This window comes from Haliotis rubra, unplaced genomic scaffold (assembly GCF_003918875.1).
Source record: "Haliotis rubra isolate DU_JTF1 unplaced genomic scaffold, ASM391887v1 Scf617, whole genome shotgun sequence".
Lineage (NCBI taxonomy): Eukaryota > Metazoa > Mollusca > Gastropoda > Lepetellida > Haliotidae > Haliotis > Haliotis rubra.
In genome coordinates this window covers 404,143-465,090 of record NW_025767321.1, presented here as the reverse complement: position 1 = coordinate 465,090, position 60,948 = coordinate 404,143, and the positions used below count along the sequence as shown (strand labels likewise).

Genomic DNA, 60,948 nt, shown 5'->3' with positions numbered 1-60,948 from the left:
CACAGCTTTTGGCTTCCCATGGCTTGACCATGACGTCAGACTCACCATTGTCTCACGGGCACGTATAAAACGCTGACAGTCCATGATCAATATTGAAACAGATGTAAAGCATGATTCACGACTCAAATTTGAGAACTGTGACGCATTATCTCGGGCAACCATGCTCTTTTCAAAACAGACAATATACGGATTATGAAGTTTTCAAATACATTTCCAGCCAAACCCTGAACTGTATACTTACTAATTAGTTAAACGGCATGATGCCAGTTCTGCAACCTAAGAAGATCTGGGTTAGAATTGGCCCCTCTTCAAAGCCACGCTTCCGGTGTAATTAGAGGCGACACACGAGACGTTGCTCGCTGTTTTGATGCATGTCATCGAGTCCTATTTCAGTAGATCGATGCTCATGATGTCAATCACTTGAAAAACAGACTCATGTGTATCAAATATCTTGAATATTGCTCCTGTGGCGTTAAAGAACAAACAAACATATCTCACTTTCAAGTCGTTAGATAAATAGATAAATTTCAGTAGGTCGATGCTCATGATATGAGTCACTTGAAAATCCGACTCATGTGTATTCAAATGCTGGAATATTGCTCAGTGCGGCGTAAGTCAACAAACAAACATTTGCCTTTTTGTATAGAATAGATGACCAAGAAGTAGATCCCTGAACAGACGTCGTGCATCACCCGCACCGAGGGAAATCCAATGCCGCGGGACTGTCACATGACCAGATTGATACAAGCCCGCAGAATAGCCTTGGCACTGCTTGCAGGAGGCGTCTCATGGGAATAATCGCAGACAACAGAGCCAAGGGCATTAAAAATACTGGAGATCGGCGCTAGCTCAGACTGCAAAACAATTTATCGTTATCTAGATTGTAAACATGTCTTTTGTATCGAGACACTGAAGTGTGGGGAATCGAACCCGGGTCTTCGGTGTTATGACTGAAGTGTACCTGTGGTGCTGCAACAGATCAGCTATCGTTATATGAGTGTGAGTGAGTTTAGTTTTACGCCGCACTCAGCAATATTCCAACTATATGGCGGCTGTCTGTGAATAATCGAGTCTGGACCAGAAAATCCAGTGATCCATAGCATGATCATCGATCAACGCAATTGGGAGCCTGACCACCCGATCCCGTTAGTCGGCGGTGTGACGAGCGAACGCTTTTACCACTAGGCTACCCCTGCACTCACTAAGTAACTAACTCACTCACTCACTCGATCCTAATCCTGGAAATGGTCTTGAACTGGTGCTTGTTTCTGGTCTTATTCCTCATCTTTACCTTGGCTTTGGTTCAGGTCTTGATCGAAATCTTCATTTTGCTTGTGGTCCTGATCTTTGTCCCGATCGTGATCTTCATTTTGGTTGAGAGCCTTGTTCTGATCTTTGTCCCGATCGTGATCTTCATTGTGGTTGAGAACCTTGTTCTGATCTTTGTCACGATCGTGATCTTCATTTTGGTTGAGATCCTTGTTCTGATCTTTGTCACGATCGTGATCTTCATTTTGGTTGAGATCCTTGTTCTGATCTTTGTCCCGATCGAAATCTTCATTTTGGTTGAGATCCTTGTTCTGATCTTTGTCCCGATCGAAATCTTCATTTTGGTTGAGATCCTTGTTCTGATCTTTGTCCCGATCGTGATCTTCATTTTGGATGAGGTCTTGGTTTTTGTATTTATCCAGATCGAGATCTTCATTGTGGTCCTTGTTCTGATCTTTGCCCAATCTTGTTCAATTTATAAACACACTGGACCTTGTGTTTTCACACATACATTTTTATATTTTTAGTAATTCATTCATTTCTATAGATATATATGCCATGAAATTCTAATCACTTGCCTATCGAATGAATAGGCGGTTACAACTTCATTCCTCGCCAGCGTTATGCCGGTGGATATTAACTATGTAACGAAAGTATCACGAAGAACAGACTCGAGTGATATCTCTGACTTATAGTTATAGTTGATGTGGTATTATCTGTGATTTTGCAAAGTGACCTATAAACTGCGTAAAGTTAATAGACAATAAATTCCCTGGTCGGAGTCAGCTGTAATAACAATAGCATCAGCATAATGCTTTATCTATATACCGTTTTCAAAGTTGAACACTAGTAGCTGCGCCTAGGCTAAACAGTCTTATGATACACAGTGAAAAGATATTAAATATTTTCATTGTTATTATCCGTAAATGTATATACAGTGCAAAAATACAGAAAACAGCTAAACAATAAATCAATTGTTATAAACAACTTGTGAAAAATGATTCGTTAAAACATTTTGTAAACAAATATCTTTCATCACATAACAATATGGCAGTCATCTGAATTCTAACAACAGCTCTGGATTCGGCATTGTGTTCACCATGGAATAGCTTATTTGAGAGAATGACGAAAATGAAGTTAAAAAGGGTCATTACTAATTTGTTGTTCTAGGGATAAATAAAAACATTGATGCTTTACAAATATACTTGGCGATGGCGATGTATCAGTGTTAGTGAAATGGCTTTACAGTCAGTAAATTGTATTGAAATGGGTTTACAGTCAGTAAATTGTATTGACATGGCTTTACAGTCAGTAAATTGTATTGAAATGGGTTTACAGTCAGTAAATTGTATTGAAATTGGTTTACAGTCAGTAAATTGTATTGAAATGGGTTTACAGTCAGTAAATTGTATTGAAATGAGTTTACAGTCAGTAAATCGTATTAAAATGGGTTTACAGTCAGAAAATTATATTGACATGGGTTTACAGTCAGTAAATTGTATTGAAATTGGTTTAAAGTCAGTAAATTGTATTGAAATGGGTTTACAGTCAGTAAATTGTATTGAAATGGGTTTGCAGTCAGAAAAGTATTGCATCGAAATATGCATAGCCCTTAAATTCGCGTATTGAAATAGGTTTACAGTCAGAAAATCGTCGTAATGAAATGGTTTGCACTCAGGAAGTTGTCGTAATGAAATGGTTAACAGGTAGAAAACCGTCTCACTGAAATGGTTTACAGCCAGAAAATCGTCTTTTTGAAATGGTTTTCAGTAAAAGATCGTCGTATTGAAATGGTTTACAGTAAGAAAACCGTCGTATTGAAATGGTTTACACTCGGGAAGTCGTCGTATTGAAATGGTTTATACTCAGGAAGTCGTCGTAATGAAATGGTTTGCAGTTAGAAAATCGTCTTATTGAAATGGTTTACAGTAAGTAAATCGTCGTTTTGAAACGGTTTACAGTCAGGAAATCGTCTTATTGAAATTGGTTTACAGCCAGAAAATCGTCGTATTGAAATGGTTTACATTTACAAAGTCGTTGTATTGAAATAATTTACAGTCAGAACATTGGAAAGGGTTTACAAAAGCCGCCATACCGAAACAGTACAAATGCCTTGTGAGATCCTAATGTCTTGCTCTTCTTGTCTATAACTGGAATGTCTGGGTTAGACTCGTATGTCTCCATCCATATATTAACCCCCTTTCTGGGAAGTCTTATAATCCAAGTGCACCAGATGCACAGAGCCACGTCCTTCATGAAAGCCATTCCGGTAGGATGTGGCCCTGAAACGCCAACGTTGCCTGAGCGCGACATGTTTACCATCAAGCAGACATGACAAATACACATTCTTGTCCTCAGTTGCAGCTGCAAGTTTCAGATTGTTTTTTAAATTAGAAAGCAGCTTATACCAGGATCGAGGACGCGTAAGTACGAAGTGACATAAACTATTGAACCAGTGCCATTTCTTCAGTAAAGAGCCATGAATTATAGTTTGTTAAGCGTGTAGTTAATGTGTAAATGTCCCGTTCAGAACATATCCTCTTTAAAAATGGTAGGGGAACCTGAACTTTCAATTTGGATAGGAAGTGTAACAAACTTGTCAAAGGCAGAAATCTTATGAACGCACCGCCATTTCTCTTTATCACCACCCCTGAACACAACGGATGGGATGCACGTGCATAGCGCAGTAGCTCCATACACGTGCATGGGGTGTCATTCTTGATTTGACGATTTTCAGGAAGGTTGCTAAATCACTGTAGACCATTAATTTCGACAATCATCTTGCATCACATAGTAGTTAGTGTTTCTTTCTAGCCGTTTTTTGTTTGAAAAATGAAATCGTACACATGCATATTTCACGTCATACACCAATCATCTTTCAAAAACGATTACTGTACAAAGCACTTTGGTCATAAGGAAGTGCAACTGGTGATGCACTCTCGAAACATTCATTGTTATCATATCGACATTGATTGACTCCGATATGTATTTCAATTTTTTCAATCTTACGTTTTTAAGAGTATATGTAAGTGAGTGGTAGGGTTTAACGTCAACTTGAGCAGTATTTCAGCAACAGCAGAAGACACATTTTGTAAGGTTTTCTGGTATTGTACTCAAATGGGAAATGAATATGTTTCATCGTTGTGAACGAGCACTGATCACACGCTCGTTCGAATGTTGTTCGAAACAGATGAATATGTATATTAGTAACTGGTTGCACTTTAAAAGCTGAAATATTACCGTTAGGACCTCTTTTAACAATTTAAGGGGCAACTGGAAGTTCTGGCCCCGATTTCTCAAACTAAACTTAGGCCTGAGTTTTGACTTAAGTTACAGTTTTTACTCAAATTTGAAAAAAAGGCATTTCTCAGAAATAACTGAAAGCGATATTAAACTCAAACATAGTAGACAATCTGAGTTTGTTGAATAGAATACTTAAGTTGTTTGGGCCTTTTTATTTTAAAAATGCAGCCGAGTTAAAAATTCAGCTGTTTCAAATTGTCAAACTCAGTTTGATGCAACAGTACAGCGTTAGTCAGTGATACGCCAATGTGTGATTTTGCATCAAAATGTAAAAATGAAATGCAGACAATGCAATGAATTTAATGAGACTGTCCAACACGTTGTCATGGATGCCCAGCGTTGGCACAAACACAGAATCTTCAGTGACATCATGGCGTAGCTCGATGCTTTTGTTACGGAATGCTTTCGGGTTTGACACAGACGTTCATACAGATCATCTAGAGAACATCATGAAATTTGGAATAGACCTGTATAGCCTCCGCCATATCCGGGCCAACAAACCTGAACTTGACATTTTGATATTATCCAAATATTAGCAATTTATATCACTGAACCCTTGTCCCCCGACACTAATGCGATTCACGCCCTTTTCTTGGAGCTTAAGGTTTGGTACTTCACAATCTTTTGACTGACATGTTTAGAATACACAGATTTGCTTCCATGAACACAGCCACTCGGTCACTCTGGGCACTGCAGCAGGCTGCAGTGTTGAAGCATCTTCACAACTTCCGAAACGTCCCTTGTGGGTTCGACTCAGCAGCGCTTTTGGAAAAAATCCCATTTCTGTCTGGGTTGGAGGTCCCTGAGCTGATCATAAGCCTTAAACAGCCTGATTGTCCCAGGATCGCCCGAACCCTCTTTGCACCAATTGGTTATGTAATTTATTTATTTTTAAATGTCACAGCGGTTGGGAAAATGGATGTAAAGAGAGACGTGTTAACTATCAGTATCACAGAAATCCGTTATATGTTATACGCGCTATGCCATACTATAACCATTAGGCTCCATGCCGTTGAAAAACGCATCACTACGTGGGCTGCCCGCTCTGAAGTCTCATGTGTTCGGATTTAGCTGTAGTACGCCCCCCTTCTGCTGGCGACAGTTGGCCTTTGAAACCGTAGCAAGGTCCTGACATTTGTGACTTCTGTTGCAAAAACCTCTAACGTGATTGATATTCACGTGCACTTGATCATGGCCATGAAAAGTGATTGTAATATTAAGCTTCACTGGAAATTAAGCTACTTTATATCGAACGAGACTGATTATATATGTGTTAAAAGACAAGCACTTTCACGCATATGCACATGCATCCACACACACACACACACACACACACACACACACACACACACACACACACACACACACACACACACACACACGCACACGCACACGCACACGCACACGCACGCAAACATGATATTGATGTTATTAATGCGAATTTACATCGTTTTCAAGGTCACATGAAACTGGCGACAAAGCTTTTGGACAACAATGGGCATTGATGCTGTATCCAGTGATAGAGCTGGATTTGGTGAATATGCGATGCCTACATATATCCGTTCGATCAATGAAGTAAAAATCTTCACGGAGTGACACCGCGTACGATAATATCATCTACACATTTTGTGGACTGCGGGAATATCGTTGCCACCATGAATAGGCTTTGTGCTCAAACATCGATTATAACACGTACATCGCAATATGACGTTGCTGCTATACGTACACGCGAAATACCAATGCAATTGCCATTTATATCGCATTTATGACAACATGTGTTTGAACATGTGAGAGTATTCTACTTCACAGGTGGTATCACAAACACATGCACCGGCAAATCAGTTGTTCAACTGACAAAGCCAAATAGCCAAAAAGCCAAAAGAAACAAATGGTAACATTTAAATTAGAAAATAACAGCGGACGCATTTGTTGTCACTGGTAATTTCGTTTAAATGTTGACTGCAAAAATATGTATCTTTACCAGGGCATTGAATATTGAAAGCAAACAATTTAAATTACATCAGACTCCCGTGGCTGTGTATGCAGCGCAACCCGCAATAATTTGCCACATGTCAAACATCCACGCTGATCGCTATTAAAGAACTTGTTGGCGAATTTGCGTCAAGGCTGTAGTATTTTCAAAAAGCATTTGGAGGATATCATATTTTTATCGGGTCTATTTGTGTCAGCACCGCCATATTATGTTGTATCGAAGAACAGTTCTCTTCTCTCAAAGGGGTACATCCTTGGCTTCCACCCTGCCTCGGCGGACGATTAGTCTCTGATTATAAAATATAAATTTAATGGAAACAAACATCTTAATTTAAATTGAAAAGGAGCCCCTTGAAGTGGGATTTGATTGGTTGGTTTGTTGTTTAACGCCGCACTTGGCAATAATCGAGCTATATAGTGGACCACACAGTCCAGTGATCAACATCATGAGCATCGATCTACGCAATTGGGAACTGATGACATGTATCAACCACGTCAACGAGCCGATCCCTTAAGTCGCCTCTTACAACAAGCATGGGTTGCTGAAGATCAATTCTAACCCGGATCTTCACGGGTGCTTGAGATGGGAGATTCAGACACTAACCAGGGCCACGTGTGCAGGGATCATTATCAATTAATAAATGGTATTCTGTAACCTTCAGATACAGGTTTAACTAACAGCCATATGTTTGTCCCTCTTGCCAAGTTCTGTCCCCTCCCCATGGAGCCCAAACTGTGTGCTATTTTCATTCAGTAATGGGCCATGTCCAGCCATTGTCTTATAGTAGATCCGTGAAGGTCCGGGTTAGAATTGATCTTCAGTAACCCATGCTTGTCATAGGCGGCGACTAACGGGATCGGGTGGTCAGGCTCGCTGACTTGGTTAACACTTGTGATCGGTACCCAGTTGTGCATATCGATGCTCATGCTGTTGGATATCATTGGATTGTCTGGTCGAGATTATTTACAGACCGCCACCATATAACTGGAATATTGCTGAGTGCGGCGTAAAACTAAACTCACTCTCTCACTCGCTCTTACAGTATTTTCGTGGATTCATTTTATGAACGATAGAAGGCAAAATTGCAAAAATTATCTGTAACGCCCAAACTAACGTATTTAGTAAGCGGACGAAAAACAATACTTGCCTCAACTAGTTCTTCAGCACAGAAAGGACTTACCAAAGTAAAATAGGTTTTACAGACACGGGCTCAGCTGCCGTTAGTCGACTAGAGACATAATACGCCGTTCTGATCACTGGTTGTTTGAAGGTCCTTTCTGATACAAAGGAATGACATTCGCGTTATGAATTATGCTTTAAAAACACCCCTGCCCTATCAAAGTGTTTTAACAATTGAAACGCACAATTTTGTTTTGCAGAAAAAGCTGCCACTTCATGCAAATTACTTGTTTTGAACAGCGACCATATGCAAATGGAGCTCATAATAAATATTGTGCTGTTGCATACCAACTTACTTCGGGGTAGATGTTATGCTGAAGCTCTATATGTTCACTTCCGCTTTGCTCAGTGTATTTGCAATCCTCGCTTTCTGTTTGCAGTACAATGTTGATATGTAAATCAGAAAAAAAAACAATTATCTATTTCTTAGGCGTCACATAATCTGTAAACTTCAATTCTCTGCACAAATGCTTATATTTCCAAACGTTCTTGCCACTTAGTTGAAACTATAGGACAACCGGAATTCAGTCCGTAAAAGAGTGAGTGAGTGAGTGAGTTTAGTTTTACGCCGCACTCAGCAATATTCCAGCTATATAGCGGCGGTCTGTAAATAATCGAGTCTGGACCAGACAATCCTTTGATCAACAGCATGAGCATCGATCTGCGCAATTGGGAACCGATGACATGTGTCAACTAAGTCAGCGAAACTGACCACCCGATCCCGTTAGTCGCCTCTTACGACAAGCATAGTCGCCTTTTATGGCAAGCACATGGGTTGCTGAAGACCTATTCTACCCCGGATCTTCACGGGTCAGTCCGTAAAAAGAGAACAGGGTGTGAAACCACCAAACAAAAAATACATGTAGATGTGGTCAAGCTTCCAAAACAGGCATCCATTGAGGGTTTTTAACCTTTTTTGAACTACTGTTAACTGGGGTATATAATGTTGCATCAATCTCTGAAATTGACTCTTGTCGGCACAGATGAGTGAGTGAGTTTAGTTTTAAGCCGCTTTTAGCAATATTACAGCAATATCCATCTACACCAGGAATGGGTTTCACACATTGTGCCCATGTGGGGAATCGAACCCGGGTCTTCAGCATGACGAGCGAACGCTTTAACCACTAGGCTACCCTAACTAAACTAAAACTCAGAACCGACTGGGTGCTCACACCAAAAACGACTATATCGCATTGTAAGTGCGTTTGTTTTGTATGATCTTTCTTATTTCGCTTGTGGATGACGTCAAGTCCAAGGTCATATTCGTGATAATATATGATTCAAAATAGACGTGGCTATTTATTTCAAAACATAACGCTTCATTGACGTCTACACCGGTTCGATAATGGGGTTGAACGTGACGGATGACAATGAAAAAGTCGCGTGTAAAAAAAACTATTTATCCTTGATCTTCAACTTTCAGCAAATGACGACAAGAAAATCACGAAGCTATTACTACCGGAAATTTGATTAGCGGAGCGAGTTTAACATTTATGCATTTGTAAAAGAAAAAGTGTGACCCTTCATTTGTCGTGAAAAATACATTTTTAGCAGACATATGTTGCTAGAATTATCTGCCTATTCAGATACACTACGAGAAGTAATATAATATAAGAAGAATTTATTGCAATTTATTTTCGCTTGAAGAAAACCCACCCATGCAGTTATTACCGATTTACCGGTAAATAATGCTTGACCAAAGAGATACAATGCCATAGCTGAACGTGGATACAACACAGTATTAGTTACACTCAGTCGACCAATATTGTTTTATACAAACCACACGTTTTGACGTATTTTGTTTGACCCGTGAAGATCCGGGTTACAATTATTGTGGCCCTGGTTAGTGTCTGAATCTCCCATCTCAAGGACCCGTGAAGATCCGGGTTAGAATCGATCTTCAGCAACCCATGCTTGTCGTAAGAGGCGACTAAAGTAGTGGTGGTCCGATTAATTGAAATAATCGAAGATTGGTCGCAGTGACTAAACGACCAAGCAATCGAACATGTTTTCTCATAATCGAACACGACCAATCTTTGAACACTTGTTTGCATTAACAATATATTTCACAAGGCTGGTTTTGTCTGTGTCTTTAAATTTACATTTCATAAGCACTACATGTACAAGCTCTTTCCAAGTCATGATTGAATTTATCTTAAAGAATCCAGGAAATATGTGTTCCTAACATACTAATCATCATTTAAATATGCAAAATTTGCAAATGGACTTTACGCAATTTGCTAAAAAACACAAATTACTACATGTTTTTTCTTTATTTTTGTGGGCATTAACACAAATAACAGGAACATTAGATAAATGACGCTAACCCATTATTTTCGATGATTGATCGGTTGTAATGGACCGATCATCAATTATTCGATTTTAACCAATTCCCAACACTAGACTAAAGGCCTTGATCGGGTGGTCAGACTCGCTGACTTGGTTGATACATGTCATCGTATTCCAATAGTGTAGATCGATGCTCATGATGTTGATCACTAGGTTGCCTCGTGTCCGTATAGCTGGATTATTGCTGTGTGCGGCTTTAAACAACAGAGAAACAAAACAAACAATTTTAATTATTTTCTTTATTTTTTATTTTCGGTGTGTGTGTGTGTGTGTGTGTGTGTGTGTTTGATGCCGACTGCTATTCTACATGTCGATGCTCTGTTTAATACACCCTTGTGGAGGTACCCGTGAAGATCCGGGTTAGAATTGGCCTTCAGTAACCCCTGCTTGTCGTAAGAGGCGACTGACGGCATCGGGTGGTCAGGCTTGGTTGACACATGTCATCGATGATCGATGCTCATGCTGTGGATCACTGGATTGGACTCGATCATTTACAGACCGCCGTCATATAGCTGGAATATTGCTAAATGCGGCACAAAACTAAACTCACTCACTTGCGGAGGTTAGGAAACATGTTAACGTCGCCGACACACATACAGACATGTATCGGAAAGGAGAAATGAACGTATTTGTTTTACACACCTAGATAAATGTATTACATGCATATTTGTTTATTTCTATTTAAATATATATTTTCACAGGTTAATACATATAATGCCACGAAACAATGAATTCCAATGGTCATCTGTTTCAAGGAAACTGACCGGAAGGGTGTGGTCAAATTACTGTCACTGACCTCCAGTACTGACTCGTCACATGATCTGATTTGTCACCTAATTAATAGTGACGTATGCAAGATAACAACATACGGTTCGAGAATATTCCTGCAGCTGATCTCCTTGACATGCATGGTACCGTGGACTAAAAAGAGGAGAAATAAAGTACTTAATAGATGAAAATCTGTACGGCACGAAATTGATTATTAATGGAGAAAACACCTATTGAGGAGAAATTCCGAAGCGGCAAGATGATTTTACCTTATGAATCAATGATTTCATCGGATGGTCAGGATCGCTGACTTGGTTGACACATGTCATCGGCTCCCAATTGCGCAGATCGATGCTCATGTTGTTGATCACTGGATTGTCTGGTCCAGACTCGATTATTTACAGACCTACGCCATACAGCTGGAATATTGCTGAGTGCAATATTCTAATCTAAACTCACTCACTCACCCAATGATTTCATGGAGTTTCCCTGACTTAAATTGTGTTATGTTTGAAAACAAATTTTGCATAATGATGGATAGCTACGTCAGTTGTATGTGTCCAGAATTCATCTCAAGAAAGGCTAGTTCCTGGCTGAATTCCTGGCTCAGAATCGAACTAAAGGAACAACAGCTTGGTGTCGTCAAATGTGTAATCTTGGCGATGTCAGTGGACAAGTCAGGTTTTTGCGTCCGGATGATGAGCTCGAGATGAGATCATGAATGCACAAATCTTATACTGTTTTATAATACATCCTCATCCTGAACGACTGATGACCATGAAAAGTAAACAGAATCAAGATAACAATAATGCAGCCTGCATGACTCTTAACTCATTATAATACTGTATACTCAGAGCGCTTAGAATATATGAGTGAGTGAGTGATTGAGTGAGCGTTAAGTGAGTGAGTGAGTGGGACCGGGAACCCTGCTCTCAGCTGACGGGCGAACGTTTGAACCACTAGGCTACCTCTATTAGAATATGAATAAAGAAGATATAGCAATGTACTTTATGTATAGGATAAAGCATGACCCGCGGGCATTACGAAAAAGTAAGGATGTTTTCCCTCGAGGAATGCCCTCGAAGAAGTAAGGATGTTTTCTCTCGAAGAATGCCCTCGAAGAAGTAAGGATGTTTTCCCTCGAAGAATGCCCTCGGCCCTCGGGCATTCCCTCGGGAAAACATCCTTACTTCTTCGTAATGCCCGAGGGTCATGCTTTATCCAACTTATAAACCGACCGAAGATATACTTTAGATATAATTTCAATATTTGGTATTTACTGTTGAAAGCAACTGGGATGAGACTGGCAGCATACGCCTCACCTTGCACGCGCTCTCCGTGCCCTGCACGTGCGCTGCCCGCACTATCCGTCTTGGGAGGAACACACGGTTCATGCCGACAAACAATCTCCTTCCTCACAGCGATCCTTCGTAGCCTAGTGGATGAAACTGCCAAGCTAATAAGCGAAGGGTTAAGAGTTCGGAACCGGGTGTCGGCACAACATGTTGGAAGTTTTCAATAATGTCATATTTTACGATCGCATTCAGTGATGGCAAGACAAAGTCGTATCAATCTTCAAAACAAGTAATCATTCAAAGTCAATCCCCGGGCAGAGGGACGATATTGCAGTAACGCCCCCTACAGTTTGGCATGAAATGCATGTGGAACGTTTTTTTGTAATATCTCTTCATCCAATGACCCAATCGATCTCAAACTGTGCAAGTGGATGTTTTGTGATAGGGACATATGTTTGTGATATAACACTTTTGTCTTCATTTTATCTTTTCTTCAACGAGTGTGCATGATTGTGTGTGCTTGTGTCCGAGGAAACGGGGCTTTAACAGTTGTTGAGTTCTAACCATAGATGGTCCGATTAATGATTTAGTGTAAATATACTTTCTGTGTTCTTTAAATGCATTTCCACTTAGGTACTGCTTAAACAAAATATGACATTAACATTACAAATTTAAAGATTTTAACCTACAGAATAATTCTCACTAATGGGTTTTGTGGTTAATGTTGAACAACTCAGTGAAACAAACTCCGTATGATGGTTAACAGTTGGCACCCATCTTACCCTATTCACGACCTGTGACACCTCTTCATACCTGTCACGTGCATAGCTGACCTACATTGACGAACGTTGACCTTTATGACCCAACACTGCCGCTGTTACAGGTCATTGGCTCCCTCCCTCTGCCAGCAGTCTGCGTTCTGCTGTTTATTTTGTTGACAGTTACATAGATAGATTCTTTAATACAAATGCATAAAATCGGTGATTTACAATGTGATTAGGTTGTCTCACAAAACATCCACTTGCACAGTTTGGGATTGATTGGGGCATTGGATGAAGAGATATTTACAAAAAACCGGGTCCACATGCATTTCATGCCAAACTTTAATCGGGGCATCGGGATATGACAAGAAATACTGCCTCGCTAGAACAATAGAGTGACGTCACTGGTCTTCTAGTTGTCTGTACTTCACTGTCCCCAGGAACTTCATCATCAACCTTATCATCTGTCAGCATCACCAGCAGAATTATTGTTGTCTTCATTGTGACTTATATGTACCTCATGTTGAGACAGAATACATTCAAAGTTAACATATGTTATATTTGGGATTACACTTTCTTTGTAAAGTACAGATTCTAGTACTTTTGTTGGATTGAGTCCCATCCGGCGATTAGGTGCCTGTCTCTGAGGGTGTGGGTTCGAATCCCTGATGGGACTCAATCCAACAAAAGTACTAGAATCTGTACTTTATAAAGAAAGTGTAATCCCAAATATAACATATGTTACATTTGACCACTTTCTAAATGGCATTGTGTATTTCACATTCAAAGTTAGCCTGTACACTGCATGTACTCTTGCATCTGTTACAGTTGGTCTTGAGCAACCAGCAGCAAGACGAAGTGAGTAACGGGATTGCTGTCTTGGTTGACACATGTCATCGTATCAACTATCATCAGCTGTATAGACCGATGCTCATGTTGTTGATGTTGATCACTGTATTGTCTGGTCTAGACTCGATTATTTACAGACCGCTGACATATAACTGGAATATTGCTGAGTGCGGCGCTAAACGAAAAACAAACAAACAAAGCATCTCATAGATTAATTGAGCTGACATCTCATCACGGAAAGCATTTAGGGTCTTCCACGAAATGGAACCGAGGAAGAATATAATGTGACGTCGTTACTCTGTTGTAGAAATACATAAAGGTTGTACCGTGCCACCCAGGTGTACTGAAACCCCATGCAAGCTATGACTCAGGAACCTGCGATGTGTCTTTGATATCGCTGGAATGGAATTAATGGCATCGATCAATAACGACTGGGGTCTAGTCGAGGTTACAAGTACTGCATTCTTTCCCAATGATGAAGTGACACACGATGATGGTTGGTTGTGTTACGCCGCACTCAGCAATATTCCGGCTATGTGGAGGTGGTCTGTAAATAATCGACTCTGGACCATGCGATCCCGTGATTAACAGCACGAACATCGATCTACGCAATTGGGATTCGAAATGACATGTGTCAATTAAGACAGAGATCCTGACCACCCAATTCCGGAAGTCAACTCTTACGACAAGCATGGGTTACTGAAGACCAATTCTAACCCGGATCTTCATGGGTGTTTAGCTGGTTCTGTAAGAAGAAGATACATCTCTTTATGTTTACATTCTAGCTAAATGAGCTATCGAAGACTCGAAATCAAATTTGTCATCGAGCCTGACCCCTCGATTTCATCAGTCACTTCCTACGTTTGATTGTTTGTTTGCTGTTTAACGCCGCACTCCAGCTATATCAGTGTTGTAAACTCCCCCAAAGTTCAGCCAGACAACTGGTCTGGTAACTCTCAAAAGTTACCAGACCGGTTGGAAAGTTGCCAGTCCAGACTTTTCTGGATTACGAAAAATAAAAAGAATGTAAATAAGAGGATGGAACTGTTTAATGTCAGGTTATTGTCACAATAACACATGTTTTCAAATCTGTTTCAGTCAAGGCTTTAGCAGTTTAGTCATCATATTCAAAGTCAGATTCGTCCAAATCTGAAAAAACAGAATCATAGTCTGAATCTGAAGGGGGTGCAGATTCAGAACTTCCCCCTGCAATAGGCACTTCTTCAGCTTGAGGCACTTCAACTTCACTCAAATGATGCTCTAGAGTATTCAGTGAAACTGAATTCCGGACCCGCTTTGACTTAGGCAAAAACTCTGGCCTTCTATGATGATATTTGTTCCACTTATGTATAGAGTGTGTTGGGTCAAAGTCAACAATTGCCTTTGAGTGAAGTTGGATTGTCATCAAGAGTGTCATTGATGAGCTGCTTAGCTTGTTTCTGTATTGAGACTTGGTGAGTTTCATTTGTGAAAATCCTCTTTCGCATTCAGCACTGGAAGATGGTAGAGACAGAATCAAATCTATTACCTCCAGGATGTTAGGACACCTCTCTCTGTGACGTTTGTTGATTGTGGCCCAATTCAAGTTAGCCTCATGGACCTGATCACTGAAAAATAATAATGCCCAAATAATGACTTTGTAATGTTAAATTCTAGACATTATACGAATATGAGCTCTTCCTAACCTTTTAGACAAAGCCTGTTTCAGGGCTGTCCATTCTTCTTCAGCTGCAGCTAGGTCCACCCCTTTCTTCTCTAAGATGTCATGGAAGTGATCCAACAATTTCATGAGGCAATCATCACCAAAATCTGCAAACATGAATCACTTTAAAGTTTTTATTAATCCTGAACTGAAGTCATTTGTGTCATCCATATAATACTGATATCACTATTCTGCCTAATTACATCATGCAAAATCAGGTAATACTTCACAGTTTTCAATTATAGTAAAAACAAGTATATTTTGAAGTTATCCTATTCAACACATAACAAAGATACAAAAGTCAAAAGCAGATAATTATAATATCAAATGGGAAAAAAGCTGAACATTTTAAGATGTTTCCACCATACATGTTACAGAACATTTTTGCATATCATCTTTAATATTTACTAGTAATAAATTTAGTCAGACAACATGCCAAATTGGAATTAAGTGAAGGGATAAAGTACATTAAGTAAAGACAAGACATAGTCGAGACACCTTATTGGTACTAAGTTTGGAATAAGTTCAATAACTATTAGAATTCACATCACTACTGAACAACACACACACACCTTTAGCATCTTCAGAGCTGGTAGGCCAAGAGTTAAGATCAGCCAACTTGGTTGCACTGAAAATACCCTTGTCAAGATCATCAAATCTTCTCTGAAGGCAGCTGACTAGACCTTTAATTACTCTGGCTGACTGTGCAGCATGTTCAGATGTATTTCCTGTCAAACTTTCACCTTCAAACGTGTCTGAGGAAGCAACTTTTCTCAGTTCAAATCCATCTCTGAAATGCCACCACCATATTCTAAGAGCTACTTGACAGAAGAACACAACAGGAAACAGACAGAGAATACAAGCAGGGTGTAGGATTAGAATAGATTTAAGATGCTGGTGTTTGAATGCACTAGATATTACTAATTATATGCATTCATATGGTCAGTACACAAAGGCAGAGACTAACTGTGTTTACAGAAAAGATAAGCATTAGCAGGGAAAGGATTGCAAAGCCAGGTCACTACAAACATACAAGTTAAAAGATTATATTTGGTCACTTGACATGCATACCTTTCCCCCAGCTTGTTCAGGTTGATAAGTGTAGTTTCAAGCTGTCTATGGACCTGGAAGACACATCCTTCTCGTTCCTGGAGTTGCTTGGAAAGGCGATCCAAAACACTGAGCACATCTACAAGGAAGTGGGCAAAGAAGATAATACTCTTTGACTTCAACTTTTTGATGAAGTTGATCGCCTTAGACTGAGGTGCTGACTAGGAACGTATCTGAGAAACCTGAAACAGACATAACTATTTAAGTAAACTATCAGAGTACTACTGTCGTACTGAACTATAAATAAGTCTGATATTAGTATCATGATGATGTTTACAAACAGGAACATAACTGTGAATGTCATAAACGCAAGTAAAGAAAGGACATTGTACTAACTTTCTTTGCTCAAACATTTTTCAACAGATATCAAGCAAGAATGTTCAGTTTAGTGTACACATATATCTCAATGTATTCACAAAAAAACACATTCTGACAATTGTAATTATATATCGTGTACTATCTGATTATTAGTATATTACTATCTATTACTTATGTGTACTATCAAGGTTGCTATAAGTGTAAGTTACTATAAAAAGAGCCTCAATTGTTAAACTTTTATATGTATAAATTTACCTTGCTCAAATGAAAAACCAGGGCTCTGTATCCTTTCAGCATGTTCTTGACCGCTAGTAGCATATGGCCCACCCACCTCGTACCCCCAACTCGAGTAGGCATGGAGAACTGCAGTTTCAAAGTCTCAAAGACTGATTTTAGTTCCGACTTCTGTTTAGCACTTTTGTAGAATTTGAAGATATCATCCAGAAGTTCAACAACCTTAGAAAACAGGGGAACATTTTTCATAGCATCTTTCAAGCCCAGTTCAACACGGTGTGCCATGCACTGAATCATCAAAAAAGACGGATTGATCCTGCCTTGAAATAATGCAATGACACCATTCAGTTTACCAGTATTTACTGATGCTCCATCTCCAGCAAAGCCGACAATTTTTTCCTGTATCTCCTCAGTTGAGTGTTTGTTGAAATGCAAAGATTCCATTATTGCTGAGTAAATTCCACTAGCACTGGCACATTCAGTCTCCATCATCCCTAGGAAATAACAGTGACATGCTCCTTGTCTGGCAAAGTGGACATAAACCCCCTCGTTCTCAACACCCGAGACATCTGTTGATCCATCAGACATGATGGTACAGTAATTCGTCTGAGCCAACTCATCTTCAATTTTCTGGCGCTCAACTTCAGCTATTGAAACCATGAACTCCTTGCATGACGTACGGTTGCTGTATGTAGGTCCTAGATCCACATCCAGCTTCCCTTCCAAACAACACATCCACTCATAATCCGAAATGGGCCATGAATTTTTAGCAATGCTATGTGCAACTCTGAAAAGTTTCTCTAGTCTTTCGAAAACGGCACTATTTAAAGTTTGAAGACTTTTTTTCCGCTGGGCTGAATTCTGCATTGTGTGACTTTTCATATTGACATGCAAAATTGTGTCCGTCCGATTTTTCATGCGTGACAAGAGAATCACGTCTTAAATTACTGGAACCTACAACAAAAGGTCCTGATGCATACTTATGAAACTTATCTGTTAGTTTCCTGGTACTGAGTGGGCCATACACCGATCTACATGTTTTACAATATATTCTTTCGTGAATCTCGTCGGTTATAATCCATGGAAAATCTGTCTTCCACGAAGGAACAATTGAACGTTTCCTCTTTTTTTCATACTCTTTATCTTTCTCAGCTTGAGTCTTGCGTTTGTGGGCAGCTGGAAGTCCTAAAAATTGTCGCAGCATGATATAAAAGGCCAAGCTGATAATCAAACAATACGGAAAGCATGCCATTGCCTGGACGTCGCCATGCTGTAAACTTCAACCAGAGCTCCTTACACCGATATAGGCATCGCATGTCTAGAGCGTACTCAGTAATGCACTGTTATGAGTGCAGGTCTAGATCTAAAACGGGCTCTGGCCGGATAGATTTAATTTCGATCACTTGGCCAATGACGAATGAAGACAGAAACACGATTTTTATGTCAGGGAAGAAACTTTGATCTTAATTGGTTAGGTTACATTACAAAATTACACTGATTTAACAGCCAGACCATCGGGCGTGCAACTTCTTAAACCTGACCGTCCGGTCGCAAAACAGACCGTCCCGGACGGTCGGGAAGGCGGGAGTTTGCAACGCTGGCTATATGGCGGCGGTCTTAGATAATCGGGTGTGGACCAGACAATCAAGTGATCATCATCATGATCGTCGAACTAAAACTGGGATACGACGAATTGTGTCAACCAAGTCAGCGAGGCTGACCACCCGATCCCGTTAGTCGCCTCTTAGGTTGTTGAAGACCAGCTGTAACCCGGATCTTCACGGCACAGGCCCCCACTGCGGGTAAAAAAATCGATAAACTAGGCCCCGGTTTAGTATCAACACCCCCTACTATATAATACATAAAGGTTCATCACAGAAATACGGTGACATGATCGAAAACCGGACAATTACGCACATGTCAATGAATATATCGTATTTTAAAGGTCTCACAAGTATCAAAAGCTTTTGTCCATATCTCCGATGTATGTGGGAGGCATATACATGCGCTTTCCGTGGGAATGCATTTGATGGGTTTTATTAAATCGCCAAAGACCGAGTTGCTGTGCCGGAAGTATACAAAACTAGCTCGTCAGCGCTTGACTTCACTACCTCCGGCGATCTGATTGGCTAACACATTACACTGAATGAATGTGTTTCTATAAAAAATATTTGTACTCGTTTTTAAAATTATTCTTACCAAGAAAAAACATCAGATAGTGACATACATCTTGGATGACAGACGTTTGAGTTTCCCTCTCATTTTCGCACGTGCATTTGATGTCATTTTATTAACCAATTTGATTGCGCTGACGATCTAGTTTTGTACACTTCCGGCACAGCAACTCGGTCTTTGGCGATTTAATAAAACCCGTCAAATGCATCCCCACGGAAAGCGCATGTATATGCCTCCCACATACATCGGAGATATGGACAAAAGCTTTTGATACTTGTGAGACCTTTAAAATACGATATATTTATTGACATGTGCGTTATTGTCCGGTTTTCGATCATGTCACCGTATTTCTGTGATGAACCTTTATGTATTATATAGTAGGGGGTGTTGATACTAAACCGGGGCCTAGTTTATCGATTTTCTGACCCGCAGTGGGGGCCTGTGCTTCACGGGTTACGTATGACAAGCATGGGTTGCAGGGGGTTTGTTCTAACCCCATTGGTGAAACGATACGACATGATCCATAAAGAAATGATTCTTGTCTTAGGATCCAGGCTAATGACAATAATGCTCATGCCAATGACAATATCGATTTTTATTATTACAATACTGTCCCTGATGATAGTAATACTGCTCGTCAAAAGTATCAGTATTACACGTGTAACTGTAACGGGATTCATGTGGAATCAACGGGAATAAAATATCCTTTTAGGTCCAATCAGTTACGAATGGAATATCCGACCCTTCAGAATTATCATATGATACGGTAGACAACAATAATATACATGAGAATTTACCTGATACTTGTAATAACAATACTATACACTTAAAATACATGACACGATAGATAACTATATTATGCATGGACATTCACATGACACGTTAAATAACAATATTATGCATGGAAATTTACATGACACGATAGATAACTATATCATGCATGGAAATTTACATGACACGTTAGATACCAATATCATACATGGAAATTTACATGGCACGATGGATAGCAATACAATACGCTTGAATTTACATGACACGTGTCGGGGGGTAACAATATTATACACTTGAATTTACATGACATTGTAAATAACAATACTATACATGAGAGTTATCACATGGCACGTATATATAACAATACTATACGCTTGAATTTTCATAACACGTGTTATTAGCAATACTATGCATCAGAATTAACGCATGACACGTGTAGATAACAATACTATCCATGAGAATTTACATGACACGAGCAGAGAACAATACTATGCATGATCTTTTTCATGGCACGTGTAGATTAAAATACTATCCACTTGAATCTACATGACACGTGGCGATAACAAAACTAAATACTTGAAAGTACAATTACACTTGTGAATCCAAATGAAAACACTTTTTAAAATATTTACTTTGCACGTGTAGATAGCAATACTATCCACTTGAATTTACATGACACGTGGCGATAACAATATTTAACATTATCACATGGTATATGTAGATAACAGTATTATGCATGACAATCAACATATGGCACGACATAGAACAATACTACACATGTGGATTTACATGACACGAGTAATAACAATACTATAAATTTGAAGTTACATTACACATGTCTATAGTAATATTATGCCTGGGAATTAACTCATGACACATGTACATAACAATAATATTCACTTGAATTTACACGACACGTGTAAATAACAATCCTATTCATGAGATTAATCACATGGCACGTATAGATGGCAATACAATACACTTGATTCTACATGACACGAGTCGGTAACAATACTAAGCCCTTGAAATTACATTTACACTTGTGAGCCCCAATCAAGGCACTTTTCAAAATATTTACATTGCTTTTTGAAAAATAACCCCAAAACACCAGGCGTGTAATTTCCATTGCACGTCAGTATAGGATGTCCGGTATATGTGAGAGTGATTGACTTTAGTACAAATTGTACCCACATGGGGAATCGAACCTGGGTCTTCGGCGTGACGAGCACCACCAGGATACCCCATCGTTCCTCGACACGTTAGATACGATTGCACATGCTTATAGGTTTTACTATAGGCTGAGACTCTGACGTATATCATAATACATTCACGAGTACTAGGGGCACAAGTTGGGTATGGCAGGGCACATCCAGGTTAAATTAGTTACTGGTATTATCTCGCCATCTAAACAACGTCCATCATATCAACTCGTATTAAGCCTGTGGTATGTTGTGGATTCCTTGAGTGATATAGCACTTATGAAACCTGTAATGCAGATGAATGAACGGATGGATGAGTGATTGAGGTGGTGAGTGTATGAGTGAGTGAGTGAGTGAGTTAGCGTGTGAGTGAGGTGGTGAGTGTGTGAGTGAGTGAGGTGGTGAGTGAGCGTGTGAATGAGGTGGTGAGTGAGTGAGGTGGTGAGTGTGTGAGTGAGTGAGGTGGTGAGTGTGTGAGGTGGTGAGTGAGTGAGGTGGTGAGTGAGTGAGGATGGATGCAGAAATAGATGAATGAATCTTTCGAATATTGATAATACCACGAGTATTGCGACTTTCCTACTCTACCCACTCTACCCAAGTCAATTGTTTATGTGAAAAACATACGGACGCGGGATAATTAAATAGACGGTCTACAACTAAAACCCTTTAAGGTTTTTTTAAAAGCCCTAAATTTTGTATTGGTTATCAAACAACTTCAGACTAAAAGAGTTATGACGCTCCTAAATATCGTCGCAGAAAATAGCATGCTCGATTTTATACCATAAGCTGTGAAATGTCGACACCAAAGGCTCTAGCTGCGTAACTATCGCTCTACATAAGGGAAATATTTTATAATGGGAAGTTAACGTCAGCATTCCTGTCAAACTGTCTAGAGGAGAGATCTAAATAGGAAACACTGTGAGCGGATTCGTTTGTTCCTTGTACATTGCATTTCTTGTTTACCTGGGAAATGGGTGAAACTGAATTGGCTAATCGACTTCTATTGAATCATTATTGAATCGCGGTTACATTCATTGTGTTGTACATCCTCATGAACTCTGGAATTTACTCCACGACAGTCAATCATTTTACAACCATGTCCGCCCACTATTGCTTACTGTGCTGTTTACGTAAGGTTTGATGACTTTACAATTTACGGAGGCGTTTCAAAGTGTTACGATTACATAGTTATACATCATAGACACATGGCATGTCATCTGAAAGCGTAATATTACACGTATTTCTGAGCTTGGGTGTGGGGGTGTCACATTGATGTGTCTTAGGGCTGGTCGAAGATGTAGTACAAAAGTTACTGTTCACATACAAAAAAATATTCAGCACACACAAGACAAAGGTCGACAACAGAGATTCTCTTCGGTTATTCCATAACACTGTATATCGATGAATACACAATGCCTTTTAGAAAGTGGTCAAATGTAACACGATATATTTGGGAATACACTTTCTCTGTAAAGTACAGATTCTATTACTTTTGTTGGGTTGAGTCCCATCCGGAACGTATATCCAGCTCTTTTTTTTCTTTTTTTTCATATTTTTCATGTTTAAAAATGTACAGTTCGGTTAACATACAACAGTATACACACACACACAATTTGACATATATGAGGTGCATAGAATAAAGTGACTTTTACAATGTACAGTCCAAGAGGTAAATTTACATAAATCAAGTTTTCAATATAGTATGTAAGGATGACCAGAGTTTAACAAAAATATTGTTTTCACAGAAACTAAATAATTATATTTTGTAATGTCGTAGTACTGCTTAATTTGACTTACTATATACCCGAAATTGGGAATGTTTGTTTTGACTGTTTTTGAATATAATGTCTGTAACAAGTAAGATAACGGCGTTAATAGGATTGTTATTTCTTCCTTTGATTCCGAGCATTATCTTTGAAATTGTGCAGGTTAATGTAAATTTGAGCTGTTTTTAACCGTTTTTCTAAACTTTTCCAAATTGTTAATACCGGATCACAATACCAAAACAGGTGTTCTAAAGTTTCTTATTTTTTATTACAAAAACGGCAAAGGGGTGTTTCCGATATCTTTATCCTGAATAAGAAGCAGTTCGTAGGAAGAATATTATGAATGATCCTATATTGCAGCCATTTTAAGTCAGCACTACGAGTGCATTTATGAGCTATCATATTAAATACTCTCCATTCCTTTTCTGAAAATTCGCAATCTAAGATTCTTGCCCATTTATTATAACATGGTAATTGTACATATTTAGAATCCAATAATGTCGTATATATATATTTACTTCCTGATAGTGTAGTAATGTATAATAAGTTAAAAGGGTAGATTGGATTTGGACCGACAGTTTGTATTCTCTTTATATCCAACTTAGAAATATACAACAAAACAGCCCGTTTTATACCTTCATAAGTCAAAAAATTCATTTGGATATTATTTTTTCTTTTGAATTCATCGATATTTAACAGTCTGCCTTCATGGTGCATTAAATCACTGATAAATGTAACACCTTTCTTGTACCATGATCTGTACATAATAGGTTTTTTATCTATTCTTATTTCATCATTATTCCACAAACATTGACTAAGTAGGTCACCTTCTGAAATCTCGAGCGTTTTACACTTATTAAGAAAGACTGAGTATGACAGAAGCACATCCTTCAAAAAAGAATTAGTCATATCTGGAATTACTTGATTTCTAATATAGTTACTATCTGAAAGCCATAGTATATTTATATCATTCAATCTGTTTGTAATAATAGTACTCCATTTCTTTTCTCCATTTTGTAGTCTAGCTATCCACCGTAGTTTTGGGGATGCTATAATTTCTTATATATTTGGTGCTTTTATATCTCCATGCTCAAGTTTTAAAACTAAGACATCTCGTTTAACTTTATCGCGCTTACCCCTCCAAATGAAGTTAAAATATTTCTTCTGGAATTTTCAATTTTGTGTTTTGGTGGATCTGGTACCGAAGAAAATATATCATTTAATTTAGGGAGTAAGAGGGATTTTAAGATAGTGTTTCTACCTAAAGGGGTAAGGCTTCGGGCTGACCAAATATTCATTTGGTTTTCAATATAGGAAAAGTTGTCATCGTAGTTTTTTTCAACCATACCTGTACTGTCAAGATCAATGTCAAAGTTAATTCCCAAGAGAGAGAAACTCGTTTGGGTCCAATCAAATTTCCATTCTTTGCAAAGTTTGTATCTAGATCGTTTCTTAGATCCGATCCAAATCAATTTGGTCTTTTCTACATTTACCTTTAAACCAGAAAAACGCTGGAAAATGTGGAGAGTATTTAGCGTTGCATAAAGGCATTTTTCAGATCCATCTAAAGACAGAGTAGTATCATCAACAAAATGTGCAAGTAGGTACTCAATGTTTCCCAAATTTATTCCTTTAATGTCTGTATTGATTTTCATCATTATGCCTAAAATCTCTACACAAAGTATGAATAGGTATGGAGCTATTTGGTCACCTTGGCGACAGCCGCGTCCAATTTTGATCTGAGGCGAAACCGTTCACAAGTACACGTGATTCTATACCATTATACAGAGTTTTAATCCAAAAACCTTTTCCATTATTCCATTTATTCAATAAGCGAGTGGTCAGAGTTGATGCTTGGATGAATTTCGCAAGTATCAACTGGGCATAAGATTATGGGTTATGAGAAAAAATCTAGTCGTGCTTGTTTTAAAGGTGTCGGCTGGCGCCATGTATATCTTTTTGTTTCATATTCATCTCGCTCCATGGGTCTTTGAGATCAAACATTTCAATAATTTCCGAGAGTTTTCCTTTGGATTTAAGATGGTTTATGTTTTTATAGTTATATATGTCTAGTCTTTGATTGAGAACGAAGTTCCAATCGCCACATATACAAATCTCATCGCTATCGAATTGTTTGATTATATCTATGATAAGTTCAAATATACCCGGCTCATCCTTATTCGGACCATTAATACTGATAATTGTACAGGATATTTCATTTGACATTATTTTTAAAGCAACTAAGTTTCCTTCTGTATCAACAGTTGCATCTAGAACTTTGAATTCAAAATTATTATGAAACAAAATCGTTGTCCCTCGGGCGTTACTTCTGAGACAATAGCATAAAATAGCATTCTTTGTATCCCCATTGTTGTCTGTTAGCTGTTCCTGGTCTGACGTAAAGTGAACATCCTGCAGCCAGTAAATGATACCATTCTTTTTTACGGAGATATTGAAATACTTTTTTTCTTTTAACAATGTTAGTTAGGCCCCGGCAGTTTTGAGATATTATCTTTAGCTTCGGAGCCATAGCATAACTATTTCAAGTGCAGCATGAAGTTGTATACATATATGGCAGTAAAAGCTGACTGAATTATCTAAATGCGTCAAGTTGACATTCAAGATTTGTGCAGTCGTATGAAATATGCAAAAGATTTGTTTAGAAATACATGTTCGGGTCACTGTTTTTGAGAATAAAATAAATACAAAACATGAAGAATCGCGAATTATGTGTGATTTCGATGACGAAAATGCATACTCAACGTGTGTGATTAGAATGTGTCTTTCACAGAAATGCAGACACCCCAAAACAAAACAGAGTAGAGATATAATACATTCTCTTCCCATGATAAGGGGAAAACAATCTTCCCCACGAATATCTCTCTGTAAAAAGAGAGTCATATTGACTAGTAATCTGCTAATTCTATGACTTTATATTGGATAAAATAGGCACATTTATATAATTCGTATCGATTCTATATCAGTGAAAAACGATGAGCAGTTCGTGCATGTATCTTTCAGCACGTGCTGTTCATGCGCTCGGGAGACCGCCATGTAACGTGGACGAAAATGTGATCAGAGCAAACATGAATGTTGTAGCATGTATTTAAATCGTTTGGGTTATGAAACACTCAAATCGTTTCGATTATAAAGCACAATTTCTGCCACATCAGGACTATATTTTCTTCCTAGGAGGTAAGACAATATGTCAGCATTCTTATTTTGATTATTTTCATGAATTCGATTTTATACCAGATGCTCCAATGTGGAAACATGCATTTCCATAGATTGTCAATATACTAAATTTTATATAATATACCGAATATACTTCATAGACATAGTTAATCGTGCATTATCATGAGCATAATGATATATGAAATATACTTCATACACGAAGTGAATCGTGCATTGTCATACTAATGTATCAATTATATTGCATAGACGTTGTGAGACTTGAATTGTCATAGTATACTAATGTACCAACTATACTTCATAGACGTGATGAATCCTGCATTGTATACTAATATATCAAAACTATATCACTGACGTGGCGAGAAGTGTATTGTCGTAGTAGATATATATATTCTTGTGCGTCAAATATTAAGAGTACATACACCCCAAATCAAAACCGAATAGAAATACAATACATTCTCTCCCCATGATAAGGGTAAAACAGTATAGCCAGCTCTTCGTTGTACTTGTGCAAGTGACCGTCTCCTTGGTCCAGTGGACAGAACGTCTGTCCGGAGACCGGAAGGTCTGAGGTTCAATCCACGGCAGAATCGAGATGGTACTTCTTTTTGGTTTGCCTTCAGCTCTGTATTGAGAGGACAAAAAGGAACGTTCACTATGCTGTGTTTGACTTAAGTACCTGAGTTAAACAGTAGTATGGTGTATCAGTCGGCTAGCACTATTGGCAGCACCAGTACACACACACACACACGCGCACGCACGCACGCACACACACACTCACACACACGCACCTACACACGTACATCACCGTTGGCACACTGTTAATTATCATCAGCAACAACTTACCATCGTCATCGTCATCGTCATCACCAGCGTCATCACCTCCGTCATCACCATCGTCATCATCATCGTCGTCGTCGTCGTCGTCGTCGTATCCTTAATAACGAGGAGGTGAAATGAAATGACGTGTAATGTGTGGCCCATAATGTTCATGGGGAAGTAGGTCATGGTCATCACGATGTATTTACTTCATCTGATTCTAATTATTTTAATGTAGTAAACAGACAAGCTTATGTATATACCCCATCTGAAAGTTTCGGGAGCACAAGTGTCACAGAAAGAAGCCATATTCGACATAGAAACATACAGAAAATGCAATGGATGTATCGCCTCCCTTGGTGAAAGACGGCAGATCTACAGTTGTGTAGAACGAAGCTCTAGCTGTGGATAATTGGATTGTCAGACCCCCGTTCCTCAAAGTGATCGTAGCGCTACGACAGTCGTAAGTCTATGTTAAAGTATGGGAGTTACGATCATCTTAGCGCTACGATCGTGTTGAGGAACGAGGCCCTGGTCCAGTTTCAATTACTTACACGCGATTACTTACAGGCTCCCGCCATGTTAAACAACTGTAATCGTTATTCTGGGTGCTATATGCCAGATCGTGTTTTCGGATTCTGGGTTCACATGAACAGGTGGCCTTTGTGGACCTCGGCAATGACGTAGACTGTTGGTGCAACGTGCCCAGTGATTTCCTATTGTCTGGTCAACAATTACAATGGTCTGTGTCACTACACTTACCATTACTGTGTTCGGGCGTTTAACTAAACTCTGGATCAATCAGCTGCCGACAGCCTGATTAAAATACATCTAACATCATAGAAGAGTGAGTGAGTTTAGTTTTACGCCGCCTTTAGCAATATTTCAGCGGGGGACATTAGAAATGGGTTTCACTCATTATGCCCATATGGGGAAGCGAACCCGGATCTTCGGCGAGACGAGCTAACGCTTTAACTACTAGGCTACCCCACCGCCCTCATTATTGAAGAACTTAGAAACATTAAAACAGACATCACAGGGAACATCACTCAATTTAAAGAAGACTTTAAACACAGCAAGGAGATTTAAAGAAGACCTTAAGCACAGCAAGGAGATTTAAAGAAGACCTTAAACACAGCAAGGAGATTTAAAGAAGACCTTAAGCACAGCAAGGAGATTTAAAGAAGACCTTAAGCACAGCAAGGAGATTTAAAGAAGACCTTAAGCACAGCAAGGAGATTTAAAGAAGACCTTAAACACAGCAAGGAGAGTTAAAGAAGACCTTAAACACAGCAAGGAGATTTAAAGACGAGGGTAAACACTGCAGATAGATTCAAATAATGACTTAAACGCTGCGATGAGGTATAAAGGAAATAACAGACGATATTGTTGATACAGACATTTGCAGCGGTGACATTCTAGAAGTGCGACTAAACCAAACGATTTTTGGCAAGCACGTGGACTTGGATGAGCTACGGGGAACGAAATCAATAACTAAAATATACGCGTACTGTGAGACTGAGGTTAAGATTTGATCCTTGAATGAAAGAGAACAATTAGAAGATAATTAAATGAAAATATCAAACAACGTTATTGCCTCGCAGCGTAATACACATATGTACGTAAATCTCTAGCTGAAGGTGGAAAGAGGTGTTAATAGAAAAATTGGAAACGCATAGTTTGGGTGTAATAATAAGTCCATTTGTATATCGCCCTATTCCAATCACCAAGCGGTTGCTCATGGCGCTGTTCTCTTCAAACTAGAATTTATTCAAAATAAATCTATTATATCTGATTTAATACCTTACATAAATCACGAATTGATATGACGTTAGAAGAAACAATCATTATTTGTAAATATGTTGAACTCTGGGCCAATGGTGGAATTGAGAAGCAAAAAAGCTGATTTCAACCCAAAAAGCAATGAATATAACATCGCAAAAACTTTGGAAATGTGGCCATAAAAATCCCACTGTGACAAATGTAACAAGAATTGATATAGTTGAATGTGTACCAGTATGCATGTAACATTCACTATTCCATGAGCATTTGTATATGTGTGAGTATATTACACATAACAGCGTAATATATAGAGAATACTACACGAGGTCTCATTACATACGAATTATACGAAAGGAGTGTCCTTCCCATGGTATCTGACCGAGCGAAAGCGAGGTCAGAAACCAGGGGAAGGTCACGAGTTTCGTATAATTCGTATGTTATGCGACCGAGTGTGGTATTTTATTTATTACCCACGTCTTACATGCATTAAATTGACAAAATAGCGTAGTTTTGGTATTGTTGTGGTTTCAAACCTAAACCGGTTTCATAAAGAGGTTGCGGAAGAATTTTGTTCTGACGTACACTTTTGCATGACGTGACACTGTATTGACGTCACTCGTCCGTCCCCTTGGTAACCGACGTCACGATGCATGTCAGTTGTCATCGCCTCTCGTACAGCCTCCTTCAGTAAACTACTCCGTAGCACCCCGTTTCTTGGTTTGCAACTGCTTCACTCGGCTAACATCACTGGTGGAAACATTGCGTTTATGTTTTTCGACGGATATAACGTCTCAGTTCGTCTCACAATTAAACAGCGACACGACAACGTTCGCAATGTTTACATTCCCAAAATGCATCTAAGTTGTAGAATGAATGAATTCACGTGTTTGTTATGAATGAACAAGTAGTTCCGTCACAACGTGACCTAACTGAGAGGTCATCAGTTATCCAATCAAATCGTTAAAATCTCAGGTCAAGTCATTACGACACAGGTCAACGCGATACGACACTCGTGTGACGTACGAGCTTAGTATGCAAGTACCCATATTAACATATTTATTACCCACGTGGTCAACGTATGGGTAGCTGCATACTAATCTCGTACGTCACACGGTTGTCGTATCGCGTTGACCTGTGTCGTAACGACTTGACCTGAGATTTAAACGATTTGATTGGATAACCGATGACCTCTCAATTAGGTCACATTCTGATGTAACTATTTTTTCATTCATAATTCCAGATACCATAGGAAGGACACTCGTTTCGTATAATTCGTATGTAATGAGACCTCGTGTAGTATTCTCTATGTACGTAAATCTCTAGCTGAAGTGCAAAGAGGTGTCACCAGAAAAATGGGAAACGTATAGTTTGGGTGTTTGTTTTCTCACTGAGATGATGATATAATTAACCCTCGCACTGATATCGATACCTCCTGTACCCGGTTAAAGTTATCACAGTTTTGAACGTGTCTAGTGGGGAATAACTTAATATCAAAATCAGTTTTGGGAACACATGGAACGATCATATTGTGAAACGTTTGTTTTCATTACTCCAAAGAACTGAAGACTTTTTTAGAAAATTTGAATTTAAAAACTTACAAATATCAAATTTAATTTTGGTATAATTTAAAAGACAATTTTCTCTTCAAACTATAATTTATTCTCGAAGAATATCTGATTAAAATCTGCCACACTAAAAATGATTCGAGCCTTCCTAGCTCAATTCCGATCGGATCATCCATGTCTTAAAGATATATAAAACATATTTGAAAGTTATATAATATCAGTACATCTTGTAACATTAATGCTGAAAAAATGAGTATCATTATTGCTCGTATGTAAACTTTTTCTTCAATTTAGAAACAAATACGTTTGAAGTTTACGTCATATCCACATATCAATTTGTTTTAAAAATTCATGTCAAACTTGAATGTTGCTTTCTTACAAAATGTTGCATGACATAAATCACGAATTGATATGACGTTAGAAATAATAATCATTCCTTGTAAATATGTTAAACTATGGGCCAATGAGTGAGTTAAGATTTTAAGTCACATCGGCTATATTTCAGCCACTGCTCGTGACGTTAAATCTTAACTCACTCACTGTAATGTCACTGTGTGACAAACTAGTATTTATATATTTGAATGTGTACATTATGTATGTAACAATAACTATTCCATGAGCATTTCCATATTTATGAATATGTTTATTTCTTTGTTGTTTAACAATATTCCAGTCATATTGATGCGGCCTGTACAACCAAATAAAAGTAAAATACAAACCAGTGATTGATAGTATGATCACCATCCCGCCGTCGTTGACCACCCGAGCCGAATTCCTCTGTCAGGAACAGGAAGCTTGTTTGGGATTTAGTCTAACAAGGACACTTGGGTCATGTGAAGATAAATATGGACGTGGGTACCACCTACGAAAAACTTACAAATTGACATTTTGATCACATAATTTACGTAACTTGTAATTTAAAGATATTGTGATATACCAAGCTTATGTAATGGGGATATGCGTTATGCAAGTTCGTGATTAGTAATAGTTCATACCCCACACAAGTTGTTTCAGCAAAAACTGATCTGGTAGACATGAATGACTCCCACAATGTTTCCACAACCATAACAACGGCCTACACACCACGCGATGAAAATTCACTATAGAAAATAGTATTTGCACATACATCCATGCTTATGTAAATCGCGAGGGATAGCAATTCCTTTAATGTGCATAGAAAACCTAATGATATTTTACGTGATGTCAATAGCGCTTCGACATTTCATTTGAATATTTCACGCGCGTCTACACGTGCTATGCTCCTGATTGAACCGGCTGGCGTAACGCCAAGCCGCTTGCGATGTACCCTCGCCACTTCATAGTCAATGGGAAGTCGTTGCGTGACTGTCTAATTGCAAAATGCATATTAGCTCCAATTTGCATATTTACAGACTTATTAAGGAAACAAATCAAGTGAAATACAATCAAACCGCGCTCACAGAAAATCGATACCGCTCTCCCCGGGCGCTTACAACTGGTGAATTAACGTGACTTTGACATTCACGTGAAACTGCAAGTGACTTTACAACAGGTGGGTGGGGAAGTTGTATATAAAACAAGTGAGTTCGTCCCATAGCATCACAGTCGGAAGCAACGGGCCAAAGACGCCACATCTTCGTCTTAAAGATCTGCCATTGGGCAAGATATGCAAGCGGTGCTTACAATAATCCTACGTCAAGTTGCATTCGCTCTGACATTGCTCACCTGTAAACGAAGGTAGACCTCAATGTCTTTCGGGCGCCAAGTTGTAGGTGAAATTTTCGTGGTTTTGATTTGCTAGGGTTTCCTATATTCATTATAATAACTTTTTTTTTTTCAGACTTCAGAACAGATGTGAACCCAGATTCCCAGAGGTCACGGGTGGCACAATCGTTTAAGGCGCCGCAATTTGCTGAGTTTAGACTGCCAGTATTCCATGATTGTAGGTTCGAATCCTGGTACGCTGCGATTATGTTTCTAGGTTTGTCAACACTTTATCCATTCTTGTAGGTTTCACCAAAGTGGTAGATGCCTGAGAACCGCATCACTTTACTAATTAAACTTACATTAAGCTGATGTAACTGGAACATTTTTTAAAGATGCGTAAAATTCTCTCACCCACCAGACTTCCAAGGATTGTGACTCGCAAAGATCCGGATTAGAGTTGATCTTCAGTCACCCATGCTTGTAATAAGTGGCGACTAACGGGATCGGGTGGTCAGGCTCGCTGACTTGGTTGACACATGTCATCGTTTCCCAATTGTGCAGATCGATGCTAATGATGCTGATCACTGGATTGTCTGGTCCAAACTCGATTATGTGGAGACCGCCGCCATATAGCTGGCATATTGCTGAGTGCGGCGTAAATCTAAATTCACTCTCTCACTCCAGGGGTTGTTTGTCAAAAATGGTCAAATGTAAAATACAGATGCTCTCAGGGTCAACTTCCAAGATCATACTAAACCCACCATTTCAAAGTTAGAAAGAAATGTTTGTAGGCAATCCGTATAATCCAAAACAGTATTCCAATTTACTGGTCCCTCCATTCATGTAAGAAAACCTTAATGTTTTCTCCTTATCAAAGCTTAAACATATATCTTGTAACATTACCTACTGGTTAGAATATTATAATATCTTAGTGTCTATCGATACGCGATCACTGATGATTATATTATATGGTCGTCGCGCAAAGTTGAGACAAGACTGTCCCATCCATACACACACTGGAAATTTGTCCTACCCATTCGGTGTACAAGCTGCTGATTATCCAAGAAGGAAATCCTTCATCAGACCTGCTGATCCATTAACCGCCGCCGACTGATCTCGCGACTCTTTTGACGAAGCTTTTCCCGGGCTAGTTCGGCGTGGCGTTTTCTGTCCCCCAAAGAGGCTGATACAATGTGTATATGGGTTTAACGATCAACCAGTGTCAGCGGTGAATTTTGCAGCGATTCATAAGAACTCGTTCTTCAATGTGTCAGGTTTATAACGTCTGGTGTTTGTTTTGCCAGCTATTCAAACTGGAACACATTTCTGATATTGATCGGTAGCTCATTTCACTTAAGCACATATCTCAATGCGAGACTTACTCCAGTTTGTTTGTGATATTAGTGCTTGTTTATATTGATCGATTATTGCCATTCCGTTTTAATAATACCATAAAATTTTATATCACTTGACATTTAAAAATCTGCGTGCAGTCTACAAACCGTTGTTTTGTCTAACATATAAACCTTATTTTAATGATGATTCTAAACAATCGTTTTACCGTCTATAATATGGAATCTCCTTCTCAGTGGATAAGTGAGTACTTAATACATTTGTTTGACATATGGGAGTGTGTGAATATTTGAGACAAGTTTAGTAATATTTCAGCAATAATACCCGAGCGGATTCGAACCTGGACCATCGGCGTGACGAGAAAACACTTCAACCACTAGGATGGGAATCACAGCCACTTAACACAAAGAAGATGGGTTTAAGGCTGAATTATGTCAATCGTATTGTTCGAGTCCTATATTATTTTTGCCGATTCCTATTCCAAAACGGCGTAAAACAGCACTCACTAATCTATGTTACGAAACGGGTTTTGGAGTTTGGTTAAATGTAGGCGATATTGCAAACAGTTTTTACCAACAAAGTTAAGTTTGTTTTAATAACTTAATTTTTCGATTAAGTTCTCGTTTAACATGAAATCCTATTGTGTGGGTTTTTTTTCAGAAGTGTTGGCCCATTACAACGAAAACACATCTGTGTGACTATTGATGTCGGTAGAAAACGAAGGATGGCCATTTGAAATGAACATTAATTTGTCTCGACCAAATGTTTTTTCCTTAGCTTTTTGATAGACACGTCGATCGCCATATAAGATATACAGTGATTAAGGTGAGTGCATTCATATTTCATAAACAATGAATTTTCGACAAATTTGTAAAATCAACTTTGATACTAATTTGCCTGAATATACCAGCTATTGCTGATGCGGCACAAAACATGACTCACTCAGTTTCCTTGTCTTTACATGTAGGTGAGTGGGTGAACAGGGGTTGTGGAAATGAAACATATGGAAAAGTGATCTAACATCACATGTCATCTGATATAATATTAGATGATGTTGATTTACGTGGTTTCTGACTATGCCTGAAATTAGTGCTGAACGAGACAATGACAAGTTTCTATTGCCCTCATTCTGAATGTTGATCGAGGGAATGAGCGCTTAATGGTTTTATGTCGAATGCATCATTTGATAGCGATTCCTAATCACAACGGATTCTGCTTATAACATATTTCTTATGAAATAGAGATTCTTATTAAATGGAATTGTCATTTTTAATTCACAATTCTACAAATGTACGCCACTCACCATGACAGGACCTGCGATGGCCTTGTTGAATCCCAGACTTTTCCAAGCTCTGATCTAAGACCCAAAACCCTTTTCTGGGTTTCTCCAAAGTACTTACGTCTAAAACCTGCGTAATTTAAATGAGTGAGTTTAGTTTTACGCCGCTTTTAGCAATATTCCAGCAATATCACGGTGGGGGAACACCAGAAATGCTCTTCACACATTGAACCCATGGGAATCAACCTGGGTCTTCGGCGTGACGAGCGAACGCTTTAACCACTAGGCTACACCCCCCACCCTCCCCCGACCTTTTGAGACTTACGTTCAGATACGAAAATTTTGCATTATTGCAATTATCCTTACTATTATCTCTCTAATCGTATTTTGGCATATTTATAATAATCATAAACCGTATCACATCTGATAGAATTTGACTAATGCAGTATGTACAGTAGAGCGTACTGGGCCCGTTCCATCAATATGCTTGTATATCCTCTGGTTGCAATGCAACGCCGAAGATGAGACCCAGAAAACACAATGCCAATGCTAATATGAAGACAGGACAAATAGCACTAATCTTTAAGCTAAACAGAAATGAATTTTGTTTTGTATTTTAGCATGAGTTGTAAGATGAATGTCCCCGACAGTCAATGTTATGGCATATGATTCTAGTTTACATAGATCGAACATTGGTGCGATCAATAATGCTTGTGTATGTCTTATTTTGTTTGTTGGTTGCATCGCTCTCAACAATATTGCAGATATAGGAATATGGCCTGAACATAACCAAACAATCATGTGATTGATGTAATGAGCATCGACTTTGATTAGATATATCCTCTGCAATGGTCATGCAACATAGATACTGTTTTATGAGTGAGTTTCGATTTTTAGCAATATTTCAGCAATATCATGGCATGGGACCCCAGAAATGTTCTTCACACATTTTACCCATGTGGTTGTTTCATGACAAATGTGCGAGAGGAGATACTACCAGTAGAGCATGACATGTTTACCCTTTCCGCGAACACCTGGTGTCATTACCATTAATATAATATTCACCGCTATTCAACCTTTTCGCCGCCATATAGTTGGAATATTGATGAGTGCGGCGTAAAACTAAATTCACTCCCTCCCACAAAAAACACAACCTTTTCGACCAGTAGGATCGATTCAGCAGATGATCGAGTCTGGTATTATCTGGCGTTAGAGTTGTATAATAAACAGATTATTTCATATAGGTAAAGAAAATTTGATGTTTTTTATCATGCATATTCTGAAAATGATAACAGGCAGTTATGAAGGTTTTTTTCTCTTCACTGATATAGGCGGTGTTACTGTTCGCATGGAACAATTCGTGGTTGTATCTCTCACGAAGGTCATTGACGGTTACCGGTCGGTTTGAGGTGACATTGATATTTTCAATAACAAAGCTCAACGTGCATCAGTACAACGTGAGGACAGGAGGCGATCAATACGGTAATCTGTATTTATCTGGTGTATGTTATTGTGTGGGTACAATGTGAAGCACGTCCCTGGTTCTGTAATACCACACTCCATTGCTTCAAATAGAAAACTGATTTGTTTCTGATAGGTCTCAATATCAAAGACCACGTGAAGACATGGCACAATCAATGTGACTATGTTATAAATATATACATGACTCACTAGTGCACTGTATCCGTATGTATGTACTGTATAGAATCAATTAGGATTTATTGCTGTCTAGTGCGGCCTGGATGTTCCTAGACTAAGGTAACCAGAATCTCGATTATAAACATGTCAGAAAGATGTGTCATACGTTCAAGGGGATATGAAACAGCAACAATAAAAGAATAAGCTATGGCAGCTGAATATGGGGGAAAACATACTTTATAGATGAATGGGTTTTTTTGCAAAATAATGTTCTTTTGATCACACGTGCTAAATTGCGGTACTGCTCCAGACGGATTGCTTGCAAAAGTTCGCGATTTTGCAAAGATGGAGTGGAAACCAGTGGAAACAGATTGCACGTATTATGTGTGTAACGTGTCAGTTATAAGCTGCAAAATAGATATGATTATATAAATGAACTTCTTTTACGGTAATAGCCTTACCGGACTTGGCTGGTGAAATTATCATATAGTATATGAGGTGAATATAAAAATATTATCATTTAACTAAAATCATCACGATAACTATGCATGATATTTCGTCTCGTAGGAATGGAAACAGATTTGTTTATGAAATAGTTATTTTGGGACTGGGGAAGTGGGGTAGCCTTGTGGTTAAAGCGTTCGCTCGTCCCGCCGAAAACCCAGGTTCGATTCCCCTTATAGGTACAATGTGAGAAGCCCATTTCTGGTGTCTCCTACCTTGATATTGCGGGAATATTGCTACAGGTGGCGTAAAACCCAACTCACTCACACACTTTATTGACGATTGCTTTGGGTCAGAATCCGAATAAGACAGTTAGAAACATGTATGTATCATCTCAGCATAATTTGACAAATTCCATTGAGTGTATTTATTTACACAGTAAATATCTAACATCGTCGTATAATAACCATGGTCAAATTGTCCGCCAAACAAATTCCATTCGACGTAAAAGGAAAAATAACTTTGAAGAGAATCACATGTAAAAGTATCACTAAAGATATGTGATGACAGTTTGTGTTAGTGACAAAAATGGGAAACACTTGTTTAGAATTTAGGATGTATTTTATATAAACCTAATTTCTATCCTGTCTATCCCATATGGAGCAAAAGAATTATGGCTCATGAATATTTTTTGGGACATCTTTATGAAATTGCGTGCTTAATCTTCCCCAAAATGTCCACGATCCCAAACTTTGTTGTTCAGTATATATCCTTGAGATAAGTGATCAACTTAATATTAATACTAGTTCACCTACCAGGAATAACAGTTTTATGAACTCCATATATTCATGCGACTGTTATTGGAGAAATTGTTTTACATACGTTTGAAATAAAATGCGATAAAACTTTTTGTGAACGAACATGACTTCGTATCATTTACCTCTGTATATGGTGGCGGGTGGGGCTCTGGTGTCAGGCATTGTAGATTATACACTACATATGGCTCAGCCTTAAAATGATTATTTTCATAATGATCAACTGACACAATTGCCAAAATCTACCGCCAACTGAACCCACGTACCGCCCACTGACACCACCTACAACCCACGCACCCACACTGATCTACTTACATACCGCCACCCATAGACACCACCTACCACCTCCCACAAACACCACCTACAACCAACACTGATCTACTAACATACCGCCACCCACAGACACCACCTACCACCTCCCACAAACACCACCTACAACCCACACTGATCTACTAACATACCGCCACCCACAGACACCACCTACCACCTCCCACAAACACCACCTACAACCCACGCACCCACACTGATCTACTTACATACCTACACCCACAGACACCACCTACTTCCCCTGACTCCACCTACCACCTCGAAAAGACACCACCTACCACCTCCCACAGACACCACCTGCCACTACCCATTGATACCACTTCCCTCCCTCTGACCCCACTTACCACCACCCATGGATACCACCTCCCCCGCACTCCACCTACCACCACCAACAGACACCACCTACCACCATCCACTGATACCACTACCACCACCCACTGATGCCACCTACCTCCACCCACTGATGCCACCTACCACCACCCACTGATGCCACCTATCTCCACCCACTGATGCCACCTACCACCACCCACTGATACCACCTACCACGACCCAATGATACCACCTACCACCACCCACTGATACCACCTCCCTCCCTCTGACTCCACTTACCACCACCCATGGATACCACCTCCCCCGCACTCCACCTACCACCACCAACAGACACCACCTACCACCATCCACTGATACCACTACCACCACCCACTGATGCCACCTACCTCCACCCACTGATGCCACCTACCACCACCCACTGATACCACCTACCACCACCCACTGATGCCACCTACCACCACCCACTGATGCCACCTACCACCACCCACTGATACCACCTACCACCACCCACTGATACCACCTACCACCACCCAATGATACCACCTACCATCACCCACTGATGCCACCTACCACCACCCACTGATTCCACCTACCACCACCCACTGATGCCACCTACCACCACCCACTGATGCTACCTACCACCACCCAGTGATACCACCTACCACCAACCATTGATACCACCTACCACCACCCATTGATACCACCTTCCTCCGTCTGTCTCCACCTACCACCACCCACTGATACCACCTGCCACCACCCACTGATGCCACCTACCATCACCCAATGATACCACCTACCACCACCCAATGATACCACCTACCACCACCCACTGATACCACCTACCACCACCCACTGATGCCACCTACCATCACCCAATGATACCACCTACCACCTACCACCACCCACTGATACCACCTACCACCACCCACTGATGCCACCTACTACCACCCAATGATACCACCTTCCTCCGTCTGTCTCCACCTACCACCACCCACTTATACAATCTACTACCACCCACTGATACCATCTATCTCCCTCTGACCCCACCTACCACCACCCACTGACTCCACCTACCACCACCCACAGTTCCCCTACCACCACCAACTGACACCGCCTACCACAACCCACTGATACCACCTATCACCACCCACTGACTCCACCTACCACCACCCACTGATACCACCTACCACCACCCACTGATGCCACCTACCACCATCCACTGATGCCACCTACCACAACCCACTGATACCACCTACCACCACCCACAGACTCCATCTACCACCACCCACTACTACCACCTACCCCAAACTGAAACCACCTTGCTCTACAATCACTACTCTGCTCCACAACATGTTTCACGTGTACTTCGTTCGTGTGGCAGGAGTCAAGATGAAGAAACTATCAGGAGTCAAGCTGCCAAACACGGTCACCCAGCCGTGAACAACATTTCTTAACTTCACCCGACTTGTGACCTGAGCTCAACCAACAAGACCACACACTATACATTGGAGATTTCCTGAAGCCATGGATAGGTTCCTATCACACGTCTGTTACACTGTTTTCCCTCTTTGAATGTTAATGTTTCTTTCAGTGTGTTTATTTCCTTAAAAGCGACATTTTCCTACTAAAATGTTTACTCAGTTCCTGCCTGGATATAAACATGGCGACGAATCCTACAGTTTGACGTCAGCAGCAACAACACAAACAGTAGAAGGAACGATGACAGGACCCAAATTCTGGAGGAAAACAGTTAGTGGGTTACCACCTCTAACCAGCACCTGAAAGGTAATATCTATATATATACAAACATATACATATATATACCACAAGACACTTTTTAAAAACCATGATCTAAACCATGAAGAATAAATTATAATACTGTTCCACCGTGGTCAAATATTGGGATATTGATTATTGAACATGTTATTGCAACGTGTTTTCATTTCCTTGTGTTACATGTATGATCTGAGGGTTTGGGTTGAGAATAGTTCCCAGCATATTGACAAACAAACAACTATAGAAGACATCAACAACGACACAATAATAATTCTTTTACGAGACTCTTTTTGTCTTGTAATCCAAACCTCTGTTCATGTATGGCGTGCTTTTACTGTCTGAAATGTCGTCCGTATGTACCAACCCTTTGTACGATGTGAAATACATACATATGCATTTCATAAGTATCTTGCATCATAGCATCTAGCCTGAATGCTTGTAAATGAGAGATGCATGGATGTCGACTTCATTACTAAAAGAAACTCATCCTTTCGGAGAGTTTTCTTACTCATTCTTCCTTTTCTTTATTACAAGGAAACAAAGAAGTTGCCATCTATAAATTCCGAATTATTACGCCACGTTTATGGATGTCACCTTCTTTATTACAATGAACGATGTTCACCTTATACCAATGACGTTGCTGGCTATGCATTCCGAATTTAAATTTAGGTGTGTTACCTTCTTTATTACAATGAACGATGTGCTTCTTATAACAAAGAAGTTGCTATCTACACATTCCGAATTTATACGCCGTATTTGTGCATATGTCACCTTCTTTATTACAACGAACATCGTGCTCCTCATGATAATAGAAGCGACAAAACTCTGTCCACATTCATATGAAATCTCTGCCAGAAGCAGAGTCGATTGTACAATTGTGACTATATCATGAGCAGGTGTTTGTTTCAGCAGTATTGCAGCTGTGTGATGTTGTTTGTAAGCGATCTGAACCAGACAATCCAGTGATTGTCACCATGCGATACGGTGACAGAGCATGTGTTTATGAATCACTATGAAATAGTGATTATACCAGGTGTTCGCGAAAAGGTGAGCGTATCCTGGTTCACCGGTGGTACCCGTCATAAACATATGCTAAGTCTAAATCTTTAAGTCATTTGTTCACCAGAAATCGGGGAACATATGGTATAAGTCAAAATAAGGAATCAACGGACACCATTTTTGTGACAGATGCATTAAATTAGGAAATATCTTCCACATGTCCACAATAAATCTTCTTGAAAGCTTTACTGAGGCCTTGCATGTTGTAACCTTCATCAAACAACTTCTGAGCAAAAGTTGCATGACGCTCTTTGAAATCCTGATAAAAACAGCACGCTCGTTTGTACCTCAAAAGTTGTGAAATGTAAACACAAAAAGATGGAGCTGTTGAATATTGCTCGACACGAAAGGGAAGTTGACTATTGAAAAGTTGAAATTATCCCTTTTGTCATACAGCTTTGTAGAGATTTTTGTCACTCTGAATATTTATGCATGGATCTAAACATGAAACAGTTAAGGCGGTCTCACTTGTCTCCTTAATTTCAAGTTCAGATGCGTAAATCAGTCGAAGGCAATTGGATATTTGATGGTTATTGAACGACATTAAATCATCGATGTTCCGGAAGTTTAAGTTAAACTTCTTGGACAAATTTCCTTGTTTTGATTTTGCCAACCCAAGCAGAAATTCTGATTTATATATGCATAAAGAAACAGATCCGCAAGGAAGGGAGCAAAATTTGTGCCCATCGGGATGCATACCTGTTAGTGAAATGTTTTACCCCCAAATTTCACAAAAATGTTATCAATGAGAAAGTCCAGTATTTCACATATTGTTTTCTCGGTAAACTTCAAATGACATTTGCTTTCATTTTTGACAAATTGTCCTGAACTGAAGATGGATATGTAGGTATATCTTTGTTCACCAGGTTTGTTTACAAAAGCCCCGTGAATCAAGGAATGAAGTATAACAAAGACGTTGTAATCTATACATTCCGAATTTAAACGGTGGATTTATGCATATGTCATCTTCTTTATTACAATGAACGATGTGCTCCTTATATCAATGAAGTTGCTATCTATAAATTCCCAATTTGAATTTATGTATGCCACCTTCTTTATTACAATGAACGATGTGCTCCTTATATCAATGAAGTTGCTATCTATAAATTCGGAATTTGAATTTATGTATGCCACCTTTATTACAATGGACGTAGTGATCCTTTATCTGTGCGTTCCGTATTTTATGCATATGTCATATTCTATGTCAGCTTCTTCATTCAAGGAACAAAGCGTTTTGGAGTATCTTCTTACTCTTTCTTCCAAGAAGGGAATTTATGGATTTCATGTGTAAATCCATCTATAGATTCCGAACATAAACGCTGAATTCATGGATGTCTCCTTCTTTTTACAAGGCAGCCTGTGAGCCTTAAAATACAGGAGTTGACATGTATGAATTATCCAAATCATGTGTATCACTTGTAAATGTCATTCAAAGACTTCAATGAGTGTGTGTATTCTGAATCGTATGTTGTCATAGTCTCTAGGTAAAATATCAGCAGAAATGAAAAGTGTTGCAGTTTGCAAAAGAACCTCGAGTATGAAACACGATCCACGACTGCTATGTGTAAACAATGCAGTCGGTCTATGTTCCCTCTTGGTTTTGTTCACTGCAAAATCCTGCAAACATCTTCATGAATTTGGATCTCAGTTTAGTCTATACCTAGTAGCTATAACACAAAATAACGTTTCAATTTAATAATATTTAACCTTGCATTACTCAAATGCATGTATGGAAATATTTGAAACTTAACATAAACGGTCATCCGTACTCGATGACTTGATTCATTCATGTCATCGTATCCAAATTTCTAATTCCAAAACTGATAATGTCTATCCCAGGCTTGTGGTCCAGCCTCGATTATTTACAGAAAGATTGAATATTGCTCAGTGAGTCCTTCAACAACGAACAAGCAAAAACTCAAGTAACCTATCATGGGTGATCGTATATACCAGGTTAGGCATATTTATGTCAGATATAGATCAGCCCGGCAAGCGTTCATTTCCAAAACCAAAGAGATCATAGGAGATTCACACTAAACTGTTTCATAGATATTAATTTGATCCATAAAATAATCCGTTGGTTTTATGGTATTTGGTAAAACTGTTAAAATGGTCTGATGCCAGGTTATGGTTTATCCACCTTTCAAGAAAGTTTGGGCTGGTTCTACGCTAACTTTAAAACCGATGTCGTGACCGGTTGCTAAAAATCTAATTTGTATTTGTGTTTCCGCATAGAGTTCTCTTTTAACGCAAGCTCAAGATTTTGGTTTGCCCAAACAATGGTTCCGTTTCGAGCACGACTCTCCGCTTACTCCAACCTATAATCTGTACCGTTTTTCCTGCTAAGACCGATATTTTTTCAGTAGGCATCTTTCGCAGAAAATAACCACTCTTCCAAGCGAATCCATCGCTAAATCCTGATATCTCAATTTTTCTTGCTTGTTCATGTTTCGTTATACTTCTAACAATATCCTAGCTCTAATATGTTTTTCACTTGTATTTTACAGACGTCGAATGATGGTCCACCATCATTTCAACCATATTTTTACTCCCGCAGGGCAATGGATCGAAAAAATATGACTTTCAGGGGACATGAGCCAGGACTATCATTCCCTATACTACTCCATTACTCCATGCGAATAGATGCGCTGCCACATCTTGCAACTTCTACTGATCATGAATTCAGATTTAAGTTTCGTCCCGAGTACGAAAGTTGGTCAGCTAGATGAATAGATTACTGTTTCGAATGTTAATTCAACATTCTGCATGATGATTCAAACACAAACCGATCTCTAAATGCCCTGTACAGTATCATGTGATACTGGTTTATGGTTGCATCAAACTCTTTTAAAGGTTATCAATCCTCTCCTCCAGCACCTTTCGAATTGTCTTTTTACCAGCCCATGCTTGTCCAGGAGGGTACGAATTCCAGCCAGTATGAATAGTGTGCCACAGGGCTATGATTGAATGATATGATATAACGAATACTCTATATGCACTCTACAAACATGTACTAAATCCGATTGACCTGGTTGTCATCGTAAGCCTATTTCATAGATCGATGCTGACGAGTGTTCTATCTTCATCATCTGGTCCAGACTCGATATTTTTAGACGGCCATCATATAGATTGAGTGTTGCAGAGAGTGACATGGAACATTACCACTGCTAAATACACTGGGTTTTCAAGAACAACGAAACAAAGTGACCTTACATTTAATAAATATGACTTTTTGAATCGTTTAGTGAAATGTGTTTTGCAATAGGCAGGCTTAGGTACTATGTTTGATGTCATATGTTCACTTACCGTATTTGTGTCATAGCTTCACACATGTTGATTTTCTTTGACTGCTCACAAATTGATATTTTCTAGGTCAAACTCATACCTCTGATGCAACATGGATACATGTATCGATACGTTGATGATCAAGAACGTCGTCATTATATCCCCGCATTGCTTGGTGTGGAAGAAGGCAAGGCAAGAAAAATGCTCGTGTTGGTACATCTTCTGAACACGTTCAAGTAAGTCCTTAGCATTTTGTGTTTGCTTAACACCACAATTAGAAATAATCCAGCTATGTGACACTGGTTTGTAAATACATCTATAGTCCGTTTGGCTCAAATGCGGACCGATGAATTGCAATCTAACTAAAAAACTAATAAACATAACATACTCAATGTAACACTGATCATAATGAAAACGTCAGACCAACTCTGTGAGGTTTTTGCAGAATTTATGTCCTAAAATAAAAGGTTTTTAACAAACTATCATTAAAATATTGACACAGTTCACTATTTCTTACGAGGGAGGAGTGCAGAGAAAGGGACAGTCAGGTGTGCGAGAAAGGATGAATACGGCACAGCTAGGTAAATGAATCAATGACTTTGTCGGCACCGCGTACACCTGGCTGTTCCTCTTTTTGCAGTCCTCCCTCGTGACAAATAGTGAACTGTGTCAAAAGTTTAATGATAGGTTGTTAAACAACTTTTTTAATTTTAGGACATAAATCCTGCAAACAAATCACAGAGTTGGTCTGATGTATTGATTATGATCAGTGTTTCATTGAGTATTATATGTTTAGTAGATTTCGAGTTAGATTGCAATTCATCGGTCCGCTTTTGAGCCAAACGGACTATAGACCAGACCATTCCAGTAATTGCTCTTTTGAGCAATGAGCTACTCGGTCTAGGAACAATTAAACTATATAGTCAGCAGCCCTGACCTCACCATGTATAAATTAATACGGATAATGCAGGGGTTTGGTCTCCATATTCCTGTCCACAATGTCATTTAATTAAAGTTGCATGTGAGCAAAATCAATCGAATATCTAAGGTGACTGAGTGATTGAGTTAAACATTAGCAACACATCGGCAGAATCTGAGCCATAGAGTGACAAGAGCAGACATATATCTGTCACAAAGGACAGCAAAACATTAGCCTATGACAAATTCCAATCCTAAAGCCTATTGCAATTACTTAAGTATTCTAATCGGCATGTACATCGAAACACACCAGTGTTACTTTTATGACAGTAAAATAATGTCTGTACACCAGCTGCAACCAAAGCATATATATGCCTTCTATACGCCTTAAAACGTTGCTGTGCCAATAAGGACAGGATTGACACATATTTCAACCTGCATATTGTTTCAATGAAGAATTGTGGCAGCTATGAGAGCTGTTAGTAACTGTTCAGATATACATGATATTCTCATTCCCCAAAGTATAAACAGCTTTCCTATTATATCCCATTCAAAATACAGTAGGTTGGGTGTCTCTCTTGTTTTTTCCTCATTCAAAAATAGAATTCTTCATTTTACTACCACGGGTGTGCAGATAGTGAACTGAAAAATTGGAGTGAGAGAGTGAGTGAGCTGAGTTTTACGCCGCACTCAGCAATATTCCAGCTATATGGCGGCGGTAAATAATCGAGTCTGGACCAGACAATCCAATGATCAACAGCATGAGCATCGATCTGCATAATTGGGAACCGATGACATGTGTCAACCAAGCCAGCGAGCCCGACCACCCGATCCCGTTAGTCGCCTCTTACGACAAGCATGGGTTACTGAAGGTTCATTCTAACCCGGACCTTCACGTGTCTGAAAAATTGGAAGCATGTTTGTGATCGAATTGAAGTCGCCTCTGCTTTTGGAAGATATTTTTGTGAACATGAGAAATGGCTTTGACGTTTATAGCTACGCTGACTCTTGATTGATCTAATTCAAACTTTTGTTTATGGATATAACTTATGTTATTTTACACTTAGAATAGGCTTCGCTTCTTAGATAAAAAACAATCACTTTGAACAATGTGAAATACATGTAGGTGCACTTCAAAATGGCATCATAGCATTAGCGGCCGGGATGCGGGTTAGAAGTGGTCTTCAGCATCCCATGCTTGTCGTAGTAGGTGACTGGCGGGATCGGGTGGTCAGGTTCGCTGACTTAATTCATACCTATCATCGGTTCACAAATGCCTAGCTTGTTAATGTCAATCATTGGATTGTTTGGTCCAGAATTATGTTCAGGACGTACTCTAAAAGATGGAATATTGCTCAGTTTGGTGTTCAACAAGGACCATACAAAACTAATGTCACCTTGCATGGAATATCGCATACATTGGTTTTCTTATAATTTCATGGACAGGCAAAGATTTCAACCTGTTTTGTGAGACTGAACCGACTTATCTAAACGTCAAAATGTGGCATTTTTTAAGTTGCAGGATCAATAGAATAGCTAGACTTCAACGTCAACGTCTATTTCTCCTGAAATGATCTCATGTCCCGAAAGCATATACTGATTTGCTATTGTATCCAATTAAAATTAAGGGTAACGAGGGTCTCTTTGAAAAAGGGTAATTTTTCTGCTTTCAAAGAAATTATGGTTTACCCATAGTAAACCCGTAACAAAGGACAGACTCAACTCAAGTCCAGATCGATTTGACCTGTCTTGATCGCCTAAGCTCTCCTGAAATTAAGGCTTGTTCTGGACCCCATTTGGACCTTTTTATATATACATATTTAATAAGATAACTGTATGTCTGGAGGTCCACGCCAGTCAGTCTATGTGTGAATGATTAATGGAAACTGGAAATTAATTCAATAATGGAAGTTTGTTTGCTGTGTAACTCCGCACTCAGCAATACTGCAGCTGTATGGCACACTTGTGGAAGTATTCAGATATGTACAAATGAACTAGAATTAGACTTTGAACTGCAGCAGCTACATGTGGAATTAACACAGTGCAAAATGCATACGACGGGGAAGAAACCTATGTCAACTTCTTTATAACAAGGGAACACAATGTGTCGGGGTACATGCTTACTGCTTAATTGTGTTCCTCGTGATAAAGACGTTGACATCAACACATTTCTCTCATTTTGTGAAACACTTATAAATTCCATTCAAGACTAAGCAATTTCCGTAGATTGGGCTAAATGTGTCAAAGAAACTGAGGGGTTTCTAAGAAGATTGTATTCAAATATATATTTCTACATGCACGTTTCATTCGAGGTGTAGGACAGAATAATCATACTTCCAACTGTATCCCATTAAAAAGTATGATTACGAGGCAGTGCTATATTATGGTAAAGTTTTTCTCGTTGAAAAAGGTAATTTTCCTACTTGCAAACAGATGATCCGTTAATCTATAGTGAATCGCTTACAAAGGACAGAACGTTGTAAAATCCATTCATTAGTGGGTCTCCATGACCCTAGACAGTCCCACGCAAATCCAGAATGATTTGGATGTCTAGATAGGATCAGCTCTCCTGAAATAGTTATTAAGGATTGTTATGGGCACCATTTTGACATTTATTATATTGTTCATATATATTTATATATAGTATAACTCTATGTCTGGAACTATATATCAGTCAGTCTATGTGTGGACGATAACAGAAAACTGGGAGACAAATGTCAATCATTGAAATATCCAGCTGTGTTCATATGTACTAGGGTTAGATTTTGGACTGCAACAGCCACATGTGGAAATAACAAGGTGCCAAATGCATATAAGGGAGAGAGAAACCTACGGATGTCAACTTCTTTATTACAAGGAGCACAATGCGTTGGGGTATATGGTAACTGCTTCGATGTACTCCTCACGATGAAAACGTTGACATCCACACATTTCTCTCACTTATGTGGAACACTTTTAAATTCAATTCAAAACTTAACAACTTCCGTTGATCAGGCAAAATGTGTCAAAGAAGCTGAGATAATTATTTTCGAATATTTCTACATACACTTTTCTTTCGAGATGTAGTTACAGACAGATGAATTATACTTCTAAAATTCAAAATAATCTTTGGTCATAGACTTAGAGTGTGCCAACGTACTTGGAAAAATCGTCTCATTTCACTAATTTCTGGACATTTATACTTTGTCGTGTCAGAAGCCCAAGAAATCCACGTATAAGAATGATTATATGCCAGTTGTCAGTTCCAAAGCAGAATATGTGTAACCAGAATTTTTGTAACCAGAATTTTCCCTAACTTTGGCAGTGTCCAACATTCGCCTTTACGCGAGTATTACAATGTAAAGCGAATAACTGGAATGGTAGTAAAAGTTGTCGAGAAAAGTCAAGAAAAATTGGGATCGGTTTGGGAAACCAGATACACATATTTCGTGGGTTGAGTAGGTGTAGTATGATCAGAGTTAATTCATCAAATTCATATTTGCAAAGGGTGATTTGTTTTGTTGGATTACATAGATCGTACTTTTCAGAATGAAACTTCCTGTTATATTCATATATATACTCGCGGAAATATCAACCTCAAAAATCATTTTTCCTTCGGCTTCAAGGTAGGATTAAAATAAGTTCGTGAAAAGTTGAATGGATATTTATAAACATTTCGTTTTTAGAGAGACAACTGAGTTTGAAAACGTTCATTGATTCAATACACTAGATTTATTTTAGACAAGGGGAGAGCATATGCAATGTAAAGTAGTAATGAGGCTATTCTATCATCAGTGGCTAAAACTTCAAACTAGCATTAAATAGTTGCTAACTTATAACCCGACCAATATAATAAGGTGGAAAGGCATCAACCTATCATTGTGAGTATGTAGCAGATCAGTAAATCAACACAAGATTGATATCAGCTCGACATTGGTATTTATGATGGACTGTCACAGTGGATTTGACAGGGAAAGAAATGTATAATAGCACCATCGTGACCTTCCTGCAGTTGACGAAGGTTCAATGATTAATTTAAATAGAATACTCAGACATTCTTGTCGTTAAAATCAGGAGCGAAACAATTCGAAGTTGGCTTTGATAACCCTTCTACAAACCAAATATCCAGCATATACAGTGAATTATCGTTTTTGCATAAAGCCTCAGGACAAATAGTATAATTTGGACAAATGGTTGTTTCTTAAGAAAACGTGATTGCTTCTTTTCGCATTGAAGGGCTGCAGAGGGAACGTTCCTTTAGTTAATGTTTATGGTGGGAGTGACTCTAGAAAACCCTGGGCGAAATAACTTGAGGATTTGTGTTCAATACGAAACGTTCATGATGCTTTACATTATGTGGTATGGTCCTGAAGTGGCATATGGTGGACAAGGGTTTGGCATTAAATCGCAGATAGTGATATTAAATTGCCAGTACTGTTTCACTGCTTGCTCGAGTACGTGTCTGGGACACTGACTAGGAATTAAATTGAAGGTTATTGTAGACTTGACGTGACATTTGTAGGCATTTGTGTAGTCTTGGGATGATCAGGTTTTATGCTGTAGAAACATGCCCCAGGAAAAAAATATTTTGATCGAACTATGCCAGCCACAGATGAACCTGGTATCATCACTATTTCATAGTGATTCATTAACACATGCTCTGACATTGTGTCGCATGGTGACAATCACTGGATTGTCTGGTTCAGACCCGATTGTTTACAAACAACATCATACAGCTGTAATGCTGTTGAAACAAATATCTGCTCATGATATAGTCACAATTGTACAATCGACTCTGTTTTTCGCAGAGATTTTTTTTCGAATGTGGAAAGGGTTTTGTCGCTTCTAATTAAGTTGTATTTAGAAGCTGGTATGATGACGAGGAACACTTATTATGGACAGATACCTTCTTTATTGCAATGGCTGCATCATTTGCTTGATAACGGCGTGAGGATCTACACCGACACGTCGCATCCATTGCAATAGAGAAGCTGTCTACCCAGTCAAAGTGTTCCTCTTTTTATAGTTACTGTGAATGGATTGTGGACGGATTAGTGTGAATGTAAACTATCTACGGATGAATACGTTTATGATTTTAAATTATATTTTGTCACTTACACCAGAAGCTTGTGGAGCTGAGGGAATCCATAATAAGTTTAAGTGGTAGACAGTTCAAATGACTTGTCGTCCCTCTTAATAGTGTATTAGTAGTCACTGAGTTTTATGGATGTAAACAACTATACTTATCTTGTCAACATATATTTTCAAGACAGTTTCATGTTTTTATTCACAGGCACCCTGGCCATTCCAAACTTACACTCTGAAATGTGTGTGATGAATCTGGAGATATGTGACTGGAAGCTAAACCAGATTGATGAAAAACAAGAGATCGATGCGTATTACAGTGGTGAGGATATGAGTCTAACGAAGAAGATTCCAAATATCCGAATGACTCTCTTACAAATAACAAAGATCAATATTAGAAGGAGAATCAAATGAAAATCAATCAAATAAAGTTCGATATTGGTTCAAGAATCCATCACATGGAAAGGGAAGAAATAAAAGTGGCTAATGTGTTAATCAGATATTCATGTGATTTAAAGTAAATTATTGTACAAAAAACATGGACATTCGTTGGCCAAGATTCTGTGGGACATCTGTTGTGATGTTGAACTGGCATGCATGTCGGCATCAATATCAAAGCTGGCTGTTTGTTTATCTTGGGACTAGGCAGCAGTGACAACGCCGGGGATTTATGAGTGGAGGCAGCTGACATGTATGTATTGGTTACAACTGAGCTCGTGCATCGCAGGGCAACGGATGCAAATGATTGGGAAAGTAACACCTTGACCATTCATGTGTCCCAGAAGAAGTGCAGAGGTGAACAAATCTTCATAATCACATTAATGCCAACTGTGGTCACAGATCGTGAACTCGTGGCTCTGATAAACTGCAGACTAAAATTATCCACACACCAAAACCCGCGCTAGAATCTGACGGATATTTGTGAAGAGGGCATCCTTACAGATACATTTGCGCAGCCCAAGAAATGACATGGGAACAACTAGAAGTGGGCCAGTTGAGCAAATTGCAAATGAAACAAACATTGGACTCCATCTCTTATTTCTTCGTCCTAATTGTTTTACAAGGCATAATTTAATACCTGTAGCCTCCCTCTCCCCCCTCAGAACTGTGCTGTTCCGCAGGATCACCATCCCTGCCTCCTCAATAGACCCATTGAGAGTGAGGATGCAACAATTCAATTAGCGATCCTTCAAAAATGGAAACAGTAATGATCTACATGACATACTTATTAAATTTAACCATCAGTCCATTCAAATTTACATGATCAAGGTCGACTCAGTCTCCCTAGTCCGTTCTGCTGTTTGAGTGTTCATTAAGAGCAGAGGAGATCTAACGAGGAGGGGACCTCGTGGAATAGCGGCTACTGATATTCAGTTAATTCACAGCAGAGGGCTAGAGGGACGGGAGCTAGAGGGATAAAGCAAAATATTGCCTTGCTCTGCAACTTCTACAGGACCGCAAACCAGGGGCCCCAAACCAAGATCAAAGAACATACACAACTACATGAAAACAAACCCCAACCAAACCCCGATTGTGTTTCTGATCGGAAACCTGCCGCCACTTGTGGGTATTATGTGCTAATAAAAATATACCCCGAAGGGTTATTTTTTATGATATTAAAAACTATTTAAACCATCGAGTTTGTTTTTTCTGTAATAACTGAAGGACATCCATTTGAGGTCAACCAAAATAGTTTACCTTTCTTATTACACGTGCCCATCTGATAGGGGACGTGACGATAGACCCCCACAACGGGATGCAGGAATGCTACCGCCGATTAAGAAAGAACTGCCCCGTTGATCACCACGTGAAATAACACGTGAGAGATTTTGAAGCGCCAATAGACATTCCAGACCTGGCTAGAAAGCATAGGCCTCAACGAAGCATGTGTAGCCACGTGGCAGATTTAGTTACAATTGCTGTCTACGTCACTCACACTTTGGCTTGAGATATACATGTGGCATAAACACGCGTTGCAACCATCGACAACACGTGAGTCAACCTGTTTGGTCAATCCTAGGCCTTTGGGTATGTTCTTAATCATTTCCCATGTCCCAAAGAAGGGTACATTCCATTGGAGTTTGGGTATCGATACTGTGATGACACCATCCAAATTTAAGAACATTTTAAAAAAGAAAATCGTTTACATCTATATCGATCGCTGGTGCCATTGTTAGGATCATGTGCATCTACTTAGGTATATCATTATGCAAAGCAGTTGTAATCCACACAAGTAAATTTCAAACAAATACAGACATCACGACGAGAGGTCAAAAGTCAAACACCATCCATACCACACGATCAGCGATACGCTTCTCCAATAGGAGTATATCATGACATCTAAACAAATCTGAACTTGATGAAAAATCCCATGAGGATGAAATACAGGTCACTAACCAAGCACTATCACTTTAAAAAACAATAGGTGCCTTAGAGGCAACCCCAATTGAGGTTAAACCCCATCGTCCGGATAAGGAGTCTCTGCACATTGCGCTACATGTGACACCAGCGCATCATCAATCCTCCTCACGTGGAGCAGCAGCAGCAGCAGCGATGGATGACGTGAGCATCGTGTAACCTAACCCAAGACATTTTCTCACGGTTCCACGATCCTTCTTCCCTTGCTGGGTCGTGTATACTTTGTTTTGGAACACTATGCTTTTAGCAAATGGTCAAATTACCCCAACACACTTTTTGTTCTCATTCTTGGATGACCTTAATTGTATTAATTACAAGCTTCAGAATCATTTCCATAATCGTAAGAAGTCCATTCTAAGATTCCGGTTATATCAGAAACGTGTGTCAAATGATGATTAAGAAATTAAAAAAGAGTCTGTGGAATCGGTAAACAGGTACAGCAACACCTTTAGTGACGAGCCTCATAACATGATCTTAATATCATCTGTAGCCACAGCTGAGAGCATACGGTTCATTGTGGCTGGGGCGCAAGATAAGGCTTTCATAGCCTCTACATGCGTAGAAGGAAGGGGTGTTTCAGAACTGTTTTCAGTTACTCCATACATCTAAGGAACAGGTGCCCGTGTGTACATATGTCAAGATGTAAATTGGGGCATTTCATAACTAGAAATGTGGTGCATCCTACATTTCAACATTACTTAACATACTTTCTTAACTTTCTTGGTTAATAATACTGAAATTACAGTGTTATATTTAACACCACAGAACTTGTTCTAGTTTTTATAAAGTAAGTTATTTCTTTCTGGACATTTGAAAAATGGAAAGTCCTTTCCTGAATATTGTGTCAGATGATCTTGGAGATGAAGTGTCCAGAATAACGGGTTCTGTTTTACCGAGAGTCTGTTTTATTGTATGGAGTAGGCACAACATCAGTTAGTTAATCTGAGGTCATGAATAACAGCTGTCCTACCTTACTACGTTCCACAGTCCGCTCACATATCATTCTCGCTCTGTAGCATTCACTGCCTTACCTACTTTTGCAGGTCACTCATTAATCAGCGTTTAGCCCTTCGCCTATCTGTGAACACAGTATCAAACACTGATTCATAAACACATGCTAATGATATAGTCGGAATCGTAAATCAACTCGGCTTTTGAGAGAAAATTGATATGGATGTCAATGATCTATCACTTTCATTAAGTTAGCACGATCATCTTACCAAGAAGGCGATGAAATGTGTCAATGAATCCCTATGTATCGACAGTTTCAAGAATCCCAAACATCTACATGTGATCTGAAATGGTGTCGGTTCTATTATCTGATGCTTTATCTGATAGGTATGTAGTATTATATCAATGCAAAATCATCACACTGTCCCTGATGTTCTTGTTGCATCATTGTAGAAACAAATCAAAACTTTCCTGAAGAAAAAACATGATTTTTTTTTTAAAAAAACGTATTGGAATTTGGAACTATCTTCGTCCTTGAGATCATTTGGACTGTATCTGTGTTTTGGTCCGTAATATACAACGTCTTGGTTATTGTTGAAGCTGATGCTAAGCCGGGAATGTGCAAGAACACGTGCGCCAAACATGTGTTCCGCCATGTGACTGTGGGCGCTCTTGGACGATGGTTCGACATCCCTCTCGAACCTCGTGTACATTGACGTAATGGACAGGCTATGTAATATCGGCTGGGTTGGGGTGGAAGGGTGGGTGGGTGGCGTGTATGAGCTTTCAGGTGGTCATAGATTTGAAACAGATTTTTTTCAGTCAACGATATCATTGTAGTCCCTAAACATTATTTTTCAGTACACCTTGCCCTCCTAGTACCTCAAAGAAGCGACCCCTGAAGAAGGTCCTCCAGATAATATTACCATAATACATTTTTTTCCATTTCAACAGAGCTCTTGTGAGCACAGTATCAAACACTGATTCATAAACACATGCTAATGATATAGTCGGAATCGTAAATCAACTCGACTGTTGAGAGAAAATTGATATCGAATTGGAAAGGGTTTTGTCCCTTTGATTAAGTTAGCAAGACCATCATACGAAGAAAGTGTTGCAATGTGTCAATGGATCCCTATGTATCGACAGTTTCAAGAATCCCAAACATCTACTTGTGATAGGAGATGGTGTTGGTTCTGTTATGTGAAGCTTTATCTGATAGGTATGTAGCATTATATCAATGCAAACTCATCACACTGTCCCTGATGTTCTTGTTGCATCATTGTAGACACAAATCAAAACTTTCCTGAAGAAAAAACATGATTTTTCTTTTTTTTAAAAACGTATTGGAATTTGGAACTATCTTCGTCCTTGAGATCAGTTGGACTGTATCTATGTTTTGGTCCGTAATATACAACGTCTTGCTAAGCCAGGAATGTGCAAGGACACGTGCGCCAAACATGTGTTCCGCCATGTGACTGTGGGCGCTCTTGGACGATGGTTCGACATCCTTCTCGAACCTCGTGTACATTGATGGACAATCTATGTAATATCGGGTGGGTTGGGGGGGGGGGGGGACTGGCAGCGTGTATGAGCTTTCAGGTGGTCATAGACTTGAAGCAGATTTTTTTCAGTCAACGATATCATCATCGTCCCAAGTCATTATTTTATTTTTCAGTACACCTAGCCCTCCTAGCACCTCAAAGAAGCGACCCCTGAAGAAGGTCCTCCAGATAATATTACCATATATTCTTTTTTCATATCAGCAGATTGTCAGCATAGATAGGCTCAATGGTAATATCAAGCACACTGGACAATTGGCACGAAGATAGACAGGGTGTGACAGGGATCAAACATGGTACACATGTCCAGTTCAAATACCCCAAAACGGTGTTGTACCATGATCACTTTAATTGCCCAAGATCATGTCAAATTCAGATTAGTTATCTAAAAATTAACAAGAAAACCATGTAATCAATATTACCAAACATGGGGCACGTTGGCATTATTTTCATTAAATAACTGAATCTCTCTTCTTGGGAGATCATGGAGTGTCCATGGAGCTTGTGACGCCGTTTACGCTCCCCCTACTCTAGGAAGTTATGAATACATGACATTTTTATGGATAACCACGTTTCAGAGCTAATTCTTGCTCGTTCATGTTTCATGTATTCTTGTTCGTCTAACTTCCAAATGCCTTTCAAGAACCTCTGTGAAGTCAGTTCCTATAACCATTTTTAGCAATAATTTATGCGTCGAAGGAAGTATTTCATAACACTTTTGTTAAGGCGTGTTAATATAGTATTTACACTGACAGCCATACAACAACGAACTGCAAAATGGAGTATCACAGTTCATCAAAAAGGAGAATTACATTATTGTGAAATAATTGACTCTCTCTTCATGGAGGATCATGGAGTGTTCATCGAGCTTGCGAATCCGTTCACACATGACACAATTATGGATAACCGGTTCTTGTTATTCTCTTCCAACCTCTAAAAGCTTTTCAAGAACCTCTGTGAAGTCAGTTCTTGTAATCATTCATAGCAATATTTTATACCTTGAAGGAAGTATTTCATAACACTTTTGTTAATGCGTGTTACTACAGAGTTCACATAAAATAGGAACTGCAATATGGAGTAAAATAGTTAACCAAAGGAAAAATTACTTGAGCGAAAACATGCTTAACTTGCCTCACAGGAATAACTTTTGTTGTTTGGATACAAGAAAGAGATTCAAATAATACCGTCTTGGACAAAAAAGGTTTCTTACAAAGACCTCAGATAGTCAGTCTCGATTGCTCTGAAATCTTGCACTGACGTTTCTTTTGCGGTTCAGTATATTATTACTACAATGACGATAATGAAAGCATCCGAACGGGAAACCTTTTAAAACCTAACCACAACAAAACGATATGCTCAAATTATATGGAACCATTACCCGCCATATATATGGTCCAGACTCCGCCATATAGCTGGAATATTGCTGGGTGTGGTGTTAAACAACCAACCAACCAACGGATCCGTACAGGAGTACATTTCGTTTCAAATTTCGTGGGGTAAACGTATTAGAGTATTATTAAGTAACGTCCTCTTTGGATATTGGACCTGCACATCATCATTGTATGTTTATAGTTAGCATTCTTTCCATCTTGGCATTCGTCGTTCTCTGTTCTCTCCCACAATGCTTTACCATTCATCTATCTACGCCCATGGGTAAGTTATTATAAGAACACTTTGTTTACAGAGAACCCCGTTCATTTCACAGTGAATTCTTCTGGTTTAGAGAAATGTTCAGATTAATGAACCGTTGGTACATGGTGAGATCCCACGTACATTAACGATAATAATCCACATTAAGGGTTTGTAGACTAAAAGCGTCCGATCTAACAAGATTACAGTGTACATGTATATATCACTGCCTTTCGATTTATCATAGACATTTTGTCGATTTGACATGGACAAACCACTATCAATGTCGCAAAATGACATCTAACAATGTTCAACAATTGAGCCAAAAGCTCACAAAAATGAATACGGATTTAACGCTGGACATACAACATACTGCTCAAAATCTTCTGAAGACCTGTCAAGTCAAACATAGAGCGTTACTTTGTTACTGAATGTACCCTTCTTGATTGGATTTATGATGACAAAAATGCCCAGAGAGTATTGACACGGGTCGGTCAGCACAGTCCATGCCTTGCGTGAAGGATGGATATTAAAGAAAAATATTCCATCTATCTAAATGTCAACCTCACAGGCTGTCCTGGGAAAAATAGTTTCCAGTCTTGTGTACATAAATGCCATACAGACCTAACGGCAGATATGTTGGCAGTCAGTAGTACCAAAGAATTTCCAGTGTCTATGTTTTGAGTCTGTTTCTGGCATCCGAGGGCTTGTTATATATTTGGTATACCTGCTACCCCTCCTACAAAAACCATTGGAACTGCACATAGTAAGCACGTGACTATATTCTGTGCCGGCAGAAGAAATCAAACAGCTTAAGCAAATTTCGTTGATGGTCTTAAGACGGGGAGAGCCCACAGTACCATCTAGAGAGCGTAGCTGTGTTTATTGCTTTGAAACTTTTTACAGTGCTTTGAAACTTTTTACAGTCAACAGAATCAACTAAATCAAGAAGATGCCATGTGTTTATGAACTAAACATTTGCATACAAGGGAATGCTGAAATATTTCAAAAGAAGATGAGATTGTTGATGTCCTTCAGAGTGCTTGATGTCGTCATTGGTAAAAAGCAGAAACTGAAAACGAGGGGACAGGATCGGATCAAACTCAGCCAGGTGTGTTCTGTAAAGTCCAACATGAAAACTTTGTAATTGTTCTCACTGACAAGGCTTGAAACAACATAAACACCAGATGCACACATCATTTCATCGTTTGTTTATTAAAGAACTTTCTGCAAGTTATTCATGAAATACGGCCATTAAGCTAATCGAGAAAGAGATGTGCTAAAACCATGCATCGGTACTGACAACTAAAACCTCAAGACATATCTATTATTATTCTGCACTGGATTCCGATGCTAGATTCAAAGCCGTACAAAAGCAGATATTCTGCTGTTTTCAGCAAATGTATCATCAAATCCCTGTCCACAAGATAAACTATAGTCCTGATACAACTGAAGCAAGGAGGACCTTTCTGCTCACCATTTGAGACAAATGGAGTTAATAAAGGATTTGCTTGAATCTTTGCAATCTTTGAACAGGTATACGTTTGCTTTAATTAAACGTTTGGCTTCTCATCTTTGCATGACTACTGTTCCACGCCACAAACTTTGCGAAACAATTATTCCTTTATCCACGATAGTCACTCGACGCCTCGATCTTTAAATGTGCCGGGCAGTTTATCAAAAGAGAAGTCAAATGTCGGTCGGACTTCCTCACTGATAGTAGCTTTGAAATTTGAAATTTTGGGATAGAACGTATAGACAAGCAGATATGGCCCTTCACAGCAATTGTGCTCTCATCGTTGCTGATCTGTCCCTTGATTAATAAGAGTCAGCATTCTTCCATTAGCCAATTCCCCTGTACTGATTATTTTCCACCTGAATCACTAAAACCGCCTCACCATTCATAAAGCATAAAGATTGTAAAACTCCGGACAAGACCGTAAGCCTATTTTGATGTCTTCTACTTTCGTTTTATCTCCAGCTCCAGTCCTTTGTGTCTACATTCAATAACTCAAAGTAATATCGATCATGGAAAATAGGCATCAATCAATCCATCTCAACGGGGTATCTTCATCAGCGCTTAAGCTTAGATGGGGCGTTCCACAAGGTTCAGGGCTCGGACAGGTGTTATTTACCCTCTACATTCGACAATTGGGTGAAATCATTGGAAACTATGATCTTCCGAAGCACTTCTATGCTGATGATTTCCAGATCATCAACATCTTCAGACCGGATCCTTCCTCAGCATCAGTAGCTCACACTAAGATCAGTCAGTGCTACTCAGACATCAAACATTGGATGACCGCAAATAAACTGAAGTTGAATGACGAGAAAACAGAGGCACTCCTAACCGGACCTGTGAGTCAAACACGAAAAACACAGCTTGACAGCATCACAGTTGGAACAACGCCGATTCCACTTGCCAGATCAGCCAGGAACCTTGGAGTCACATTTGACTCCCAACTAACTATGGAGAACCACGTCAGCAATATCTCAAGAACTTGCTTTTCATCCTAAGGAACATCAGTTGTATTAGAAAACACCTTACCACCAGTGCTACCATAACCCTCATTATCTCTCTCGTCATCTCACGTCTTGATTAATGTAACTGCCTCTTGATTAACGCTCCCAAATCTCTGATCAACAGATTTCAGCATGTTCAAAACATAGCCGCAAGAATTGCATCCCTTGCCCCCAGGCAGGCACACATCACTCCATTACTCAAATCTCTTCATTGGCTTCCTGTTCACTTCCGTATCAAGTTCAAGCTCCTTCCAATGTATCTTCGGATCAGCTCAAGTCTATCTCTGCAACCTTCTTCAGACATACCAGCCTGCTCGAACTCACAGATCCTAGACCAAGTCTCTCCTTGTTGTCCCAAATACAAACACTGTCCGCTACGGTCACAGATCATTTACATATGCCGCAGCAACTGAGTGGAATAATCTGCCCCAAGAACTCAAAGACTCTCAAACGTTGTCATCCTTTAAATCCTTACTAAAAACTTTCCTCTTCCGCCAAGCTTTCCCTGACTCTTAATATCAAACCATGTTTGTGCGCTTTGAGCATCCTTATGTTTGGAAATAGCGCTATGTAAATGCACTATTATTATTATTATGTTCCTTCTACGGAGATTCCAAAGGACTCCATGCGGTATTTTCTCAATAATTGTTTGATCAACATTTATCTCTAGTAAAGCTTTCAACTAGGTGTGCGGCAGACATATGGATGACATTTCCAAACATTTGATCAATCACTGGCAAATATATCCGATATAGTGAGTAAGTGAGTTTAGTTTGACGCCGCACTCAGCAATATTCCAGCTATATGGTGGCGGTCTCCGCATAATCGAGTCTGGACGAGACAATCCAGTGATCAGCAGGATAAGCATCGATCTGCGCAATTGGGAACCGATGACATGTGTCAACCAAGCCAGCGAGCCTGACCACCCGATGCCGTTAGTCGCCTCTTACGACAAGCATGGGTTACTGAAGGTTCATTCTAACCCGGACCTTTACGGGTTATATCCAATATAATACCGTGGTCCTTTCCATGGTTGGTTGGATGGTTTGTTGTTTGTTGTTTATCCAATGATCAACGGTATGAGCATGAGTCTACACAATGGGGATACGAGGCAGTTTGTCAACCTAGTCAGCGAGCCTGACCACCCGATCCCGTTAGTCGCCTCTTACGACATGCATCTGTTGCAGAAGACCAATTCTAATCCTGATCTCCACGGGTAACTTCGCCCATGCATATCGTGTGGAAAAGGTAGTCATAACCCGAATAGTAATTGATGATCATTAAACAGGAAAAAAATTATCGATGATTATACCACGTGTTTTAGGCATTTTGCAACTTTAAACATGTCGAGCATCGGTTTGTATCATATTACTTTTGATATCTTACATTAAAACTGCAACAAGTTTGATGTTTAAGGCAACGGTTTACAACTTCTATAATATAATGTAGATAAGACCGTCTGACATTGTAAGGCAACTTTGGGGAATGGCAG

At 39.3% G+C, this 60,948-nt stretch overlaps 1 protein-coding gene and 2 long non-coding RNA genes across 3 annotated transcripts; 2 read left to right on the top strand and 1 right to left on the bottom strand.

Annotated features, from left to right (window-relative positions):
* Positions 1-1,274: 1,274 nt before the first annotated feature.
* Positions 1,275-3,582, bottom strand: LOC124256075 (splicing factor U2af large subunit B-like). The gene is made up of 2 exons (XM_046690008.1): positions 3,365-3,582; positions 1,275-1,734 (listed from the first exon to the last, which is right to left on the bottom strand). Exons 1-2 carry the CDS (start codon positions 3,580-3,582, stop codon positions 1,275-1,277), a joined length of 678 nt encoding a protein of 225 aa, XP_046545964.1.
* Positions 3,583-4,166: 584 nt separating this feature from the next.
* LOC124256080 lies at positions 4,167-25,137 on the top strand. Its single transcript, XR_006892822.1, has 3 exons — positions 4,167-4,278; positions 22,911-22,916; positions 25,127-25,137. It is a non-coding gene; the product is annotated as an uncharacterized LOC124256080 (long non-coding RNA).
* A 19,297-nt stretch (positions 25,138-44,434) lies between these two features.
* LOC124256089 lies at positions 44,435-52,006 on the top strand. The gene is made up of 2 exons (XR_006892824.1): positions 44,435-44,627; positions 50,582-52,006. It is a non-coding gene; the product is annotated as an uncharacterized LOC124256089 (long non-coding RNA).
* Positions 52,007-60,948: the final 8,942 nt, after the last annotated feature.

Excerpts from the sequence above, each read along its gene's own strand:
- LOC124256075 (XM_046690008.1), bottom strand. The coding sequence starts at position 3,582 with ATGTCGCGCTCAGGCAACGTTGGCGTTTCAGGGCCACATCCTACCGGA. Across the intron at positions 1,735-3,364 it reads AAGGCATTTGTACTGTTTCG|ATTGGGCAAAGATCAGAACA; the intron begins GTATGGCGGCTT and ends AAATTGAACAAG.